At 33.1% G+C, this 72,089-nt stretch overlaps 4 protein-coding genes and 1 pseudogene across 5 annotated transcripts in view; 2 read left to right on the forward strand and 3 right to left on the reverse strand.

The window, feature by feature from the left end:
* Window positions 1–737: 737 nt before the first annotated feature.
* Window positions 738–1,813, reverse strand: LOC129870006 (uncharacterized). The gene is made up of 2 exons (XM_055944572.1): window positions 1,227–1,813; window positions 738–1,122 (listed from the first exon to the last, which is right to left on the reverse strand). Exons 1-2 carry the CDS (start codon window positions 1,811–1,813, stop codon window positions 738–740), a joined length of 972 nt encoding a protein of 323 aa, XP_055800547.1.
* A 5,416-nt stretch (window positions 1,814–7,229) lies between these two features.
* Window positions 7,230–12,630, forward strand: LOC129870023 (protein PLASTID REDOX INSENSITIVE 2, chloroplastic-like; annotated as a pseudogene).
* LOC129880298 (uncharacterized) lies at window positions 12,176–13,371 on the reverse strand. The gene is made up of 3 exons (XM_055954272.1): window positions 12,923–13,371; window positions 12,714–12,838; window positions 12,176–12,500 (listed from the first exon to the last, which is right to left on the reverse strand). Exons 1-3 carry the CDS (start codon window positions 13,182–13,184, stop codon window positions 12,387–12,389), a joined length of 501 nt encoding a protein of 166 aa, XP_055810247.1. The 5' UTR covers window positions 13,185–13,371; the 3' UTR covers window positions 12,176–12,386.
* Window positions 13,372–34,758: 21,387 nt separating this feature from the next.
* On the reverse strand, window positions 34,759–40,054 carry LOC129880299 (nucleobase-ascorbate transporter 7-like). Its single transcript, XM_055954273.1, has 14 exons — window positions 39,482–40,054; window positions 38,851–38,948; window positions 38,281–38,457; window positions 38,092–38,192; window positions 37,863–37,938; window positions 37,714–37,773; window positions 37,381–37,565; window positions 37,056–37,152; window positions 36,817–36,903; window positions 36,478–36,536; window positions 36,278–36,369; window positions 36,087–36,164; window positions 35,845–36,005; window positions 34,759–35,265 (listed from the first exon to the last, which is right to left on the reverse strand). Exons 1-14 carry the CDS (start codon window positions 39,591–39,593, stop codon window positions 35,047–35,049), a joined length of 1,602 nt encoding a protein of 533 aa, XP_055810248.1. The 5' UTR covers window positions 39,594–40,054; the 3' UTR covers window positions 34,759–35,046.
* Window positions 40,055–71,149: 31,095 nt separating this feature from the next.
* The window catches only part of LOC129880301 (protein NRT1/ PTR FAMILY 1.2-like), a 2,985-nt gene continuing 2,045 nt past the window's right edge, over window positions 71,150–72,089 (forward strand). Inside the window, exons 1-3 of one of the 2 annotated variants that reach the window (XM_055954275.1) lie at window positions 71,150–71,394; window positions 71,465–71,682; window positions 71,867–72,089. The exon at window positions 71,867–72,089 is cut by the window's right edge and continues 328 nt beyond it. In XM_055954275.1, coding sequence (XP_055810250.1) covers window positions 71,304–71,394; window positions 71,465–71,682; window positions 71,867–72,089 — 532 coding nt within the window. In that variant the 5' untranslated portion in view covers window positions 71,150–71,303. The remainder of the gene's footprint in view (window positions 71,395–71,464; window positions 71,683–71,866) is intronic. The other variant, XM_055954276.1, reaches the window with a different exon arrangement.

Here is a 72,089-nt window from a genome sequence, read left to right on the forward strand (position 1 = left end):
AGCAATCAATATTTGTTTAAGCAGCCACTAGTTGTTTATTGTAAACAATCCATAGTTGTTTAAGCAGCCACTAGTTGTTTACCTACTTTTTACGAGATATAAAGTTAATGTATAAGCAATTAAAAGTTGTTTAAACAACTTCTTGTTGTTATTCTAAGCAACAATTATTTGTTTAAGCAATCACTACTTGTTTAATAATATTTTTATGAACAATAATTTTTCAGTATAAATAATTATATATTTTCTGAAATAACTAGTGTTTGTTTAAGCAACCACTAGTTATTTACCTACTTTTTAAGGAAAAAACTTTAAACTGTTAACAAACAATATCCACTTGTAAAGTCCAATAGAAAAAACAGCCAATTTAGTACATTGATTCAGTTTCAAGCACAAAATAAATTGATTCGGTTACAAGTACGAATTTAAGAAGCTACACTACTACTTGTTCCTTCATTTTGTCTCGCTCTGAGACTACACGTAGTTCTTTTGTGTCAAAGTCTTTTGCATATGGCGCATTTATTTTTCTTCTTCTTTGAACCCCGCTCCAAGACTGAAGGTGCACGTTTTCTCTTCTTTCGGCCCGATTTGCGCACCACATATGGACAAGGTATTTTACTCTCCAAAAGCTCTGGAGGAAGCTCCCAAAATTCTTCAAATAACACTGGATGAATTAATTTTTTATATGCATGTTTGTATGACCATACTGAATAATATGGAGAAACAAAATCATAAACTCTTTATCCATAATCATCCCCGAACTGGATTTTTATCGCTGCAATAGCATGTGGACAAGGTATTTTGTTCAAATCAAACTCTCTACAAGAACATGTTCTATTGTTTAGATCAATCATAGCCACTGAACCATGACCAATGATGCTAAAAGTGTGGAAGCTTATTTGATGGGCCAATAGTGTATTGCCTATAGTTACATTTTCTCTTATTTTTCTTTCAACAGAAGGGACACATATGGTTGATGTGTTGGCCAACATCATACGCCTCCCATGAAATTTTTGAGCAAACCTACTATTTATAGAATTGAATAGAGCAGTGATTGGGAATTCTCTTTCCGCCAAGAACATCGAATTAATTGACTCAGCAATGTTGGTGGTCATTACATCATACCTAAAACATCAACAAATACATACATATTAACTAAGAATCTACAATATTGTTTAGTGTAAGCAAATATAATTTATTTAAGCAACCAATGGTTGTTTATAACGTACCTGTTGCCAGGGAAGTGTGCTCTACTCCATCTGTGGAAACCAACATCCTCAAGATATTTGGCGACACTCATATCCAAATCTTTGATTTGTTGAAAATGATCATTAAACTCGTCCCTCTGATATGCTTTCGCTGCATCATAAAAATGGTGCATCCAATCTCCACAGTGAAAGTTTTTGCGGATGTTTTCACTAAGATGCCTCAGACAAACTCCATAATGAGCTTCAATATAAATCTTTGAAACAATTTTCTTTATAGATGGATATCTATCAGAAATTATGCACAACTCATTAGTGTTGGGGACGATCTCGAGCAATTGTTCAAAAAAGTACTGATACGAGGCATCACCCTCCGAATTTACAATACAAAATGCCAAGGGAAATATGTGATTTTCGGTATCCAACGCCATAGCAGACAACAACACTCCGCCATACTTTCCAAACAAATGTGTTCCATCAACAGCTAGGACTTTTCTTGTATAAGCAAATCCATTTATCCAAGCTCCATAGGATACAAAAAAATACAAGAACCTGCCATAAGAATCAACCTTCAAATCTGTCTTGCTTCCTTCATTTGTAACATGAATCATATGACGGTACTTATCTATAACTTCATATCCGTATTCTGGTGTTCCTCTTGTCAAAGATTTTGCAATATAACTATCCGCCAAACATTTTCAATAACTAATCTTGCATTCCAATTCTACACGAATTGTTTCCTTAATTTCTCTTGTAGATAGACTATTTCCCTTGATAAATTTATTTTTAATGTGTTTAGCAACGACTTCAGCTGTTGCGTGTCGATAATGGCTTGTAAGATGTTGTACTCCACATGTGTGCATATTATGGTATGTGCTAATACGAAATCTATCGGTACTCTTAAACTTCATAGCTCGCAGTCGCCACTTGCAATTCTTATCTACATATTTGACATTGTAGATTTTTTTTGTGTTCTTTACCTGCTCAAAACTAAAATTATTTTTCACAGCAGCAAGGTTCAATAGGATTTTCAATTCTTGTTTCTTCTTGAAAGTTAGGCCCGAGAAAAATCCTGTGTTGTCTTCACGACTATGGCTACATTGTGTTGAGACCTCAACCACCTATGTACTGGATAGATTAATAGAAGTATATGTATCTTCTTCTGCCCTTTCTGCCCCTTCGGTATTGTAATCAAAATCTGGAAATTCTGAAGTAGCTTCAACTCTCGCTGTATTGTAATCAAATCCAGAAAAAGTTTTAGCTTCTTCTTGCCCTACTGTATTACTAGCAAGTCCAGGGAACACTCCAATTGCTTCTCCAGATTGTGAAACTTCTGTCGGCCCAATTTCAACCACATTTACACTTAGAATGGGCCAACGACGATCATCTTTGTCAACATCAGCTAAATAAGTGAGCAAATCATCATCATCCTTTATTTCAAAAAAATGTGCTTTTTTCGTTGCAACAATGCTGAGCATGTAAGTGATTGAGAGATTCTTTGGCACACAACATAACTTACACCTAGTAATGATGATATCAACAAACTCATCATACGCAACATCCCTCCTCACTAGTATCGGTACTGTAAGACCACCCTTCGACTTCCAACTATAACGCTCTTCGATCTCTATTCATTCACCATGTAGATCAACTGCTAATAGTATTGTGTCCCCCATTAATTGTCACAATACTTGCGGATATTACATAGATACATATTATAATTTGTGACAGTATTATGGTCATTACAATATTTAAACATAGATAATTTATTTACAGGTTTCCAGTGCAAATAACTTTTGGTTACAACAACAACAACAACAACCCAGTGAAATCCACATCGTGGGGTCTGGGGAGGGTAGAGTGTACGCAGACCTGACTCCTACCAATGTAGGACGGCTGTTTCCGAAAGACCCTCGGCTCAATAAAAGACATAAAAAGGGGGTCAGATAAGATTAAGAAATTCAAAGCGCTATAGGAAAATAAGTAACGAAGGCATCATAGATAAAATAGAATAATCACAAGTACTGAAAGTAATAAATAGTAACAGAAATAACAGAAATGAGAGCACAAGGAATTGTAATGTGCTAATGCGCCTACGAATAGGGAAGAATAACGAGACTATGTACTAGCCTTCTACCCTAATGTGTGCCCTCCACACCCTCCTATCCAGGGTCATGTCCTCGGTAAGTCGTAAATGCGCCATGTCCTGTCTGATCACCTCTCCCCAATATTTCTTCGGCCTACCCCTACCTCTTCTGAAACCATCCATGGCCAGCCTCTCACATCTCCGCACTGGTGCATCTGGGACTCTCCTCTTCACATGTCCAAACCATCTCAGTCGCGTTTCCCGCATCTTCCACCGAGGCCACTCCTACCTTTTCTCGAATAACCTCATTTCTAATCTTGTCACTCCTGGTATGCCCACACATCCATCTCAACATTCTCATCTCGGCAACCTTCATCTTTTGCACGTGGGAGACCTTAACTGGCCAACACTCCGCCCCATATAACATAGCTGGTCTAACGACCACTTTGAAGAACTTGCCCTTAAGTTGTGGTGGCACCTTCTTGTCACATAACACACCGGAGGCGAGCCTCCATTTCATCCATCCTACCCCAATACGGTGTGTGACATCCTCGTCGATCTCTCCGTTGTCTTGCATGATAGAACCAAGGTACTTAAAACTACTTCTCTTTTGGATGGCTTGGTCCCCGAGCCTAACTTCCCCGCCAACCTCTTGAGGTGTCTCACTGAACTTGCACTCTAGGTACTCTGTCTTGGTCCTACTCAGCTTAAACCCCTTAGACTCCAAGGTGCGTCTCCAATCTTCCAGCTTAGCGTTAACTCCGCTACGAGTCTCATCGATGAGGACTATGTCATCCGCAAAAAGCATACACCATGGCACCTCACCTTGAATTTGTCGCGTCAATCCATCCATCACCAAGGCAAATAGGAACGGGCTAAGAGCTGATCCTTGATGCAACCCCATCATAACTGGGAAGTGTTCTGAGTCCCCTCCTACTGTCCTTACCCTTGTTTTGGCACCCTCGTACATGTCCTTGATCACCCTTATGTACGCTACAGGTACACCTTTAGCCTCCAAACATCTCCATAGTATCTCTCGTGGGACTTTATCATAAGCCTTTTCCAAGTCGATGAACACCATATGCAAGTCTTTCTTCCTCTCCCTATATTGCTCCATTAGTCTCCTCATAAGGTGGATGGCTTCTGTAGTTGAGCGTCCCGGCATAAATCCGAACTGGTTCTCTGAAATAGACACGCCTCTCCTCATCCTCATCTCTACCACTCTTTCCCACACTTTCATAGTATGGCTTAGAAGCTTAATACCTCTATAGTTGTCGCAGCTCTGGCTATCCCCTTTATTTTTGTATAGCGGGATCATGATGCTCGATCTCCATTCTACGGGCATCGTTGCCGTCGTAAAGATGACATTAAATAACCTAGTCAGCCATTCCAAACCTACCGAGCCCGCACTCTTCCTCATAAGTTATTTGCACTCTTCCAAAAGTGCAAATAACTTTTGGTTGTTTAAACAAAATTTGATTGTTTACATGGAGCATGCATGTGCAGTGCAAACTCTTTGCATAAGTATCATGTTGTGCAATGCAGGTCATTTGTGTAAACATAATGCAGTTGTTTAAACAACATGCAGTTGTTTATAAACAACTGCATGTTGTTTAGTTATTTATAAACGTGTAGTTGTTTATTAACAATATAGAAGAACAGAATGTTTAATTTAGGAAACGATAAAGAAGTTAAATTATTACCTTAAATCATTGAGATGAAATGTTTATCCCCTTTGAAGCAAATTCCCAAACTATGTATTAACAAATTACTATCAAGAACACAGAAGTAACACAAATTAAAAAAAAATTGGTTTAGTGATGAAGAAGAAGGCAAATGCAGATTTCATTTTTGTTCAATGAAGATAAATCTAACCCTAGTTTGAAGAGAGCATGGAGTTTGGAAGGCTGAAATGTGTTGAGATTGAAAAAAAGATATGGAAAAAGAGGAAGATAATGTGGCTGTTGTTGCTCCCGCTAAAAAAAACAAGCTTTGCTGGAAATTGGTTGCTGCTCTTTTGGCTAAACCTCTTATATGTTGGGTCTGTTTGTAAATAGCAAAACTTTGGGGTGTATAAAAATATTTTTTTTTAAATTAGCATAAACCATTAATCTCTAATTATACTAGAGTCCCTTTTACCTAATTCTTATAACTTGTGTCCTAAATCTTCAAATACATAACTCAAAGATCCCTTTTAATTCTATCCCCCAACTATCATCGACCCAAAATTTATCCGCTACATCGGAATATTTATAAAATGCCCAAAACAACTTTTTTTGAACACCTCTAAAATATCTTATTCTACCAGAAGTCCTCTAAATTCAAGAAATGCTTTTCCTCCTAGAGGTGACTTTACAAAAATCTTTCCCGAAATATCACCGTGCGTGGAATAATGTGTCTTGAAGCTATATTTTATAAGATCAATGGACTTGATGCATTCAAGAATCTCAGTATCAGAGTCATCAGCAAATTGTACATGATTATAAAATTGATTAATTAAAAGAAAGTATAAAAAATCCGCAAACATATATTGTTTGAACTGGTGGTAGTTTAAACAACTAGTTGATGCTTAAATAACAATTGTTTGTTTGAAACATGATCAATTGAAACATGTAGTGTATTGAATGTTGTTTATTGAATTGTGTTACTTCTGTGTTCTTGATAGTAATTTGTTAATACATAATTTGGGAATTTACTTCAAAAGGGGATAAACATTTCATCTCAGTGATTTAAGGTAATAATTTAACTTCTTTATCGTTTCCTAAATTAAACATTCTGTTCTTTTATATTGTTAATAAACAACTACACGTTGTTTATAAATAACTAAACAACATGCAGTTGTTTATAAACAACATGCAGTTGTTTATAAACAACTGCAGGTTTCCACAAGCTCAAGAAAAATACCTACTCTTTGTTTTCACTAATAACAATTTAAAAAAACACTCAAATTTGATTTTGAAGGGGTAGCATTCTCATCATACTTTTTTTCTTTGTTCGAAAAGTACATGATTTGTTTCTTCTTTTCTTTCTTCTCTGCTTTCATTTTCTTCTTGTTGATCCGTTGATTTCTCTTCTTCTGCATTTTCTTCTCCACTTTCATTTTGTCCTTTCTGATGCGTTGATTTCTCATCTTCTACGCTTTTTTTTCCACTTTCATTTTTATCTTCCTGATCTATTGATTCCTCATCTTCTACACTTTCATCTTCTCTAACTGAACCACGAGCTGATGAGGTCAATTCTTCTATTTCTTGAGCTTGTGAAAACCTATCCGCTTCTCCAGCAGAAGCGGACTCCTCTTCAGTTGAGCTAGCCATTTTATCTACATACATAAATTATCATAAATTTATCAACAATAGATCAAATAAATAAACTTCTCGAAGTTATAAAATAAACACAAGTTGTTTAAACAACCATCGATTGTTTACCCATAGAAGAAATTCTAAGACAATAGCAGCCACAAAATTAATTCCATATACAACTATGACATCACATAATACAATATTTCACTGATTCAAAAGGAGGAAAACATGAAGAGGAAAAAAAAATGAGATTACCTTAAAATTAAAATTGTCTTCAAGGTGAACTTGAAGGCTCACAAAATAATGTTGATCTACTTTTGATTTTTGAATAAAGGAGAAAGAATTGGGGAAAGAAAAGAGAAGAGAGGAGAACAAAGAAATTCGAATAAAGGAGAACGAATTTGAAAAAAAAAAAGAAGAGAAGAGAAGAAGAGGAGGAAACAGAACATATGAAGGAAATAAATAGATTTAGGGTTTTTATTATAAGTTTTGATATTTTAATTTTTTATCCTAAATTTATAAATATTTCAAATCAACCCCAATTCTTAATAATTAACTCCAAATTAAATATTTATAACCAAAAAAAATTAAAAAAAAATACAAATTCCTTATCCTTTATTCAACTCTCAAACATCCTAATTTTCCCTTCTAACCTTTACCGTTGCAGCTACTCCATTCTTGAATCATCCAATCCAACCCAAACCCAAAACCTCTCTGGCCTCCTCGCACCCATGGCCCCAAATAGAGTAACTAGCTTAAAATTGAGTTTAAAAAAATTGGGTTAAAATTGATAGAATTGTGAACCCCTGTTTGCCTTTGAAAGATGAGTTCTTTATCAGTATTGTAATGCATTAATTATTCATATAGTCTGACATAACTAGTTTGGGATTGTGACAGTTTATTGTCTAGTATTGATTTATTTATTTGCGAAATGTAGGAGACTCAGAAGTTCAGGGCCGAGGTCTTGAAGAAACTGTCAAAGGAAAAGGAGATTCTTGGAGACGAGCTTGATGATGTTGTTAGTGTTTTTGCTGAGGTAAGGCTTTCTAATGACAGTTCTCCATGTTAGAAAGAATCCCTTTTTCTATAAGGTGTTAACAAAATGTGAATTGGATATCTCATGAATTGTTTGATCAAATGTCTAAGTGAACATATAGCTAGATTTGTTGGATAGTAGTACAACAACATACCAGTGTAGTCCCACAAAATGGGGTATGGAGAAGGCAGAGGGTAAGGAGTCCTAAACAGTCCAGACAGAGAATAAACGGAGGTGACGGCATAACAAAACATTCTGAACAGTAACCATTAATCATACGGGACATTCAACTAAATTACTCTTTTTCTCTTCTTTTGATGAGTAATTAATGACTAATATGCCTTCTTGGATTTGTCCTCACCTATAAAGGAATCAAAAATTGTTTTTTTTCGGAAAATCTCGTCAACCTCTAATCGAAAAGATATTCCTTAGTTATATTTATCATTTCAATAAGTTTAGTAATGAGCATAATGACCTTATTGTTTCGATGGAGAGAAGAACCTGTGATTGGCTTTCTAAAAAATTTCCAAACGAACAATTTCAACGAAATCTATCAATTTCTTATTTAGAGGCCGTTTGGATTGGCTTATAAGCTGTTTTCAGCTTTTTTGAGTGTTTGACTAGCCAACTTAAAGTCATTTTGTGTGATTAAAATAAGCCCAATAAATAGTTGGGTTTATTTGGATGAACTTATTTTAAGCAGCTTATAAGTTGAAAACTGCTTATAAGTCAAAAAAAAAAATTGGTCTGCACCTACTTTTTTTTTAACTTATAAGCAGTCGACTTATAAGCTGCTTAAAAATAAGTCAATCCAAACAAGCTATTAAATATGTCCAACACTATGTTTTCCTCTATCCGCAGAGTACATTGAATGTACATAATTGGAGTAGTAGGGATGGAATTGGAAGAAAAAATGAATACCTTCTAGGTTTTCTGAAGTTGCAAATATTTTGGACCAAATTTTTTTATAACTAAAGTGACAGATAAAAAGGACTGGCGAGAGTACTAAATGTAGAACATTGAGGCATGTATTTAGAACTATCTTGAATATGTAAAGATGCATTCCAGTCCTTGCTTTACATACGTTCATTTGAATTAATATACCTATCTATGAAGAGATTGCAATGTTGCGGAGTAAGCATGTTTTATTGACTAATGTGTAAATTCTATGTTGGTTAAATAGCACAATGTTTTTCAAGTGTACTGGTTTTCAAACAAGAGAATTCCAAGAAATTTGGATAGGATTGCATATATAAGATTTAATAGGTGTTTTATAGGTAACTGTTGCTTATGGCGGAGAAGAGTTATGGGGTTGTAATATCTCAGTTCAGAGTGGATGTTCGTTTTAATTGTGATTTTGGGGTTTCTAGAGAACATAGTTGCTTATGTTCCAACGATATCCGTTTCGTCCCTATAGTTCTTGATAGTTTCATGTAGGATGAAGAGAAGAGCATAAGAAACTTGTGGAAAAGGAACCGATTTCATTAAATGTGGCTAAACTAAAAATTCATTTATAATAAGATGCAATAAACTGGAAGTGAGTGCTTGGCAGATATATCGTAATTTGACTATATTTTGAACCTACAACCCTGGATCATTTACGTTGAAGGGATGGAATCAGAGCTTATAGCATTGAAAAGAACAACTTTATCAGTTTTGATTCGGATATTAGAAGATAACTACATTTTAAGCCGGCTGAACAGGTGCAGTAAGTTCTGTTTGGTATGTACTGGATATTGAATGGGACTTGAGCGTTAGGGAGTTCATCCAGTTAAGTCTGTCGGTATCATAAAGTTGTCTTCCGATCGATGCTACAACGCTGACGTGTTTTGTGGAGTTTTTGAAGATAAAAAACACAATTCATATACTTGCAGTATATGGTCTTCATTTGATAAAAATGTTTGGTTTGATTAATGCTATGTGGAGAGCACAAGAGGAATGTACTACAGAGTCAAAAGTAAACTCGTCAATGGTTCACTAGTATTAGCTGGCTAAATTTTAAAAGCATCTACTGATCTATAAGGACAAATTTAACAACATACCCTATGTAATCCCACAGGCGGTTTTGAGGAAGATAGAATGTACGTAGACCTTACCTCTAACTTGTAAAGGTAGAACGGTTGTTTCTGAAAGACCCCCGACTCAAGTAACGCACACCATAGCTATTAGGACTGATAGTTTTAGATGCAACTTTTCCGAGTTTACATTACAGAACATGCAAAAGTACTAGTAGTATTTTCCTTTTGTAAGAAGTTGTGAACTCTTTTGCTGACCTGTAACTACTCTAGTGTACTAGGGTAAGAAACTTATTTTCTCTTTATTTAGTTTTAATTCCTAAGGATGAGGATGACTTTACTCCACCAAATATGATTAGGTGTGAGTGTGACTAACTTAGTTTGAATTTCTTTTTCGTTCATTGTTTATTTGGCTTGTCAAGACTTAGATGTTTCATTTAATGAAAGCATGTAGTATGTTGGTTATTGGGCCTATTAAAGAAATAGTACCAAAAGACAATTGGGTGATTGATATGAAAAAGGGGCAGTGATATGAAAAAGGGGCAGTCTGGTGCATTAAGCTCTCGCTATGCATGGGACCAATTCAGTAATGGACATGAGAATGAAAGAAAATTCAATATTGTCAACATAATTGGACTTTTTTGTAGTAGTTTGGCTTGGAAGCAGTAGACTAATATGCTAACAATCTCTCTCAATATTGAATGCTCTAATTAAAATGTGCTGACTTTGATTAGATTTGTTGAAAATCAAAACCGATCATAGTCAGCACATTTTGGCACTTTGGGGTACGATATTTATTATGCATTTTAAAGAATTTGGTATTCGATATGGTATTCAATGTTTATAGGAAAAGATATTGAAATATTTGATACCATGTCGAAATACTTAATTACATATACAATCAATATACATCATATTATTAGATAGATGATAATAATAATTCAATTGATCTAAATATAAATTAATAAAAGGCCTAAATCCCTTTAGACCAAAAGTATCTTGCTTTTACTACTAAATATAAAATAAATACTTATTAATTTCATATAGTCATATACAATAAAAATTACTCAAAAATATTGGTGTCGTTTCTAGCAACACTAGACAATTTTGTTTGTTTCGAGAATGAAAAAGTTTCAGCCATCTTGAAGTCATAGTTCTGCACAGTATGTAAGTCGAAGTCAAACAAATCATGCTTACCACCTTACCATACCGTACAAACTGAAGTCGAATATTAAAATACCAAACCGTGACGAATCAATTCAATACGGTAATGGTAAAGCATTTTTAACAATTGAAATTACCAAACCAAAATTTCTATTTGTACCTTACCATTCCATGAACAACAGAATAGCCTGCTCTCTTTGCATTTTGATATTCTGCGCTTGGGCTGGGAAAGTTGTGGAAGAATTTGAAAGCTGCTGGTCTTACTTCCTTAAGTTCTAGCTGCAGTCCTCTTGCTGCTTTTAGAGTGATTTACTTATTTTAAGTGTTTTTAAATCAAAAAATAGATTTTAAGCGCTTTTGTAGAATTTGAGTAAAGTAAAACTATATGTCCATCCTAACATGCTCTCAGTTTGATTAAAAATTCCAGACTATCATCATAAACATTTGCTTGTCATCTTCCAACTTCGGTTTAACAACTTGGAATAAATTACCACATACCTCCGTTTCAATTTTTTTGTATGACTTTCTTTGATCTTGTTTCAAAAAGAATGTCCTTTTCACTTTTGACAATTCTTTAATTTTAACTTTCCATATGACATGTTTAAGACCACAAAATGAAAGAAATATTTTGATGCATTTTACATATCTTTAGTTTAAGATCTCAAGATTTAGAAGTCTTTATTTACTTTCTTAAATTCTGTGTCAAATAAAAAAATCAGATAAACAAATTGAAACGGAGTGAGTAAAACACTACCACTACCACCCATTATGATCTTTGATTATATAATATCATGTTTATTTGTACTTATAATCTGACTTGTTTCTGACCTGGAACTAGTACAATGATTGACATTTGAAAGAGTATCTGGTACTACTTGTCATATAATAGAATCATAGATGAACAGTTTATATCAAGCTGTACTTGGCTTTTTGTGCCACTAATGCTGGCATTTTCTAGAATAATAAACACTTATTATATGATGCTTTTTACTTTCATGAGTATTTAAAAATATACAGTTGGTTTATTATTCACTAGCTTTAATTGTTTAAATCAGATTTTTAATGAATTCTTGCACAAAGAATATGGAGGACCTGGGACACTACTTGTGGAGCCTTTTACTGATATGATGTAGCTCTCAATGAGAGGAAACTTTCAGGAGCGGCATCGGCTGCACAAGCATCGCTATTATGGGCTCAAAATCATGTTGATCAAGATTGGGAGACTTGGAACTCAAAACACCTAAGATAAAGAAAGGGTCATTTTTGGTCTATCGTCAAAGTTTTTCAGTACTTGTGTTGGTGAAAGATAACATCTATCTGATGGAATAGTCAAGATGCATAACTATCGTTACAAAAAAGAAGCAATACTAGAATTCCGGAGAATATGTATTTCCATTATAGGATGTTCTTTCTATCAAGGTGGAGTTAGTAGTTCCAATTCTATTCTATACAAAAGCATTATTGCTCAACATCCCTCATGAGGGTGAACAAGACATTAGAACCACCAACTTCTGTGAGTTCCTTGTGCATATTTTCCATGATTTTAGAAGTCCCCGTTTTCCGGTGATCGAGTTGCAACCATCATTAGCTATTGGACTCAGAGATGCTCTGTAAACTCGGACGCCATGATTTGGACCTTGCTGCTGCAGCTAAGTTTGTTGTTCCAGGCCTTTGCCTATGTCCTTCATGTTTCATAGCCTGCAAATGATCAACTCTATGTTAATTAGAAAACTTGATTACTCCATCATTTTATATTAAGTCACTTTCATGTTCCCAACTCTTCTATCAGTTATTGAATTCTTGGAATATGTACAGTTTTAAGTGCTAATTCATTATGCATTTGACATTTTTCTCCTTGTTAATTGCCCTTTAATGTTATGTAGAATCTGTAATTTGGTTCAAAAGTATTACCTTGTTCTTATCTGATTCAGAGTTTCCAGCTTCAAGTTCACTGCTTGACCTTTGATTTTCTTGCAATTCTGGTCGATTCTTCTTCATCTTTGCATGTTTCTTAGCTCTCAATACCTTCATCACCTCTGTAAACCAAGAAAAAGAATGTCTTTTGAGTACAAGAAAAAAGTGCATTTGAAAACAGAGAATCACATCACATATACATATACCTTGAGTTGTGACAAGTCTATAAGCTCTGCCAAGGACTAAAGTATCCGTTGGCCGGAGAAGCTTAACACGAGTGAAACGAACAATTTTATCATCGGAGTTGTCATCCGAGGAGATTGGAAGAGGGATGATGAGAGAAACATAGTGACCAGGGTTCATTTTCATAACTTCACTAGCAGACATAGGCCAATACATCCTGTCTATCTTTCCATTTGGATGTTGTATTACTAGTGCAGCTGCATCTACAGCCTGGCAATTCCCCATTTGTTAGTTTTTTTTCTTTTTTGTGAATGATGTTTTGATTCTTCAGAAGAAGATGAGAAGAAAATAAGATGGATAAGAAGGAAGGAAGGAAGGAAAGAAGGATATGAAATAGACAAGAGTCTCTTTCCAAATAGTGCCCACCTCCTTTGTGTGTTTGTGTGAGAGGTAAAATAGGTCTCACTCAAGCTAGCCTAGCAGTACCCTCCCTTCCTCAACTAACTTATATACTAGTTATTTATGCCACCCAAAAAGATTATTTAAGTTATATAATAAAAAAAGTGATTAAGCGAGCTCACTTTTTGCATTCTAGTGGTCAAATTACAATCATATTTCTTATAATGACATTCCAACTAAAAAGATATCGAGACTGTTATAGAGAAGTTTTGATTATATTTTTTTTTTTTACATGTCAATTAGTTATCCAAGAAAACAGATGTTAAAAAAACCTATTTTTTATTAATTTAATTTGATTTATTAATTTTAAAACTCAACTATTATTTAAAAAAATTCGAATCAACGCAAACAAAGTACGACCCTTACCTCTTCCAAATCCTAGCAGTCCACTCAAAACTTTCGTCAGGCGATCAGTTTATAATACCTTATAAAAATCTCAAATTGCATTATAATAAACCTTAAAAATTAACAAAATATAATAAGATGACGTCATCAACCGGCAAAGTCCTAGAATGCAGGTGGGATTGCCACGTGGTTCAACGCCGAGGGGCCGGGATCTTGGACGGCCATGCTCGGCGGTGTCGACGGGGTCAACAAGGGACAAAAAAATTTCCATCATCAACCAAAAAAATTAAATAAATTAATAATAATAATAATAATATTTACAGGTCAATGCCTAGATATGAATGAAAATAATTAAGAAAAAAACAAATCAAGGCGTGTACCTGAGATTCTATTGTCGCCCCATCTAACGTATACTCCTACTTACCCTATTTTTGAAAAATATCATTTGTCCAGATATATTTTTTTAATTTATTACCAAACATTATTATAAAAAAATATATATATAATACAATATAGTAAAAAGTTGATTTTACGAAAAAGTTATCTGATAATGAAATATTGTTATAAAGAGATATAGCGGTATATATCTTTTATGTGTGATTTTATTTGTCAAAACGAAATTATAGCTTTGAAATGTCAATTTCCATTTTAATTTTACGTGTATAAATGTCACATTCTTTCATATTTATCCAATGGGAATTATTATTTTCAATTCATACACTCAAAAATTTATTTTCTCATGACCTTGGAAATATATTATTATTATTATTATTATTATTATTATTATTATTATTTATTTTTAAAAAATTGAGTTAATTTTTTGAATAATCATTTAACTAATAGGTTATTATTTGAGAAAATCATTTTTGTTGAAAGAATTTTTTTTAAAAAATCCTTTTATAAAATAATAACTATTAGTACGTACCCTAATAAATCTTTTAAAAGAAAAATATATATTATGGAATGAATGTCTTCTACCCATGCCTTGTGCATTTGCTGGAAGAACTTAAGAAATATTTATTTATTTATTTGTCTTGATAGCTAGACTAATCAAAGATGATTTTTCTTCTTTCTACATATGAAGAAAGTAATTGCAAAAGAGACAGAGAGGAAGTAGCTGGAATTAGGGATTTACGGCTGGGATAAAAATCGATCAAAATCAAAAAATTGAATTGAATTTATTTTATTTGGGTTTTTTTATGATAAAAGAAATTCGTAGCTTTTATCATTTGGGTGCTCACAGGATAAAATCTTCGCTCCTATACAATAGCTCGCAAATCACACAGCAAAGGTAACCCGCACTAGACAAGCCCGGTGCGATGAACTCGACCAGAAGACACTACTTTCTTTCGCTTGCAAGGGATTTTGAACTTGAGACCTCCAACATGGAAGTCCCAAATGTAATTGATTTATATTCACTTTAAATAGATTTGAAGAATGGTTACAAAAATATCAAAATAAGGGAGCTAAGCGTAATGTTGTAAACTACAGGATAGGTGAATGTTATAGAACAAAATTTGGAGGGAAGTCTTTAAAATTATCCCTAAAAAATTAAAAAAATAATCAAACCAAACTGACAAATTATATACATATATTTTATAATTGTGCATACAATTTTTTATCAACAATTATAAATATATTATATATGTTTTCATCAAAATTTATTTATAATTTTTATAAAAGCAAAAAGGCTCCAGACGAAAGCATTTATCTTATTGGTTTCATGTATATGAATGTCTATGACAGTTCTTGGTGGGACTAGGAATGTCACTGCCTTTTCCTTGTCTAGGCCAGAGTGGTGAATTTTAAAGTTTTATTCACAGTAAATTTAATGCTCGAAAATTCTATAATGCTAGCTATTCTATTTTTTTAATGAATTATTGTCTTTTTTTTCCTTTTGAATGAATTATTTCTTTTATAGGAGCGTGTGGAGGACCCACATTAGGGTAGAAGGCTAGTACATAGTCACGGTATTCTACCCTATTCGTAGGCGTTTTAGCACACTATAATTTCCTTTGTGGAGGACTCAGATTAGGATAAAAGGCTAGGTGATTCTTCCTTTGCACCATAGTAGTTGTTTATTGTCATTTAATTTATGCATTGTATTGCTGTTTATAGTTGTGGCTCCGTTGCACTTTGACTATCTTATTTATCTTATCTTATCTTATTTATTTATAGTAGTTAATGCATCTTTCTTTCCGTACCACTCTACCATGACTTTCTCATTTTTTGATATTCCTTGTTTTCATCTTATTTTCAATATGTTTGTCCTTATCTGACTTTTTATCTTATTTTCTTCTCTTAAAGCCGAGGGTCTTCCGAAAACAGCCGCCCTACCTTTCAAGGTAGGGGTTAGGTCTGCATACACTCTACCCTCCCCAGTCCCCAGACCCCACATTGTGGGATTATATTGGATTTGTTGTTGTTGTAATCGAATAACTGAACCAAACCGAATCGAAAGTGATAACAACCAAATCGATAAAAGTAGATCATATTTGATTTGATTTGGTTTAAGTAATTTAAAAATTGATTGAATTGATTTAATTTTAATTTTGATCAATAATCGACCTAAATTAACCCATGAACACCCCTAGCTAGAATAATGAGGTGCATGTATATATAATGGTATTGAGAAAATTCTTTGATTAGAAAGGAAGTTTTCTCACATAATTAAGAAGAAAAATAGAAATTCAAACTTGTGATATTATGGTTTTATTTGTAAATTATACTTTATCTATTCATTTTTATTTGTTAATTTTAAACTTTACACGCTTTTAAAAAAAATTGATATAATTATTTTATTTATTTTGAAATGTTCTAAAAAAAATACATCAAATAAAATGAAGCCAAAAAAAAAGTCTTTTGCCACTTTGAATAAAAAAGCTACGTACACATTTTTCAAACTTACAAGTAAAATTCTATAATTATTCGATTCATTTTTTTTTAATTTCTGCCGGCTTTCCATAAATTTCGTTATCATGATAATCTCTAGAAAAGTGTCTCTATTAATATGATTATTACTATCTGTAAAATGAATTAATACTAATGTGTCAATTAATCAATTATTGAAACATTATCATCAGACATAGACAAATTAATGTTTAGTAAAGTGGGCACGTATATTCGTGTGGTTGATGTTTAAACTCAATGAACTTCAAGGTTGTGGCCAAATTATAAATAAAGTGATACTCATTATTAAAGTACGCACCACCATCTACCTAGATTTTAAAACATATAAAAAGCAAAACTCTTAAAAAAAATAAAAAATTAAAAGCTACAATCTGATTCTCTGATGAACTCAAAAGTGGTTTCCACCACCATAAAGAAAAAAAACTTTAATTTTTTGTGAAGATGCTCTAATTAAATAACTATGAAGCAGTATTAAGAAGTTGATTAAAAGTCACCAATAGGATTATTATAAGTGACGGATTCAGAATTTTCACTTAAAGTATTTGGAAAAATAACTGGACCTAAATATACACTGTAATAGATATTCAGAGTATTCAAAAGTTAATATATATATACATGAACACAAAAAATTTAACTTAAATATACACTGTAATATTTTGTCTAGAGTGTTCGGATGAACACTCTAACCTCTTATTGCATCCGTCTCTGATTATAATAATTAAGTACTTTTTTATTTTTAATTAAAAATTTTGAATTGAATCATAATATTGTTTTTATTATAAATTGCTTTTCCTCAAATATAATATTTTCTAATGCGATTTTAAATATTATCGAATCTCAATATGAATAGGGGCAACCAAAAAAAAAGTTGACTAAAGTCATTTTGGAGTATGTAGGAAGTGATTAGAAATTTTAGTCCAAAGATACTTGATTAAATAATTTAATTAATGCACACAAAAATATGGGGAATTTTACTAATTAAGGCTGTGGTCATTGCTAAATGTCCACATTTTCCAACTTCCCAAATCTAGAATATTTTTAGACAAAAATGTCAAATTTAACCGAGAATCTAGATCTTAGAGATCATAGAAGAATACTTAAAAGAAATGTAACTTGAGTCATTAACAACTTGTCCATGGAGAATTTTAGTAACTTTCTCAATTCAATTTGAATCTATTTTCTTTATGCAATCGAAAGATGGAAACAGGAATCGATTCATTTCTTAAACTTTTATTTTATTGGTGAAAGTTTAATTCTTTATTTTGTTATTTTCTTTTTTTTATTTCTAATTTTTTTTTTCAAAAAAAGTGTACACCATCGGGGATAAGATACACATTTAGTAAAATTCAATAATTTTAATTTTAATTTATTAATTTTATTTAATATATATAAATAATTTATTTAATTAATAAGCTTTTTTTTTCCTTTCTAAAATCTTCAAACTTATAAACTCAAAATTTTAATTCTACATTTACTGTCACACCAAGTTAGTTTTCATTTTAACAATTTTTTTACTAATTATGTTAAGTAAAGATATTTACATAATAATTATTTAATAATAATCAGTAACTCGTCGCCACTATTGATGTTAGATGTATTTATACGTTTTTACACACTATTTTATTTGCATTTCTATTTTGTTTTAATGTGAATTGATAGAGTTTTTGGTCAAGATCATTCTTAAACTATACTGTAAATTTAAATTACATTATTAAAATATTATTCTTAGTAGAAAACATTCTCCAAGTATTTAAAGTTTAAAACTTTCATCTTTCTACTAGAATTTATCATGAGACTAACAGATCCCACAAAAAGTAAGCCATCACTTCGTATTTATTATTTTGAGATATGCTAAAAAAATATTCTCGTGAACTTTTTCGACAATTGAGTTTAGCATTATGCAAAAAAATTTAATTAACTATTTTTTTCATTTATTTTTTCTGTTATTTAATATTAAAAAACTTGTTAGTTGAAATATGTTTCTTCTCAATTGAATATGCTAGGAGCGGTGTTTGTCGGAGACTTGCACTTCTAATAATGGAGAATGAAACTTGAATGCGAGACATAATCAAAATTTTGATCACCTTAATATCAGATTGCCTCAAAAAAATTATTGATCTAACTAGAATTTGGCTTTGAAAAAGGTGAAGATAATTTAGCTCCGATTTCTTCCCGTTGGTAAATGAGAAGAAGAGCAGATCATATATCTTCACACCTTCCTAACATTTTTTTGTTTCAGCAAGCACTAGTGTCCAAGATTTTTAATATTCTTCTCTTCAGGAGTTTTTTTATAGCAGATAATAAAATTATGGAGGAAAACTTTTATCGATAGTCACGCGAACTGCACATGCTTTTGTAGGATCACTTAGTTTTTTGACAATATCTAACAGTATAAGTAAATATTGTAATTATCCCATACCCTCCTTCCCGTATAATAGCAGTAGACATGATCTGCCACTTTCTTGTAATGATGCATATTAAATTATAATATATTAACATTTTTTGTACCAAAGAAAGAAAATAACTGAAAGATGAAAATTGTTAACTTTCAAATATTTGTAGAATGTTTTGTGTAAAAAAATTTTAAAAAATATAATTTAAATTTAAGATATACTTTAAGAATGTTTTTGACAAAAAATTTCTGAATTGGTACTACATACTCTTAAACTTGTGTTGATTATGATGTATTGTACTAAAACAAATATTGGTAATTATGAGATCGGCTGAAACAATGCGATGACCTGCACGCTATAATAAAAGGATGCTTGAGGTCCTGAATTTAATTATAGTAATAATTAATTCTAGTTGGATTGGGATTTTTTCTATATCTATAAATAGTTCATAAATGCGATTTTAACATACTATTTGATTGAGAAGAGTTAGAAGCCTTCGTGAAAATCGAAGATTATTCAGTTTTATCTTTTCTTTTTCATAGTGGTTTTAGTTTTTAATTTTCTTTGGATGATTTGTTATTTTTCCTCTGTATCTATGTGTAGCTAATTAAACTTTTTGTTTTAGAATTATGTTTAATTCTTTCAAAATATTGTTATTCGAATATTGATTTTAATTAATTAGTTTATTGTATAATTGATTTACTTATCTGATCTTGAGCTTAATTAATGATTGTTTGATCACCAATTGAATACTATTTATGAACTTGAATTGGACTCGAAAGTAAAAATTTAAGATTGCAATAGGATTAAATAGATCAAGATTTTAATCCTAGGCATCAGAGCGTGAATTTGCACTTAGGGTAGACATATACCTAAGTTGCCTTAATAAGTTAATTTACAAGAGTTGTAAATTTGTTGTTAAGGTACGAACATAGATATATAGGCGTGAAAGTAATACGAGTAGACGATTAAGGACTCGAAACACTCTTATTCGTAATATTAATCATGTTAATTAATTAGTAAAATAGATAAATTAAGAAGTTGAATCAATTAAAGAATACAAAGTGATTGTTTGATAGCCCATAACCCTAGATCGATTTTGTTCTTCGATAACATAAAATTCCATCTTTCTTGCAATTGGTTAAAGCTCATTATTTGTTTTCTTTTATTTTTAGCTAGTTGAAAATCATATCTTTAAATTTTATCGCTTTAATAAATAATTAACATTAGTTTAATTTAGGAAACGATTAATCATAATTTTCTATCGGTAAGATATACGATTTTCAACTCACTATATTACTTGACAATCACTTACATCATTTGAGAGCAACCACTACCAAAATAATTTATTTATAATTACTTTATTGATGACATGATTTGTATAGAAATATTTTTAAAATTGTCAATTCATAGTGTCTAAACGCTCAATGAAATGTAAAAATAATAAAACAAATTAAAGGATTAATAATAATTTTTACAGGTCAATGCCCATAACCCATAGACATATATAGCGTGAAAATAATACGAATAGACGATTAAGGATACGAAAGATTCTTATTCGTAATATCAACCATGTTAATTAATTAGCAAACTGGATAAATTAAAAAGTTGAATCAATTAAAGAACACAAAGTGATTGTTACATAGCTCATAAATCTAGATCGATTTCGTTTATCGATAACATAAAATTCGCTCTTTCTTGCAATTGTTTGAAGTTTATTATTTGTTTTTGTTTATTTTTAGCTAGTTAAAAAATCATAAATTTAAATTTGATCGCTTGAATAAATAATTAACATTAGTTTAATTTAGTAAACGATTAATCATTTTTATGGGTAAGATATACGACTCTTGACGCACTATATTACTTGTCAATCACGTGCATCATTTGAGAGCAACCACTACCAAATCAATCTATTTATATTCACCTTATTGATGACATGATTTATATATAAACATTTTTAAAATTATCAATTCATAGAATCTAAACTATTAATGAAATGTAAAAACAATAAAACAAATTAAAGGATGAGCTTAATATACACTGAAGATCTTTGAGTCTAAGTAAATCAGATTTACCCCTTTAAATTTATTCCAACTTGAAAACCATTGATAGGAAAATCTTGAACAATTTTTCACATGTTGTAAATAAAAAAGAAGGTTTAGGTGATTAATTGTCAGAATATGTAAGCCATGTGGAGATGTTGGGGGGATCTTGGTTTCCAACATTTAATGCAGACTGGACTATTTCATGTTCAAACATGACCTGTGTAGGGGACTACAAACCTAATAATTTTATTAAATTTAAGTGCTCTTTTAACTTGTTATGGCCAGCCATCAATATTGAATGGTTTAAAGTGTGTGTGTGTTGATAATGTATAAGTTTTTTTTATATTATAAGTTTAGTTATACTAATAATTAGCATGTATTAATAATTTTTTCATAGTTAATTGAAGATGGTAAGTACTTGCTAGTAGTCAACAAGACACATTATTAAATATAGTTAATTTAACAAGAGGCAAATCAAATTGCAGATTTTCTTGGCGCTGAAACGAAGGCCACAAATATGAGGAAGATTTGACAATTTGGAAGAATGTGTTAAAAGAATTGAAGTTTGTTTCACCTGAGTCGTGTAGCTTTTAAGAAAATTATTTAGTCAATCTTTAATGTATCGAAAAAATAATATGGTGAGCTAGCAAAATAGAATAAGGACATGTCATTTTCATTAAATTGTATTGATAATGTAAAATTTATTTATATTGTATGGGTATACAACTTAAATTCAAACATTTAATGTGTTGAGAATGTTATTTTTCTACTATTTGGGACAACTTTAAATGCATTCAACTTGTTGGGAATTCAAATTAAAGAAGGAAAATGAAAACCTTTTTCTTTGTTCTTAGATTGTACTCATGTGGGGGCAACAAGGTTATGTCTGTACCTTGGCTATTAATTAAAACATTCTAATTTTCTTGGCCATAAAAAAATAATAGTATATATTAATATCTAAACCTAACAAACTTCAGTTTATTGTAAGTGGGGTTGTTTTCTTAGTTGTTTTGTGAAAGATAATTATTTAATGATTTCTAAAGTTGCTTTCTTCATATATATATATATATATATATATATATATATATATATATATTCTTTTAATTTTCCTCCATCATACAACAGATCATTTGGACTTTGATGCATTGTATCTTAGACAAAAAAAAATTAAAAGGTTTAATTAATTAAATAATTTTTGGATGTTTAAGATTATTAAGACAATAAAGGGATATGAGAAGAAACATGTCAAGTTTAATTACTTCTTTTAAGTGTTCAATCCATTAACAAGGTTGAACTTTTTAATGTTTTTTTTTTGAAGATTTGAAGGGTTCTACTTAATTAAAAAGGTAATCTCATTTCTATATTATAAGGTAGATCAAGTGAATAATATTTGGAGAAAACTAAATTCAATGAATTAGGAGCAATAGTTACCGTACTATCGTAGAGTACACAACTTAAGGAGATTTTCCTTCTCATAAACTAATCTAATTAAATATTTAACTAAGTCGGTGTAACGATCTGTTCTTGTCGTTAGGATAGGCCAATGGGGAAGGATTTCAGGCCAGAAAACTTCGGGTAGTAACTTCAGAAAATTGGAGCCTAGGCCAGACTTGGACGAATTCTGAATCAGGTGAAGTCTAGGGTGATCACGTGAATGATGGGAGGTCCAATTTATAATTTGATTGAACAGGCTGATAGCCAAGACGATACGGAGCATTTACGGATTCGCGAAATCGCATTTGGGCGAGTAAAACTCTCGAAATTGAGTTTGGCGTGGAGGGTATAATTTTAATGCATCTTTGAAAGGGGTGTGTTGAGAAATGGGGGCTTGGAGCGCAAAATCCGAGCTCATTATTTCCTCATATCCCGCCAGAGCGGGACAATCGCGACTTAAGTCGTGAAAAAGATCAGAACGGTATTTTCTGCAACAATTTGTTTCTAAAACTCCAAGAGGCGACCTAGGGCGATTTTTATTGATTTTCTACGGATTTTCACGCTTAAGGTAAGGTTTTTACTCCTTAGATTCATACTTTGATTCTTAGAAACTAGAAGTATGGGTGATAATCATTGGGGGAGGGTTTGAACTGAAAATCTATGGTGGAAAATATCCCTAGGGTAAGGTTAGGATCATGGGTTTGGCCTAGAAAGTGAAATTGTGTTATATTTTCTGATAGTTAGGCCATTGTATTGATCCTTGATATGTATTTAATGTTTTCTAGACCAAGAACGAGAAGAACGAACCCGGAAAGGGAAGGCTCTTGCATTGTAAGGTTGTGAAACCTTGAATTTGAGATAGGTGATGGTCTAGTTTTCCATATGTGTTTCATATACATGTTAAATTGCTTCATGATATGCATGTGCGTATATGAATAGGGAAACATGCTAGATTATGCGTGAAATGATCACTTGTTGACCCTTTTATTGTGATGAATCTGTTCTTGGTGGCATAGATGTTGTAAACATTGAATGTTCTTGTGATTGTGATATCTTGGGATCGGGTGTCACATTTCGACACATAATTTGGATCGAATGTCATGTTTCGACACCTATTTAGATCGGGTGTCACGTTCCGACACATATTTGAATCGGGTGTCACGTTCCGACATAAAGTTGATTATTTGTAGGTCCCTTGAGAGGACCCTTGTGTGAAATTATAGCATGTGGAAGACATTGAGTTGTGATATTGAGATGTTGTTGACTTATTCTGTATATGTATATGTTTATTGTGTTGAATTTACTTGTCTATGATCCGCTTACTGGCTAACCGCGTGATCCTACCAATACACCGTTGTCTTTGTGTATTGATACTAATCTTGCTTTGCTTTTTTGTTGAGTGCAAGGCATATTCAGCCCGTTGCGGAGAAACCTCGGTTGGAAGATTAGAAGTTTATTCAAAGTCCAAGGGTGATCTATTCTATCATGCTGCCGTCGACTTTTCCATTAATCTCAGTCCTTCTTCGAGACTTAAATGTTTAGAAACTGTTTTAGTAATTTGATTTCTGTTTGGGGAGTGTTTCCCCCTTTCTTACATTGACACTAATTAGAGTTTTGGTACGGACGATTTTCAGTTCCTAGAATGTGTTGACTTCCGCATTTTCGTAGTTATTAAAAATTGTTGGTTGAGTTTATGGGAACTCAGTATTATTTCCTAATTATATTTCTGCTTCTGCAATGTTTTTAATATTTTTTTCTTAAGTTGATAAGCTGGGCTGTAAAAATGGTTCTCCCACTGGAATAAGTGTCGTGGGTGCCAGTTATGGCGAGTTGGGATCATGACAGTCTGATAGTTTAGTAGAGATATGTGGAGAGACGATTTTATCATCCCCGAGTTTCAAAGCTATGACTGATCCTAAGAATTCGCTCCCAATAAATTTTTCGATCATTAAAAAAAACGAAGCTTTGAGCCCAAAGGGATGAATTTGCATTGAAAGATAAAACAAAGAAAATTCGGTAGCTCACTCTTAAAAAAATATGAATTAGCGACTGATAAATTATGTTGCTAAATATTAAAGCTTTAGCTATTAAGTCCTACGTAGTGATGGATTAAAAATAAATTATCATAATATTTTGTTAGATAGTAGCAACTTAGTGATAAATTATCAATGAATGTTGGAGGACTCGAAATATATATTTTTTAATTATATTTATTTTAGTTTCAATACAATGTATCCTATAACATGTATGAGAGAGGTTTAAAGGATTAATTAATAACCAACAAGATTGTGATGGAATGGTAAGTACTATGCCTCCTTAGCCAAAGATCTCGGGTTTGAATCCCTTTGAATATGAAGCGTCTAGCATAGAGAGTGTCCAATGCGAATATCATACATGGAATGAAAAAAAAATAGTTAGTTAATAAACTTTTGGGTGGTAAGATCATTAAGACATTAGAGGGGATAAGAAAAGAAACATGTCGTCAACTTTTGATGTGTTTCATACACAAATTAAAGAAGATGTTTAACTTTAATTTTTAGAATGTTTGTCAAGTAGTGTCAGAAAATGTTTGAAGATGTGAAAGGTCCTAATTATGACACATGAAAAAGTGTTGTGATTATTAGGTAGATCAGCTGAAGTTTCTAAGCAAGATGGCTGATTCAAAGAAAAATTCAATGAATTAGGAGCAAGTTGCCGTACTGATGTAGAGTACACATGAAAGATCATAGAAAAAACATTATATTAAATCACGATCATTTGATAAAGTATATAAGAACAATCTTCTATAAAGTATATAAGATGGTGTTTGAATTAGTTTATTTTAAGTAATTTTTTATTTTTAAATTCTCTTTTTATTTTCATTGTTGAGATTAATTATGTTGACATTATTTTTTATTAATAGTTGATGACTTGATGTATTAGAATAAGAATAGTACTCATATATATTATTAATATCATGATTTATTATGAATAAAAGTAGTAATAAATTGAGTGTATATACACCTAATAATTATATAAGTTTAAAACATGTCTACCAAATAAGTAACTAAATAATTCTAAAACTAATAATACATATATTATTTTTTCTAATATCTCCCGTAACGTCGGCCAGAGAAAAAGAGATCAAGAAGAGGATTAATCAACCAATTTGTAAGTGTACGAAATACATATTTTAAAATAGATTTTACACAATATTACTATGCATTATGAAAAATTTTAATTATTAAGTGATACTACAATTATGAAAAAGACTAAATAAAAAAACACATCATATACATGTATTAGAAATTAAACTTTATAATAGGATAATGATTAATGACTACTCAAGTCTTGATCCATTGAAAATATATGAACCCACTTAAGTAACATATCTTTAAGCCATTTAATTAGAATATGATTTGGTATTACAATAGGGATGTCGAGCTATTACTGAGTAAAGGAGATCTATAATATTTCTAAATTTTATAAATCAGTTATATGTCGATATATGACCAAGTCTAAAGGATTTGTTGAGTTTTTATTTTATTTTTTGAAGTTTTTCACGATAAATTTTCGTTTTATGTTGAAAAAAATATTAGGTTAATTATGTTATCAATTAATTAACGCTCAATCCACGTGCAGATTCAAGTCTTCAACATTATGGGATCGAGTTCATCTGGACCCAATACTTTTAATGTGTAATATAAATTTATGTATTACAAAAGTTCACTTAAATTATAATAAATAGTAGATATGAATCTATAACTTTAAAAACATAAAGAGTTCAATATAAAAAAACCATAAAAAGTTAATCCACCTATGATCCATCCATCTTTTAAGTGTCACAAATTTGAATAATATTCTCAATATCTTGTAGTATCTATTCTTCTGCAATATAATTGTGCTCCTTCTCCTTTGTTAATTATGAGAAATACATTAAATATCTTATCAACCTTTTATTAATCATCGCAAAAATAATAGCAATGTCTATTTTTATATTGTTCTTGTGTTGGAACGAACTCCTAGAAAACATATGTAATTAATTAATTAATTATTAATGATAGAAAAGCAAAATGATTAATATACATATCCAATATATTCTCTTAAGATCTCATAATGGTCTTTCCATCTTGATAATGAAGCATCTTCAATGCATTTTTCCTTAGTGGAAAAATCAACAGTACTTTAACCTAAAAAGAATCAATCTTTTAATTACAAGCTAGTTCATGGGGGAGTCACTATTAGAGATAATTTAAAGCTAACATTCACTTAATCAAAAATCATATGGACAACCGTTAATTAAAGGAGAATAGGCAAATTAAAAATATTATACTAGTCCTTTTAGGTTTTTTTTTATTTCATCATATTCAAAAATGTACTAATTCGATTAATTTAAAATTGTATCGCATAAAGTTATTTAAAGGAAAAAAAATTCTTACTTTACAAAAAAATCATTAAACTTATATTCGAACCTTGTGATTAGGACCTTAAAGGGAAGAATAATCTCATGATCTATTTGACGATATATAGTGATATAATACTTTATATTAAATTATTGTTTGATAATATAATGTCTACACGGCTTTGTAATGAGTAGAGAGGTTGGTCTATCCTTGGGCGATTAGCTCGAGAAAAATCTCTAAATAATAGGCAATGGATATGTAATCAATTGTAATTACTAGAAGATAAAGAATAAGGTTAATAAAATTATTTTGCTTTTCAGAAGAATCTTTCATCGTCATTCGTAATTATTGACTTTTGCTTTATAGTTTTAAGATAACCCCAAGAAATTTCATTATCTCATCCCTAACAAAAAATCATTAAGATAAGACTTAATGCATATATAGATAGTGTCTCAAATTTGTATTTATTTAGACAATTAAATTATAACTTATTTGTGTATTTGAATAAATAATAAAATATTCATATTGTTACGATTTACTTGACTTTTCTATCTTATTTAGATTCTATCAAAATTGTGTTTTAACTCAAACAGATTTTTTTGGTACAATTTATTTATTTTGATGGAAAAGAACTCTTCATATCTATTCTTTTCTCAAAGAAGTTCTTTTCTTGGAGAGGAAGTCTTCGATTTTCTATAAATAGAAGATTTTTTATTATTATACTAGAATACAATAGTATTCACAATGTAGTCGTTTAAGAAGTTTTGTTTTGGGAGAGATTATCCTCCCAACATATTTTATGCTTTTTAATTTAGTTTTCAAATATGTACTTCAGTTGACCACATATCAATTAAGATGTTTTCTAGTATAGTTTTCTTTGTCGTCTGATTTATCATTATCATGATTTGCAATTATTAGCTTCCGCATGATGTTTTGATTTTTCGATCCCAACACATATGAGACACTTATGATTCAACTTTTGAAAAAACTCTTGCACTCTTGATCTCAAATGGTCATTACATAAACAAATTAACTATTTAAAATATATCATGTCTCATAACTGTTCACGTTACATCCTCAATTGAAATATGCCTAAGATTTTAGAACTTATTGAGTTTAATTTGTACCAATTAAACGATGTGATATATTCAAAGTAGTTATCTAATCTACATAACAGACATTTCATAGCCGGCACAAAAAATATTTCAAAATTTAAATGGAAAATATACGATAGAGATACTTTATAATTTGTTCAAATGCTTAATTGAAATTAGTATAATTAAATTTGAGCCTGTTTTCCTCGTAACAACGTGTGAAAACTAATATAATCCTTGTGCCGAGATAAAATTTTCAAAACTATCGTGTTAATTCTTGTTGGTATTTATTTCCTTTTTGAAACTTAACACTTTTAGTCCCTCAAATATAAAAAAAGTTGATTTTGATCTTTATATTTTTTGATTAGTCAGATTTCACCCTCAATTAAATGATGTGCTCTTTTGATTTCTCTAATTATAAATCTTTACTAATTTAACGATTTATTAAGTGCTATAAACTTCAATTGTTCATGTGTTATGTTAGTGTTTTACTGTTACTTCAAGGAAATGTAATTTTAGAAATTGTATATTATATATGTGCTTTATAAATGGACTAAAAATACACAATTTAGTTAATTGAAGATTAGATGAGCTTAACCAAACGCACCCTTAAAGGTCCATCATTCTACCATGTCTTCCAAAGGAATATAGAAAATATTAAAACACATATACGTGCATGAACATATTAAGGTTTCAAAAAGGGAAATTATAATTAAAATTAAAGCAATCCACTTGAGATCACTTTAGTTGCATGATTGTGATCTTTCATTTGCATGCGACGTAAAAATACATTATTATGAAAACACAAACAAAAACATTTTAATTTGCTTGTAAATAGAAAGAATATCGTCGCCCGAGTTTGAGTCACAAGAATAAAAAAAAATCTTAATAAAAAATGTTTTTTCTTTTAACGTACAAATCTCACGCAACACGAATTTAAACAAGTAAATTTTGAATATCAAATAATTATATAAAAAAGAGAAATAAATCGACACGTCAAATTATTAAAGGTCACATTGTTTCATAAATTATGAGGTTGATATGACATCAATTACCTTGACTTGCCTCTATATTTACAGACATTAATAGATAATCATGGAACAATTACTTTGACTTGCCTCTAATCTGGTTTGCCTTTATAAAATACTATTGTTGTCTTTGCCTTTTCATAAATAATCTTTTTGCTGATTGACAGTTTGGACTATATAATATGTTACATCCTCTTTTGTTTTACTATGTCATACAGGTCAACTTCATACCATAGTAGTGAGACCACTTATAAGGTGATATCTTAATCTTTATTTTCAATTTAAAGTGTCAATTTGAGATCATTGTAATATATATTTGCTTAATGTTTACAAATATTCAGTAGAAATCTACAAACAAAATTATATTAAAGAATAAATACTATAAAATAAAACTCAAAAGTCAAAATGCTCCTTTAATTTTCATTGAATGACATGGTAATAACTGATTATTTTTTTTCAATAGAAGAAAATTCCACTTAGTAACAAGGAGTTTCAGATTTCAATATGTGACGACACAAGTTCATGACACGAATTTATATGTTTCAAATGTAGGTCTGCATGAATTTAATTTATCTTTTGGACTATGCAATTCTGAGTCCCAAAAACAGATATAGAATATTGCGAACCCTTTTCTTTTCTATTTCAATGTGGGACGAAGATGACTCTCCCAAAACCTCATCTTCTGAAGCTTACCTGCCTAAAAAGCCTTTATTCTGTCACACAATAGTTGTCACAAGGTGTAAGAAGAGGTTTCAACTCCCTAGCTACTAGTAACAAATTAAATACATATTTTTAGTGTCTTTTTTTTTATAGAAATGGAAAAAAAAATGAACAATAGAAAGAAAACGTAACATTTTTTTAATAGAGTACACACAAATATAGTATATATGTGGATAAAGATTGCCAATAATAAATTTAATTATATTGATATTATGTGAAAGTGAAAGGCCAATAACAATTAACAAAAGCTGTTCTTTTCAGTGTTTACTATTACTACCCGTGTGGGTTTTGTCTGTTGGCAAAAGTTTGTGGAAAAGGGAAAAGAAAAAAGTTCTTTGAATTTGGAACTTGGGATCATAACTTATCCAATTTAATTTCATAATTCAACTATATATAATTTAGGACTAAAAAAAGCTATATATGGTTAAGGAGTACTATTTGGCCTGCCCTAGCATGATTTTTGGTAAGTTATATAATTTAAAAGCAATTGAAATAAGTATAAATGGAGCGACATATTATATCGTGATTTATATAATCGATTACGTCCAGTATGTCCCCCCTTATTCCCGACATTCTATGGTACCCCAGAGTGGGTAGGAGCGGGTCGAGTCCGTATTGCCGCGGAACAACCTAGAAGTTACCAAGGGAACATGTATAGCACTGAATAGGGAGCCGCCTTTTACATCAGCTAGGTCTAAGATGTGAAATGAGTGCATAAGGATGTTATGCTCGAAATACAATCTTGAAATTGAAAGTAAAGATCAACTTACTTAAACTTAGAACTTAAAATTCTCCCTTTTCTCAAAAATATTTTTCAGATTAGCTTATACAACTTATAGTCATATATAGGTGGATATGGAAAACGCCAAATTATGCATATATTATTTTGTCTAACTAATTAAAGACATTTTTATAAGGACAAAAATAATGATTAATAATTTGTTGAAAAATTAGTCATGTTTTATCACGTCTAACTTGTGCATTTATAGAGAACACAAAACAGAGATTAATTGGCGATGCTGGGAAAAAGAAGTTGTTAATGTTATAGGAGAAGTAACATTTTCTCTTATGCAAAGTGTGCTTCGTTTCATTTAACTTTTTTCTCATATTATCCTTAATATTAAATAACTATATAAAATAGAAATAGTCTGATTTAGAGTTTGAAAACATCATTAATAAGATCAATTTAGTAAAATATATCTTTAATTAATTTTTTCTTAAAGAGAGTGTCAGGTCAGCATGGATCAAATAATATGAAACATAGGGAGTATTAATTTACTCGTGGCGAATTGGAAAAGACCAAAAAGAACATTAAGAAAAATGATTTAATTAAGTGTTTGTCATTTGGTATGAAGGAAAATATTTTCATAAAAAATATATAAGTGAATTTCTTGTTTATTTTTTGGTATTTGCTAAGTAAGTAATTAATATTGTCTCACAAATATTTTATATAATCTAGACAAATATTTTTGGATGGAGGTGGATGATAGAAGTGTTGAGATGGAGTCGGGGGGGGGGGGGGGGCTATGGGCGTGGATGTGGAGGTGGGGTGTGTGGGAAGATGGGAAAGAGACAATTACAAATAATACTTATGAAATTTGCTTTGCTATTTTTATTAAGAAAATTATTTTCTTTTTAAGAAACTTATATTTCTAAAAAAAAATATTTTTCAAAATTTTTGACTAACTAAACATAAAAATATTTCCAACCGTAACAAACACACCCCAAGTGTAAGATAGTCTTATTCTAAATTTAGTGGGCCAAAGAGAAAGAAGGCCATTTTAGAATAGGCCCATCTTGTCAATAACAAACTGAACCCAAATCATAGATTTCTTACCCCAACCCTATTTAATGCACATGTTCTCATTCCAAATTAAATAAGAGAAATTTGGATTTTGTAAAGAAATGAATATATCACCATGAAACAACAACAATTATGAAATATTCAGAGAAATCAACTGATGTATGGAAGGACAGCATGTATGTAAATCTTACATATTAGTAGGATTTTGATAGACCCTCAATTTAAAAAGAGCATAGTCAAAGTTAAATAACAATAATAAAATAGCAAAATAAACAAAACAAATAACCAATATGTAATAATAAAAATGAAGAATAAGATACCAGAAGAATACTAGATAATACTGCTAAATACTCCCTCCGTCCCATTTTAGTTGTCATAATAAGTTTTTTTGCACAATTCTTAAAAACATTAACTAGGAATGTTATTTGACCAATATATACCTTATTAATTCTTTAATCCTTATCAATTTATGTGACTCTTAATTCTACAATAATTAATACTAAGGGTAAAATTGGAAAAAATATAATTAATTCTCTCTTGATTATTTAAATTGACAACTATTTTGAGACAACTATTTTTAATATATATGACAACTAATATGGGACGGAGGGAGTATATCACAGGGGATATTGTAGGAAATAAAAGATGGAAAAATTACTTGAGTGAGTACTTTTTAATAAATAATTATTAATTTTAGCGATACTTTTTTATTTATTAGTATTTATAGCAATACATAACAATACTATGATAAATCTGCACTATGTATTAAAAGTGAATTATACTTGTGATATAAATGTATTATAAGTGATTTCAAAATATATTATGCTTGCTTTAGAAGAAATTGACACAATATATTATAAGTATACTAAAGTGTGTGATAAATGTATGATTCATCAATAAAATTTGTATTATACGTGTTTTATAAATTATTCTCTATAACATGTATTAAAACTGTATTATAAGTGTATCATGAATGCTTATTAAAAATAAAAATATTATTGCTATAAATAATAAATATTTTCTTAATGTAATATATCTACGTAAGTTTCCCATAAAAGATAGTGCAAATAAAAAGAGAAAATTACCTGACAAAGCAAACATAGGCCCATTATTTGCCCGAAAAATTACAACTTGCGAGCGTTTGGATTTTATTTAGGAAAAATTACATCAATAAATTTTTTTGGATTAATAATTATTTTTTAAGAATATTTTTTAAAATATAATATATAACATATTTATCTTAATTAATAACTAAAATCACCTCATTACACTTTCCTCCGTGTAAGCGCTTGTTTCTCCTCCTCCTCATTTCTCTCCCTCTTTGTGTGCACGTTTCTCCTCCTCCTTTTTTTTCATTGTTTTCCCACTTTAATGATATGTGAGGATTACTTTTTGAATAAAAAGATGTGTGATCCTACCTCTCTCATCTATTTTGTTTCTTTCTCCTCTCCTTTTCCCCACTTCTTGCCTTTCACTTTTTTTTTTTTGAAAATATTATTTAGGTAAGTATGTTTTAATAAATAATTATTGATTTTAATAATATTTTTTATTTATTATTATTTATAGTAATATATAATAATATTATGATAAATTTGTATTTGTATTAAAAGTAAATTATGTATGACATATAAATGTATTATAAGTGTTTAAAATATATTATGCTTGTTTAGCAATAAATTGACATAATATATTATAAGTGAATTAAAATATGTGATAAATATATTACCCATCAATAAAACTTGTATTATACATGTTTATAAATTATTCTCTGTAATATGTTTTAAAATTATATTATAAGTATTCAGCGAAAAAGAAAATCTTATTGTTATAAATGGTAAATATAATCTTAATAGAACATATTTATGTAAGTTTCCCTTTTCTTTAATTCTTCTTTCGATTAATATTTCACTTAAAAATAATTAATTATTTTAATTTAAAACTAATTTAAATAGTACCAAAATATTTTAAATTCACACATAATACTTATAATACATTTGTATTAAAATTATTTTAATTATATATTCACCACATTTTAATTATAATATATTAAATTCAAAATCTATTATAATTATTCTTTATTTTTCCTCTTATTAACGGGATATATTATTGTATTAAAAATATTTTAATTTTATATTCAGCACGTGCGTTGAAACATGCCTATAATATGGATAATATATTGAATTCAAAATGTATTACAATTCGAATTCAATATTATACATTATTATGAATTCGATTGTTGTTATTTCAAAAAATGTAATACATTTCTAACAATGTAAATTAATTTGATTAGTACTGAAATATTTGAAATTCACACATAATACTTACAATACATTTGTATTAAAAATATTTTAGTTATTTATTCACCACATGCATTGAAACATGCCTATAATATTTATAGTATATTGAATTAAAAAATTATTATTATTTTTTTATTTTTTTTTGCTTATTAACAGTGTTAAAATATATTATTGTATTAAAAATATTTTATTTATATATTTACTACGTGCATTGAAACATGCTTATAATATAATGTATTGAATTCAAATTCTATTAAAATTATTTTTTAATTTTTTTCTCTTATTAACGAAATATATTATTGTATTAAAAATATTTTAGTTATGTATTCACCACGTGCATTGAAAAATGTCTATAATATGTATAATATATTGAATTTAAAATGTATTACAATTATCGTTTATATTTTTTTTATTGGATTAGAAATGCATTATATATGTATTTACATTTAAAAAAATTATTTAATTTAAAAAATAATAAAATCATCATTTTCATAATATCCAATTCAAAATTAAGTTTTAAAAATTAAAATAATTAATTATTATTTTTAAAAGAGAAAGAGAAAGAGAAAAAACGGACCAAAAAAGAAAAAAGAGAAGGAGAGAGGGGGAAGAAAGAGAAAGACAGAAGAAAAGAGAAGGATAGAGAAAATGTTGGAAAAAAAAAGGAGAGAGAGAGAGAGAAATAAAAGAGAAAAAGTGTATTTATTAATAAAACTAATGCTATTTTTAGTAAGAGTATATTTTATGCCATAATTTTTAATTTATGTAATATAACATATTATTTATGTAATTGAGCCTTTTATTTATTTTGCGTTGTATCTGTTTACTCCTCCTATATATCAGTTGTATCTGTTTATTCCTATATATCAATTCACTCTGTATTAGTGTATCACAATTCATTATGTATCTGTTTGCTCTGATACACTAAACTATTCTTTACAAGGTCGACACCTATTATAGGTGCTTGATAGTCATATTCATATACTCGTATCAAGATCCAAGTACATTAGGAGTGTGCAAAACGCAAACAACTCAGTAACAAAATGACACTTTTTTCTCAAGGACTTTTAAATGATATCATATTCATATACCTCTCTCTTACAAACAGCATTAGGAATGGACTGTTCACTAAACAAGTCACTCATGCTTAATTTTTCCCAATTTACTGGAAACAAGAAAATTTAGGGGAAATAAAGTTTGGATTATCTATATAAATATATTTATATTCCCCTTCAATCATACAGATGGGAAAAACTTGTTGAGATTGAAGGGCAATGAATAAAACTCTTCACTTCTTGTATCTGTCTTGAATGACTTGAATTTATCCCACCATGGCATGCCCCTGTCCTTCCTTGTTGCGGCGTCTTTTCGGTGCAGTGATACATCCAGGAATAATGCTAGTAAACCAGCAACAAAAGGTTCCGACGAGAAGGGCACATTGATCATGTCATTGAACTGGTAAAAAAGAATAAAATGCAGCAACTCATGCACGGTACAAGAAGAAAGGGAAGATGTCTAATTTTACTTCTTTACTATCATTATACTTCGACATCATTCATATTTGTCCTTGATCTTAATGGAACACAAAATATATTGGGATAAAAGTCCGGATTTACCCCTCAACTTTTGACCTTGGTTTAAGATTAGGGAAAAGTTGCCATATATACCATTCGGGAATCTAGTTTTACCAATATAGTCGAAGTATACACAACATCTATTATATGTAGATGTTATGTATAGTATATGTATATACTACCTATACACTTTGTACATATTTTGTAGACTAGATGGCTGAATGGTTTAGACATGTAATTATCATTTTAAATTACCCTCTAATATACTTCGGTTAGGGGCTATGCTGGAGCTCCATCATGGAAAACGGCAAATGCAAGAAGATTTGCTAATAACAAGGATATGAGTGACCCTGAAGTACGATGGAGGATAAACTTATGATATTTTGTATAGTAAGAGGGAGTATTTTAATCCTTTTCCATAATCATATCAATGTAGTAATATGGGAAAGGGGTTACTTACCCATCTAGCTCTAGTATGAACAGGACCATATCCATTTATTGCTGTATATTCATTGAAGTACTGTGGAATGGATAAGCCCATGAAAACTGAGAATCCTAGAATGAACTTTGTTCTAAAGCTGTTTAAGTTGCAGAACTGGAGAAAACTGAGACCAGCTGAACCTACAAACACATTAAAGACAAAGTTTATCATGTTCTCGTTGTCCTAGGAATATACAAAGGACTTTAAATGACAATACATACCAACATAGGCAAAGAAGAGGCAATACAATGCTGCAACTATTGGTGCAGGGATTGACGCAAAGACAGCTCCAAATTTCCCTGGATGAACACAAGTTTAGCTACGAAACAATGCTTCACGCTAAAAATGAGAAGGGTAATGTTTTTCCAAGCATTAATCTTTCCTAAATGACTACATCCAGCAAACAACTTACCAAGAATCGAAAAGAAGATCATGAAACCAGCAGATATTTGAACAACCCTCCTGCACCCAACACGGGTTAATGCCAGCAGGCCAGCATTTTCCCTATTGAATAGAAAGGAAAAGGTAAGGTTCTTTGCTATGAGGATAAGGACTATGCTTGCACAATAGCGGCAAAATTTCATCTTTGGTAGTACTTGACAAGAGTCTTACGGAGATACAGATGAGCCAGTTCCGGTTCCAAATATTCCTGAGAACAATATGCCCACACCCTTAAAAAGACAAGGAAAACTAATTTTAGAGCCACATACAATTAACGGATAGTTACCTTGGATAATAGGGGACTTGAGATAACAATTCATTTTTATAAGAGAGGAAACCAGGACAACATTCTTTCAGCAAAGGAAATAGTTGTGTTCATTAAACTCTTACTGCTTGAAGTAAATAACATAGATAAACAACAGACGACATTTAAAGTTTAAGCTATGAGAGATGAGAAATCTACATTGGATGAGATATATAATTGACCGTGCAGTGTTTTAGTAGATTTACCTGCCAACCTACACCACGGCTAAGGACAGAAGGAGGTATAGGAGTTGCACTGGCATACCTTGACACGGCAAAGAAAGTACCAGTGGACTGTTGACAGTGAAAACATAAGAAGAACATGCATCAATTAGGCAGTCTTCAAGTAGCTAATAAGTAAACGTCAACCACATGGAAAAGAAGGCAACTCTATCAGAATGAGATGGACAATAACCTGTGAGAAACACCTATTGAAATTAACTAACCTCAACAAGCGCAACAAATGAAGCTGCCATCATTGCAAATGCTTCTCCAGCATCGAATGTGGGAGCTCCCCATTGAAATGGATATGGAACTCTAATCCTGTCCAAGATATATGAGTGGAATGTTTAGATAACAGTTCACGGCAGACCGCATACCTTTTTACTACTGCTAATATAACCTGTTTGACATTATGTGAGTCATATCCAACATTTATGTGTCGTTACCAACTCAATGCATGTGTATAGGAAGGGATAATAGCTCCTCAGTCTAGACTTTATATCGATAAATTATGGCAGTTACATATTCAAGAGAATGAACTACCCTTACCATGGAGATCCACTGATAATTCCAGCACGATCAGTTCTGCAGCTAAGTTGAGTCTTTATTGGTGCATTTTTGTAAGTTCCAGCTACAGTGAGAATGTGAGCATAAACCCATACAATCACCACAGAAAATATAACAGCAAACCGGTCGAAGACATGCTTATCCCCTTTCATCAAATGGGGTATGTACTGCATACAGATGCAGAAATATTTGGCAAGATGTTAGTTGAACTTGTAAAAATCAGATTAAGGGCAACATTTTTCAAAGTCCATAAAGTGAACTAGAAGAATGCAATAGCAAATAATAAGCATCTAAGAAAGTTGTGACCAAATGCACCTGTGAAAAGATTAGGAGAACGATAAGCTGTGGCAATCCAATCTCCGCACATTTTGCTACCTATATGCAAAAAAGTCAGTTACCACGACGGATAAGCTTGTCATTTCAGCCAGAATCTAATTTGAACAGATATGACACAAATAAATTACCAGAGGAAAACCAAACTCGTATAATCCAAATCCTGAGAGAGCTACCAATGGAATGGCGGAGAGTGGACTGATTAACCTGAAATTTGAAATGGGAAATAGGTCTAACTAGTTAACCTGCAGTCTTTGACATACCATAGAAACAGTAAAATAATCAAGAATTATTTATCACAATCACTCTTTTAATCCTTTTTTATTTGTGATCATATATTTTACTGATCATTGAACTCACCTTGTCACATTCCGCCATAAACCACTAAAGCCAATAACAATCTGAAGAGTTGAAGCTACAATCATGGCTCCTTGAATCCCTTGCATTATCCTCTCAAATTTCTATTTATGTAACAGAAAAGACCAATTCAGATTATCGCATCAACATTAGTAGGAATGATGCCATTGACAGAAATTCTAATAAGCTAACCTCCTGAGGGTTAGAAATATCGTTATATCGAGCAGCCAAGACAACTGAAAGTGTTGTTGGCACAAAAGTATAAGAGCCTCCAATAACAGCAGGTAGTCTTGTACCAAACAAAGTCTGAGTTAGCGTGTTCAAACCAGCAACAAAGAGCAATGTTTGAATCATCTTTGCTTTCTCTTCCTGACCAGTAAAACAAAAAGATCCTAATTAGATAAGACATTATACTGCTACCCTTGTACTGGAGACCAATTTGCAATCTGATTTAAGCCATAAGTACCTTAAAGAAACCATAACAAGAATTTGAATATGATGGTACAAACTCCGTTTCAATTTGTTTGTCTGGTTTTGACTTAACATAGAATTTAAGAAAGCAAAGAAGACTCTTGAATCTTATGGTCTTAAACTAAAGATATATAGAATGTACCAAAATGTCTTTTAATTTAATGATCTTAAATATGTCAGGTGGAAAGTTGGAATTTAAGAGTTGTCAAAAAGGGATAGAGACATTCTCATTTAAAGAGGGAAAAGAGTTAAGTAGGACAAACAAATTAAAATGGAGGGAGTAATTCTTACTTTTCCACCCCCCATCTGGGGAACCAGAGTTGAAGGGATGAGTACAGTTGTGCCAAGCATAACAATGTAGTGTTGGAACCCAAGTAATATGGCCTCAGCTGCAACAAAGAAATTCAACACATCTTTTTCATTATGGTTATCAATATGTTCAATTAATCAAAACACAAAGGCATTAAAATTCACAACAAAAGAAAGGGGGAGAGAGGTATGAGAAAGTAACATGCAGTAACCTTAACATCTAAAAGGCGTCTTTAAAGATCTTTGATTCAAGAAACAAAAAATTGAAGCAACAACTAGCTACTCTATAACTACAACAGCAGCAGCAACAACATATCCAATGAAATCTCACAAAGTGGTGCTGGGGATGGTACAGTGTACACAATTCTTACCACTGTTTGTTTTCGAAAAAACACTCTGCTCAAGCAAATCAAAGCAGTAATAAAACGAAATGAAATGAAAATTTTGAAATCATACAGACAGAATGGATGAAAACAACAAAACAAGTTAAAACCATTACTTCTAAAAACTTTACATAGACAATTATCACATGGAAACAAAACATAATAGTACTATTCATTAAGTATGCATGAAACACAAAATGTGTTTTCAAGAAAGTTGGTAGAAAACTCACGCCAAGGAGGAGGACTAGCAATACAGTAAGAAACATTAGGAAGTTGATCTTTCACAGGGTGTGGTATATTCTCATCTTGTTTTGGTGGTGCTGCTGCTCCACCACCTGCCATACCTCTGCTTCTTCTTTTTCAAACAATGCTGTGCAAATTTACGCACAAAACACAAATCCCACAAAAGACTTTTTATACAAAAATTCAAGATATCACAATTCCCAAAAAAAAAAAACCACAAAAACCAGTTGTTAACAGAGCCAAATCAAGAACTTATTATAGTTTCTTTGAATGCAGAAATACATGAAAGTACTGTAGTAAAACCCCAAATGCCTATAATCTTGTAAAGATTTCAGCTTTTTTATGTTTCACTGAAGAAGCAAGAAAGAGGAGGACACCCCAGGTTGATATTATGCTACAACCCCTAAAATGCTAAATACCCTCTTCAAGAAAACTTATAAAAAAAAGAAAGTAAATGTGAATATGACTTATGCTAAGCAAACAAGGAAGAAAGAAAAAGACAGAAAATCAAAAAGTGAGAAAGAAAACCAAAGTAGTCTTCCCAAGAGAATCTTTTTTTCTCTAAATTCAAAATATAATAACTAATTGAACATTTGGGGTTCTTAAATAAAATCCCTTCTTTCTTCTCACACGTTAAAGATAAAGTTGAAAAGCATCTCTTCTTCACCTTTACCTCTCTCAGTATACCTCCATAAATAACAAAATAATCTTGAACATGCATTTCCTTTTTTTGGTACTTCCATTTCAAATTTGAAGTGTAAAACAAAGTAATCAAGCATAATATATAATATATAAACATGTTTTTTAATTTGACTTCAACTGATATTCATCTTCTTCAGTGTGAACAAGCAAATACATGTGTCTTACCTGATATCCTACGTGACAATTCACGTTCTATTTGTATTATGTCGAGTAGTATACATGTTCCTACTTGTTTAATATTACACATGTTTAACTGTCTGAAAGAGATTAATCCTTTGATTTATTTTATTAACCTCAATAGTTTATATACACAAATACAAAAGTATAATTAGATTATAATTAAGAAAACTAAATATCTCTATATTAGAAATTAAATAAGCTAAATATCTCTATATTAGGAACTAAATATATATAATCTGTCAGAATATATTTTCATATATTCTAACACTGTCTATTTATGCATATTTAAAATTGAAAAACATAAATATTAATTGAGATCAAATTAAAAAACATATTTATATATTATGCCTAAACAGAAGTTGCTTTTTTAACATTAATATATAGTAGTATCCTTTTATGAATTTCTTTGTAGGAGAAGGAAAGAATGAAAATGACAAAAGAGTAGCCAAAGTTTTATTCTACCTAGACACTGTTTTTTTTTTCTTCATTTTTCCTTGTGAAGACAAAACAGCACCTGCAGAGAAAATGTGATAATTGAAAAATTGTAGAGAAAAAGCTAAAATCTGGTATCTCTAATTTGTAGTTTAGTTGAGGAGTTTTTCATGACAATTTGGATTGAGGTGTACAATATTTGTGTGTGCATTACTCCTCTATTTGTTGCATGGCCTACAGAGTGACCACTAGTAGTTTCTCATTGTTAAAAATGGACCTAATTACCATCTTTGGTTAATTTAGTGGGTGTTTGGCTATGAAAATTACTTCTTCTTCTTTTTTTTTCATTTTATTTGAATGTTTTTTCTTAATTATAGTTTATACCTCCAAATTTCTAAAAATAGTGAATTACCCCCACTTAATTAATTTATCTGAAATATATAATTAAATCTGCTTTAAAAGAGTAATATCTTGAAATATACAGTCACGTAATGTCATAGATTATATTTCATATATGAGCTATTACGTATGATTACAAATATTTTTTCACTTTATTTCAAGAAATTAAAAGCAGATTGTCATAACTTATATTTTTATCCAATTGACCAACAAATTTGTAATAAATTAATCACATGAAGATTCTGCATGTTTTAAAAAAATTCTCATTATATATTTGACTTATTAATATTTAGTTTTGAGTTGAAGATTTTTAGAGAAGACAAGTAAACATAGTAAATTTTCAAGTACAATTTTTTTTTTTAGATTTCTCACCTTTAATTTGATGAAAATGTTCATTTGTAACTTGTAAATAAGTGATTGTACTATGCGCACAATTTTGTCTTTTAACTTTATTGGATTCTAAAATCTAGGACCTAGCAATTTGGTTCTTTGACCTATTTCTTGGTTGCTAAGGTCTTAGTAAGCATAAAATGAATAGTGTAATGCACTTTTTCTTCATACTAAAAGTTAAAGAATCAGTATACTTGGAAGAAAAGGAAGAGAAAAAGCTTATAATATAAAATAAAGAGCATAAAGTAGTGTATAATGATTTTTTTCCCTCATTAAACTTCAATGAGGATAAACAAATTGTATGAGTCAAAATATGAGTTTGATATTTGAACGTATTAGATGACAAACACATATGAAAGTCAAAGTTCAATTAGATTCAGCTAAGCAAGAATGATATTGGGCTCGATATTATACAATCAAATTCGATTATTAGTATACGTACACTCAACATTCTGAGTAACAATTCAAACTAAATCAGCCTAGCTCTGAAATAATACTTATTGCTCTATAATCTACTGTTTTTCACTTTGTCATTTCCATTTATGTTCATTAGCAAGTCATTTATGTGTTCATCATAATCTGCATGTTCTTGACTCTAAAATACAAATTGATCAATTGTTATTCTAATCATTGATTTAGGGATAAACACAAATCTCTTTCCTTTCTTTTCATTGAAAGCTACTCCTGCATTCATTTTCATATATCTTATACGTTTGAACATATATTTTTGAAGTGGAAAATATTTATACTTATTTATTTACACTATTTAAAATTAGTTAAATATTTAAGCCTAACAATTATTAAACTGGTTTGTTTCATAAAGTGGGAAAAACTTCTCTAAATTATTTCAAAAGCATTTTTCTCCTTCTAATTTTACTTCAAAAAGTTGAAGTTTCCCTGTGATTCTACTCCTATTTTGAAATTCAAACAATCAAAAAGAAAAGATTTGGTAACTGATTGTTCATCCAATTAAAAAAAACTTAAATTTAAATATCAAAAAAAGTTCTATTTTTTAAAAATAAAAAATAAAAAATTGTGTTACAATGCAAAGTGAAAAATAATGAGCAGAAATGAAAGATAGCATAACGGGACAGGAATATATATGATCACTGTATAACTCTATGAATCCAATGTATAGTTTAAGATAAGTACCTATTATTTCACTATATATTAATTATGTATTAAATTTAAAGTCACATATATAACTCCTTAAAAATAGCCTAAAATAGAGTTATCCTAACTTAATTATCTCTCTAAAATAAAGTCTACCCGCTTAATTATTTCTCTAATTATCTCCCTAAATAAAATCCTATCTACTTAATTATCTCTCTAATTTATTCTTTCACTCAAAATCAGCCATACTCTCTCCTAATCCGTCTCCTCCCATGTTCTAACTCCAAGGATTCTTACAGCAGCATCGGCCATGGCCAGCAAGTTTCAGTTCATTAATGTCGAGGCCGGCAGAATGCCCCTCATTGGCTTGGTGGAGTTTTCGCCAGAGATGATGGTCTCTGACCGAAGAGGAGAGAGAGACGAAGGGAGAGAAGGAGAAACGATCTTACAACCAAGACCGATTTATTCCGTCAACGACATGGTCAGAAGACGCCCCCTCCCTCGCTAGTTTGGTGGGGTTTTCACCAGAGACGATGGTCTTAGAGAGAGACGAAGGGAAGAGGATGAGAGAGGGTGGTCAAACTATTTATCCAACAAAATATACATGCTGCGGCGGAGACACGAAATTCGTGAAGGGATATCAAAACATAAAATAAAAAAATAAATGCTACAAGCAGGAGTAGAACACACAATCTTAATCAACTTTTGCAACCCCTTAACTACTATACTAACCTTCAACTTGTTTTAAAAGGTATAAATTATTTATATATATATATTTATTAAACCAAATTTTGACCTATATATACAATGTAATTTTTCGACAACCTCGAGCAAGGATAGCTCTGCCATATATACATGTATCTAATTTGCTGTCAGAACGCCCCCTCATTGGTTTGGTCGAGTTTTGGCCGAAGACGGCGGTCTCTAGCCGGAGAAGAGAGAGAGGAAGGGGAGAGGAGGAGAGACAGTAGTCAAAATATGTATTTTACAAAATATACACATGTATATAATTAAGAGTTCATGTAAATGATAAGTGTAATATATTTGAATTAAGATTATATGTATTTATGAAAAACTGATACTCGGAAAATTGGGAAGAAATTTGAATTTTTTAAATTTTTTTGAGAAAAAATTCAGAAATTCGGGAAATAACGTGTGATTTGCTACTAAATCGATGTGTTTTAGTTACACTACATATTTAAATACATATAATTAGATGTATCTGCTTAGCATATATCCGAGAGACATATATCTACGAGAACAAAAATATAATAAAAATTATAATATTGAAAACTCACAATTTTTTTTTTGGTAAATAGCCCCTAAACTAATAAGATATATGTTGTCTGCACGTTTTTTTTGAGTGTCACATTTATATTATTGTACATGAATGTAAAAATACATGTTCAATGTACGTAATACAAAAGTTACAAAAAAAATAAAGGTATTTTTTTTATTTATAATTTTTTAAATATCATACAACATGAAAAGTGATCAACTAATATGATAGGGATAAAAATTTACTACTACAACAACAACAACAACTCAGTGAAATCCCACAACGTGGGGTCTGGGGAGGATAACGTGTACGCAGACCTGACTCCTACCAAGGTAGGACGGTTGTTTCCGAGAGACTTTCGGCTCAATAAAAGCATAAAAGAAGTCAGATACGACAAGAAGTACAAAGCAATATGAGAAAAACAAATAACGTAAGTGAAACAGATAAAATAAAATACTGAAAGTACAAAGGGTAATAACTAATAACAGAAATCATAGCACAAAAGATTCACATTGCGCTAAAGCGACTACTAATAAGGCAGGGTAACGAGACTTTGTATTAGCCTTCTACCCTAATATGGGCCCTCCACACCCTCCTATCTAAGGTCATGTCCTCGGTTAGCTGTAACTGCGCCATGTCCTGTCTAATCACCTCTCCCCAATACTTCTTCGGTCTACCCCTACCTCTTCTGAAATCATCCATGGCCAACCTCTCACACCTCCGCACTGGGGCATCTGTGTCTCTTCTCTTCACATGCCCAAACCATCTTAGTCGCACGTCCCGCTCTTGTATTCCATCGAGACCACTCCTACCATATCCCGAATAGCCTCGTTTCTAATCCTGTCGCTCCTGATATACCCACACATCCATCTCAACATTTTCATCTCGGCAACTTTCATCTTTTGAACGTGAGAGACCTTAACCAGCCAACACTCGGCCCCATATAGCATAGCCGGTCTAACCACCACTTTATAGAATTTACCCTTAAGTTGTGGTGGCACCTTCTTGTCACATAGCACACCGGAAGCGAGCCTCCATTTCATTCACCCTGCCCCAATACGATGTGAGACATCGTCATCAATCTCCCCGCTGCCTTGCATTATAGACCAAAGGTACTTGACACTACTTTTCTTTTGGATGGCCTGGTCACCAAGGAAAACTTCCGCACCAACCTCCTGAGGTGTCTCGCTGAACTTGCACTCTAAGTACTCTGTCTTGGACCTACTCAGCTTAAACCCTTTAGACTCTAGGGTGTGTCTCTAATCCTCCAGCTTAGCGTTAACTCCGCTACGAGTCTCATCGATCAGGACTATGTCATCCGCGAAAAGCATACATCATGGAACCTCACCTGAATTTATCGCGTCAATCCATCCATCACCAGGGCAAATAAAAACGGACTAAGAGCTGATCCTTGATGCAACCCCATCACAACCGCATCCTTCGCCTCCTTCCTCGCTATCTTATAAAGTTCCTTATTCGTGCACTTCTCCACCTCATCCGTGCTTTCTATCAACTTCACATATGCCATATTCTTTGCTTCCACCTTCCCTTGCACTTCTCCATTCCACCACCAGTCCCCTCGATGCCGACTGCGACTACCTGTCGAGACTCCCAACACTTTTCTTGCTACAACCCTAATACAACTAGCTGTCCTATCCACATACTGGTCGCATCCCTACTACTATCCCAGCCCCCATGACTATCATGTCATTATTTATATGGATGAAAAAGTGCCAAGTTTACTGTCACACCTTTTTTTACCAGTACAGTGTATAGTGACTAGTTGGTTCTCTTTATGTTCCAGTCACACTACACTTTTGACTTTGCCATTGAAAAAAATCTTCTTCAAAAATAGAACCGTTTTTATTGATAGAAAGGGTTGCTTAAATGGTAAATATTTTGAAAATAAAAAATTGAAAAAAGGAATATTTGAAAATTAAAAGTTGCATTAACATATGCATTTCACTTGAAAATTAAAATTATACATGTTTGAACATATGTTTTACCGATAATCTCTTTAATCTATTTTTACCATCCGAAAGATCAAAGTTTGAAGCATATTTATATATATTTTAAAAAGATTTCATGTCTGTTTGCTTAACATAAAAGCACAGTTTGGAATCACACAAAATAACAAGTGGAGAAAAAGAGGAACATAAATCATTGTTCATGTCCCTTTTGAATTGAATTTGTGCAAGCATATCTGGCTAGCTTTGATCTTTTTATTCTTTTTATTATCTCTCTTTAGAACAAAATGTAGCTTGAAGTGGGTTTCCCTGTGCGCACACTTTATATGTTTGTGATTAAGATGGTAAAATTAGCCTACAAAAAGATGATTCGTTTAATTTATTTAGATTTGAAAATTTAATTTATTTTGATTCATTCAATTCAACTCATCTAAAAATTGAATTAGCATGTACTCAAATTAATTTATGAGATTTTTTTTCTTTTAATGTTATATATAATCATAATAAAAGAAATTAGCAAGTACTTGAACAAATTAAACACAACAAAGAAATAAAAACTTTGTAATTTTTTTTTAGACAAGTTGGGTTATTACCCATTTTTATTCGATTTCAGTCCCATCTATTTTTCATGATCCAATCTGCCGGACAGTGCGGGCACCTAGTCTAATACCTAAGTAGGAGAACCCTCAATCCCTTTAGAACGAAAAGACATGTGAAAGTTTAACAAGGAACAATCATAAGCCAAAAGAGTTATAAAAACACTTTAAATAATTTTACAAATTCAAGTTCTATTACAAGAATCATCTAACACTCCCACGGATATTAGTCTAAAACTGGTACAAGAGCTTCTATAAAGGCAAGATATAAATAAAATAATGACATAACTCCGACCATAAGAAGGGGAGGGTAGAGGCTGCTAGATAATCGTCTTCGTCTTCACCTAAAAAATATCACTGACCATGCAATCACACTATGCCAAGTACCATAGCAAGAGTAGTATCAGTACAAACAACACGTACTGATAAACATCATTGTTAACACGATACCCATCGCATAATATATATGAAATAACATGAGGAAATATAAGCAATAAGAAATTACACCACCGACCCCATTAACTCACAACACCTCCTCCCATATACTCTTGTAATAACTCACTCCCCTATTAACTATTGGTCCCGTGCGAACTTCAAATTATGACTCCAAATATGCTTGCTATAACATAGGTAAGTCTTACGAAACTACATCACCACTAAGTCTACCGTGCTAGCCTTACACACTCACAAGGCCATTGACAACACCCTGTCACTAATTTGTTCCCGCCAGTAAACAAAACCTTACCAACCAGTTTAGATCGGCTACTTCCTCCCTATACAGAATTCGGTCACCTCATAATCACAACTCTTAGCCAGTTCTGGCCCTCACTTGCTAGCTACACTCTACTACCACCTTGAGTTTATACTTTAATTAGCAGATCCATAACTTAACAATACAACTTTTACTCTCATGCCTGATCTCTATGGGAGACTATCGACACTATGACATGGTCACCCAAAATACACACTCGTACCCCTAAATAGTACCATACCTCATTTCACTCCTAAACTCAATGTCAAGCCTCAGAAGGGTACCCTAGACTTGGTCGGCACTCGAAGATTATTACTGGCCCCCAAGCGAATCACTTGGTTCAATCACACATTCAAACTCTCAGCGGAAGGTACAATATAACTCAAAATACAAATAACTCAAGTGGGCACTCAAAACATCATGAATAATGAAATAATATATTGAAAAATACTCAAACATGAAGGGGCTCAATATCACGTACTCAATAACAAAATTTAGTTTTTAAAACAAACTCTGAAACAAATCCATCTAACTCAACCATGACTCTGTCCATGAAGCCTCTAACTCAATACTAGAGAGGTGCCAAGACAAGTCCAAGACTACCTCAACTGACAATCAAAAGAAAAATAAATGGAAGAAATATAATTGAAGTCCTTCGGATGCAAGAAGGCCTCACCAAAAGCTGGACGGGATTTAGTCTTCAATGGTGTGCTTGTTGAGGACTTCTAGCACTTGTATCTTTATCATAAAATGATGTACACCAAATAACGATAGTACATGAAATGTACGAGTATGTAAAATGACTGAAAGAAAACTTAATCAATACTCAACTCAACTCTGAAAGTAGCTCAACTCAATAAAGCATGAAGTAGAATAATATAATGCATTAAATGATATGCAATAAGAGATATAACTCAATATATGAAAGTATGATAATTTTACTCTTTGGGAGGTTGTAATGCCTTTGAGGGTCATTTTTGGAAATTTATATGAAATTACCATTTTACCCCTATTATTAGTGTCTCTGAGTATTATTTGTTCAATTTATGTGGTTGAATATTTTAAAGTCTTAATAATTAGTGAATTGGGCAAATTCTTAAGTTTTATAGAGTTAAGTTGTAAAAAAGTGGTATTCGAGACCAAACAGAGATACAGGTCTCAAAATGGGATTTCGTCAGTTCCATCAACTTTGAAACGTGGAAATTGGTCTAGAAGAGTCGTCGGAAATAGATTTGGGGTTGATATGTGAATTTTAGGTCTTAAGTTGAAAAGTGAAGTTTTAAATGAGTTAGTTTGACTTTGGTCAACAAATTGAGTGTAGAGATTCAGATTGGATTTTGGATGATTTCAATGATTTCAGGGGGTGATTCTTACACTATAACTAACTTCGTTGTAATTTTTAGAGGTTCCGAGGGCATTTTGGATATTTTAAGTGCCAAAACTAGTTTAGTTGCTACTTTTCAGATTTTGGATCAAAGAGACCTCAAATTCAAAATCTGATAGTTCCATTGAGTCCGAAATATCGAATTTAGTGTAGTAGCACATATAATTTATTTTTATCGGACCCTGAATGATTTTTGAGGATCCAAACAGAATCATTTTGAGTTGTGTTTTAATTGTTGTTGCTGAGTTCTGGTGCAGTACATTTTTCTTCATTGTTATTGTGATGTGTTCGGGCTTATTTCTTCGCGATCATGCGAGGGGGGTTTTCTATTGTGATGGTCTTTTCCTCCCAGTATTCTTTGCGATCACGAGAAATAGTGGCTCGCGATCGTGATGCTTAAATTGATGCTAGAACACTGAAATATCGGGAAAACTTTTATGTTTCACCATTTTGAGTACTTGGAGCTTGGAGAGGCGATTGGAAAGATATTTTTGAGGCAAAGTGTTGGATAAGTGATTTTGACCTAAAACCTTTCTTTTCATTAATCATTTGATGATTTTAACTACTAAATTTAGTTTCAAACTCCAAAACCTCTTGTTCTTCCCTAATCCAAAATTATGAAAAATTGGTGATTTCTAACTCATTTTGAACTCTATTTTTATGAGTTTTTCAACCATGAGTTTCTTATTAAGAGTAGAATGTGATTCTTCAATAAAATTTCAGATTTGACCATTTTTGAAAATGATCAATTTTTGGACTGTTTTACCCCCTATTTTGAAATCTATCAATATGGGTGTCATTGAACTCCTTATTAATAATGGCTTATCATTTTAGGTGTTGAATTCAAAGGTCATTCGTCCTGTAGAACGTTCGAGTGCGGTTTCTGCAATTAAGGTAGGTTTGACTATCCTTTTTGGGGCTAAGTTGGGGTGATTAGTCAAGTTCTATATTGTAGACTTTGGGATGGGATCGTAGTGTAGTTTGAAACTAATAATTAATATTGTGATGCCATGTGAGAGTTTATATGTGCTGTGTAGCCCGTGTGGGGGTCTTATGTTACAGTTTATCCGTGATTGAGACTGTATAATCTTTGACTTGACTGAGTAGAGATGAGTAAAGGTTATTTGACTAGTAATGCCAGTATGAGGGGTTGAGTTGAGGATTTTGAGCATGCCTGAATAGTGGTACATTGTTGAGAAAGGGATAAATACTTAATTGATGTATTTATTTCCCATTATTGTCTATTGAGGGTAAATATCATGCTTAGGTTAAGTCTTGATCTCTTTGACCCTTGTACTACATGTTGAGTTGAATATTACCTCCATGCCTTATACATTGTGATTGTATTCATCCTCATTTATACTACTATTGATCTTTTGGAAGTTGAGAATTGTGGAAACACTTTTGAGAAAAATAATATGACATCTTTTGTATCCTTGACCACGAGATAGGTGACAAGTGAATGAGACATTAGTATCATAAGTCCTTGGCCATGAGTTGGTTAGCGATGTAGTTGATACATTAAGATTATGATGAGGTATATGGTCTACGAGACCCCCATGAGTCCTGCTTGGTAGCACAGATCAACAGGTGTATATGACAGGTTGTGTGACAGCCTTGATCTGACCGTATCATTACATCATCATATTGCATTGCATTGCATTGATACCTGTGATACTTGAACCTATCTGTCTAACTGTGATATTGAACTTTATTTATTATACATTTCACAATCTGAATTTTTTAGAATGTAAAAACATCAAAAAAATTATTTTTACTCAGATGCACAACCCTAGCTGTCGTCACCAACTCCATAGATGCCACCAGTTTTGGCCTAAACTATTCCGGTATTGCTAATATAGCCTCTGGTCAGCCTACCCTATGGCTGGCCAGATGTCTTCTTTAAATATTGAGTCTTTTCCTCCTATTATTCATCCTAAATCACCCAATCTTACGTCGAAAGCATTAGGTATTCAAGGTTTGCATAGTGAATCCATTGTTGTGCCTAGAGAAAATACCTGTAAGAAGCCAGGATTTGCTAATATTCTTAAGGATCCTAACCCTGCGTTGACTCCAAAAATCACAGTAGCTCCAATTCCATTGAAGAAAGTTGAATATCATAATGAGATTCTCAGGGTGTCATGGATGGAAGATAAAGTTAATCGCATGAATGTCATTGAACTTCTCCAATATTTAGTAATTGGAAAGTTTTCAAATAGATGTCCAGAATTGGAAAACCTTAGGAGAGCTATACCTAGACAATATGATATAAAAGGAGAATGCAAAATTTGTTTACTTCGTAATCGACATGCAGTGATTAGATGTGAAAGGAAGGAGGATTTTAACACTATTATGTCAAAAAATATTTATTATATTCAAGCAAAGGATGGATACTCATACCCTATGAGAACTTTAATATATGATGCAAGATTCATAGTTGATGGATAGACTACTAAGGCTATGGTATAGATCTTATTTCCAGATCTTAAACCAATTTTTTTGTAAAAGAATCGATTCTCTCTTTGGCTTCTTCTATTGGTAAACGTATTCATCTAGACATGGCCATAATTAACAAGACCAGGTCAAGTTGTTCTAGGGTCAAGGTGCATGTGAACTTATTATTTGATTTTCCAAAGTTTGTGAAGATGGAGGTGGGGGTAAAGGTGAAAAATGAGAATACTAAGGAGTCCAGGGTTGAAAAGGTGAAAATACAGTATGATTTGCTTCCAAAATATTGTAAACATTGCAAGGTTCAAGGACATTATGAAGAAGAGTGTAAAGTATTACATTCAGAATTGAGAAAGAATAACAACAAGGAAATTATTGTTAATGATTCAGTGGAAATACATAATGGAAAGCAATAATCTAAAGAAAATATTATGGACACTCAAGGGAGAAGAGGGGTTAGGAAAACATAGAACCCTACTTATAAGAGATTTACTAAGGAAGTTAATGAAGTTATGAATGATAAAGCAATTACCCCTTTAAAGGGAATCAGTACCAGCAATATTTTTTCCACACTAACAAAGGTAGAAGAGGTTGAAAGGGAGGCACAAGGGATGGATAACTCCAAAAAGCAGTAACTAGGAGTAAAAGAAAAAGCAAATGAAAAGATAACAGCAGCAGAGAACAATGTACATTACAAGACAAATAAGCATATCACATCTACAAAGAAATGGATCATACATGCTTTTGCAAATTACAAAGGGAAAGAAAGAAATGATCAAAATTATCCCAAAAAGATGGAATAACAACACACAACTATGAATATAAAGAATAAAGTTACAGAAGAGCTGGAATAAGAAGAAGTGCAGAAACTGGAATCAAATTTGAGCATCTATGCTGATCTTGCAAAACATGATAAAGAAATCAGTCATACAGAATACAAACAGAGTGAAGACATTGATGAAGCTACAGGAGATGTTGCAGTTTCTTAGGAGGGAAAGGATAAAATTGATAAAAATGAAAAAGAAGAGCAAGAGAAGAAAATTATAGTGTGGAAAGAGTTAGCAGAAGTAATTCCTCTTCAGATAGCTTATGATGGCACAAGAGATGCTATAGTGAATACAACAAATATAATTGAAAAATCACAACCCATGAAACAACTTTATGATGTAATTTCTCATCAGGTTCTGAAGGAATGCACTGAGAGACAACACTCTAACAACTCAGATAATTTTGTAGAAGATAAAGATGAGGAGGAATTGAAAGTATAGAAGAAAATTATTGTAAAGAGGTTGATCTATCACCACATGCAATCAACAAAAGCAAAAAGGGGAAGTATAAGAATGATAAAAGTGAAAAAAGGAGATATTAGTTCTAAACCAACAAGGTTACAGGCTAGAAGGGTAGCTAAATCCCCATAGTAAATGACTCAAAAAGCTTTATTTTGAAATATATGATCGGTGAAAACTCAAAATGCTTTTCATAGAGTTCAAATGCTTCACAGACATCATAAGTTCTTTTTGATTACATTATTGGAACCTTTCACAGATGTAAGACAAACTCAAAGATATAAGAGAAGATTGAGAATGCAGTATGTTAACTATAATGCTAATGGTCAGATATATGTATTTATAAATTAAAATATTCAGGTTGGGGTTGTTTCTGATTCTGATCAACAATTATAACTATAGCTTACTCTTACAGATAGGGGCTGATTTTAGTGTCTATTATTTATGGTAAATGCACTTCTTTTGAGAGATTGCTGTTGTGGGATAACTTATATGCTTTGTACTATAATTATCCAATGCCTTGGTTGGTAGGGGACGATTTCAATATTATTTTGAATAAGGAAGATAAGATTGGAGGGCTTCCTGGTATCCTAATGAATATGAGGATTTTTCCTTTTGTTTGAATTCATGTGAGTTGGAAGAGATATCTTTTGATGGGAGTCCTTTTACATGGTGGAATGAAAAGACAAATTCAGAATGTATTTTTAAGAGGCTTGAAAGGATTGTAGTCAATCATTCTTTCTAAGAGTTGATGGGAAGTGTGGAGATGCAACACCTTACTTGAACTGGGTCAGATCATGCCCCTCTTTTGATGACTTGTAAGAAAGTTACTTCTAAGTTAATATCCAAACATTTCAGATTCATGAAATTTTGGACTTTAAGAGATGATTTTATGGATGTGGTTAGAGATAACTGGATTTCAGAAGGTATATGAGATATTTTTATTCAATTAAAGCAGAAATAAAAGAAGACCAAACATGATCTTTCTAAGTGGACGTGGGAGAAGTTTGGGGATATTTTCAAGCAATTGGTGATTAGAGAAGAAATTGTAAAAATTAAGAAAGATCTTTTTGAAGGAAATCCAAGTGATGCTAACAGGATGGTACTTCAGAAGACATATGTCGAATTGAAAAAGTATATTAACTTTAAAAAAAAATTTGGAGGCAGAAAGCTAGTATGCAATGGTTTACTGAGGGTGACAAAAACACTAAAATTTTCCATTGTGTTTTCAAAGGGAGAAGGAAAAGAATGCATTTAAAGAGAATAATAAAAGAAGATGGTGGATGGAAAGATGGGGATGAGGAGATTGCTGGTAAGGCCTTAAAATACTATCAGGCTCAATTTTCTAGGGTTGAAGGTTCTCAGGACTTATCTTTGTTAAATATTGTTTCTCCTCAAATTTATAAGGAGGAAAATCTAGCCCTTAAAGCCATTCTTAATGCTGATGAGATCAAAAAAGTGGCGTTTGAGCTTAATAGTGATAGTGCTAGTGGACTTGATAGCTTTAGTGGTCATTTTTATCAAAAGTGTTAGGATATAGTAGCTGATGATATTGTTGGGGTAGTTCATGCCTTCTTTCTAGGACCTACTTTGCCTAAGTAAATTAATTATAATAACTTGGTTTTATTGCCTAAGAAGGATATTATCCAATTCTTCTCTGACTTAAGACCTATTAGTCTAAGTAATTTTCTTAATAAGATCATTTCTAGAATTCTGCATGATAGTTTAGAGAGATTCTACCTAGATTAATTTTTGAAAATCAGTTTGATTTTGTTAAACGGAGTTGTATCACTGAAAACATTCTTCTATCTCAAGAAATTATCACTGATATCAGAAAGAGAGGAAAGACTGCTAATGTAGTTATTAAATTTGACACGGTTGAGGCCTATGATAGAATGGACTAGAATGTTTTGACTAAGATGCTGGGCAAAATAGGATTTGATGGAGGTGTTGTAGATCTGATTTGGAGAATTATAGCTAACAATTGGTATTCCATTCTTATTAATGAATAATTTCATGGGTTTTTTTCATTCTACTAGAGGTGTTAAGCAGGGAGATCCTTTATCTCCAGCTCTTTTCAGTACTACTGCAAAAGTTATTTCCAAAGCCTTAAATAATTTATTTGAAAACAATGAATTTAAGGGCTTTGGAATGCCTAAATGGAGTGAAAAACTAAATCATCTAGGTTATGCAGATGATACCATAATATTTTTTACTGCTGAAAAAAAATATCTACAGTTGATTATGGAGGTCTTAACTAGCTATGAAAATCAATTAGGGTAGAAGATTAATAAAGAAAAGAGTTTCTTCTACATGTATAGCAAGGCTGCTTTGTCAGAGGTGCAGCTGGTGGGGAGGTGTACTGGATTTAGCAAAGGAACTTTCCCTCTAATATATTTAGAATTTCCTATTAGTCATGTAAAGAAAAGAAAAGTGCTTTTTGCTGATTTGATTAAAAAGATTCAGAATACACTTCATGTCTAGAAAGGAAAGATTTTGTCTTTTGGGGGGGAATCAGTATTGATTAATCAGTGTTACAAAGTTTGCCTATATATATGCTATAAGCTATTGTTCCTCCTAATGTGTGATACATGATATTCATAAAATTTTTGCTAAATTTCTATGGAATTTTAAAGAAGAGAGAAGGGCAAAGCATTGGGTAACATGGGCTGATATTTGTTTACCAAAGAAAGAAGGTGGGTTGGATTTTAGGTTTTTACTTGATGTGTCCAAAGCTCTCTTTGCAAAATGCTGGGGGAATTTTAGGATCACAAATACTTTGTGGTCTAACTTCATGTAGAATAAATATTATAAAAGGCAGAGATCACAAGTAGTGGAATGGAGGGGTGGGTTTCAAGTGTGGAAGTATATGCTACAAGCAAGGGATGCCATGGATCAAGAAATTTGGTGGGAGGTCATAAATGGTCATTCAAGCACATGGTATGACAATTGGACACAACTAGATTCTCTAAATTAGTGGTTACTTATTTCTCATGACATGGTTGAAAGCTACGAGGAGGTTAAACAGTTTAGAGAGAAAGATAGTTGGAACTATAATTTGATTGAGAATATTTGTTCTAAACAGGTTAGTAATCAAATTCTTAACATTCTAGGTAATGTTCAGTGGTCAGAAGAGAGGGACAAAGTTTGGTAGATGCCTAACCATACAAAAAATTCTCTATTAAGAGTGCATGGAGATCTTCAAAGAAAGGAAAGACAAACATGAAAATATTATGTGCATTTGGAAAAAAAAATTCCTTTTAGGATGTCCTTTTACTCTGGAGAATCTGGTTACAAAGGATTCCAATTGGTGAGGTATTGATAAAGATAAAAATCACAGATTCTCTGATTTGTTGTTGTTGTAGTTGTAGCAATAATTGCAAGGAAATCTTTGAACATTTGTTTATACAATGTCCTATTTCTAAGGAGTTGTGGGGTTTATTTGCTGGAAATACTGGTGTACAGGGTCCCTTTGTTCAAATTAGACAAACAATGAATAAATGGCAGAGAAGTGATTGTGTTCCTAAGCTTAAACATATGTATAGAGCTGTTTCAGTCTTTATTATTTGACAAATATAAAAAAGAAGAAATATCATTAGGCATGGTGGAGGAATGTCCAAATATACTATGATAATGAAGATCAACAAAAAATTATATTATTGGCTTTATACAGATATCCTTAGTTGCAGCAGTTACCAAATAATTGGCCAATGTTAGTGAAGGTATTAGAAGACTATAAGCCTCTAATTTCTAGTAAAGTGATTATGTGGGAGTGTACAAGTGAAGGAAGGTTTAAATGCAATTCAGATGGGGGTATACAAACAGATGGTGGGAGTTAGTTCCATTGCTTTGTGCATTAGAAATCATTTCGGGGACTTCATTTTTGCAGAAGCAAGGAAGATGGAAGTTAGCTCTACACTAGAGGCAGAAGTGAGAGCACTGGGTGAAGGGTTGATTTTTTGTATCAAAAATAATATCTTTTCTATGAAATTGAAAACTAATTCCTTAGTCGCTAAAAAGTGTTAAATGGAGTGTGGGAGGTTCCTTGGTCGATAACGGTGGAGGTAAGGGGTATTAAGAGTATGATAGAGGCACACAATGTGGAGATTAAACATATATTCAGAGAAGGAAAAAAACTTATGAATTTTATAGCTAACAATGTTGTTAATTTTGCAGGTACAGTTTGAAAGTTTAATAGTTGGCAAGAATTACCATAGCAGGCTAAGGTTATTATTAAGCTAGAGAAGAGCAAAGTTCCTAATATTATAATTCGAAAATATCAAAATCATGTGGCTCATAACAGAAATAAAAATTAGTCCAATGGCAGGAGTCGGCAAGCAAAAAATCAGTGAACAATTGAGAAACTAATCAGTTAACATTTGAGCTATCAAATAGTTAATAATTCAAGTACGGAGTTTTATTCTTTTGATAATTTTCTAGTTCATCTGTTACTGGAATCTTACGAAGGCCTTTTATTATTAATGGAGATGAATACCTTTTAGATCTAAGTTTTCTTACAGTGGTATTAGCTCTTTGGAGCTCAACCTGCAAAAGACGAAGTGACAGCTGGTTAATTCTCTATCTTAGAGTTCTTTACCCTTCTTAGATTAAAGTTGGGACCTTAACTTGATGATGGAGCTGTAGACACGAGTTTGTAAGCTGAAGAAGTCTTCAAAGAGATCGAATTCATGGTGTTTATGAGACTAGAAAATACCTCTGTGGATGTCACTCAAGCTCATGAGCTTTGTTATTGATGAAGTACTGTTCTTGGGAGGTTGCTGGAGGAAAGCTTCGAGGATGTCATCGATAATGGCAGTCTTCTCAAACTTTCCAATTTGGGATTGGATCGCTTGGTCCTTTTCCTAGCTGTTGGCTTTTCTTTGTTTATCAGTTTTTTGTTATTTTTTTGTTTTTTTTAGTTTATAGACTGTGGGCTTGGGTTTTTTATGGACCAAGAATTTTGTGTTTCTTGTTGTTTTGATTATTAATAAATAGGGTGAAGACCCAAGTTTGAATTAAAAAAAAGAAGAAACTATTTTTACTCATAATTTTTTTAAAAAAGAACTATATTTATGTGTTTAATTTCCTTGCGCCGTTCTATATAAATTGGCGGCAATGTAGCCGAATTGAGATTTTTCTGCATGTAGGTGAAAGTGTTTCTTAGTTTATTTTACAGCTTTTGATTAATTTGTTATATTCAGTCGGTTAAGCCTACTGAGTACATGTGGATTGTACTCACCCCTACCTCTATGTCCTTTCTGATGCATATACTAGTCAGGGTGTTTAGCGATAGTTGATTCCAATGGATACATTATTATTAGATTAGTGGTGAGATCTTGGGATCTAGATCGCCGCTAGTCCATCTTTTATTTTTAGTCTTTTCTATATTCAGAGACTTACACTATATATTCAAACTTAGATTTGTATTTAGATGTTCTTTACACTTATGACACCAGGTTTTGGAAATTATTTCGTTGTTGCTGCTCTTTTATTGTATTTCTTATAGTTTGACCACCCTTTGGGGGTATCGTATGGTTTTACTTTTTAGCTTGCACATCGAGATGGGGCTTGAGGATGTATACCATCATGACCTTAGTTTTTGGGTCATGACAAATTGATATCAGAGCGCTAGGTTCACCGATATCATAAGTTAAAAAGTAGGGTGTCTCGTAGAGTCTTATGGATCGATACGTAAACATCTATACTTACCTTCGAGAGGCTACAAGATACTTGTTAGGATAAATTCCTTCTTTTTCTTCCTTTCGTGTGAGTTATTCATATCAAGTATTATATATCTCTAATCTATTTCTTCTGCACACATAGTGAGGACTAGAACCAGAGTCGGTGAGAGTGAGGCTACACCTATTGCCCAAGCCTCAATTCACGGGCAAGTCAGTGGACGTGGTAGAGTTAGATGATGAAGTTGAGCTAGGGGAACAACACCTACTCGTGACTAAGTTAGAGAGCCATCGCCCAAGCCGGTGTATGATCACGAGGATGATTATGAGCAGGAAGCTGAGGAAAAGAGGCCAGCCCAACCTCCAGCTGTCCCCGATAGTGCTTCGATGCTTCAGGAGTTATTGATCAGATTATTAGCTATATTGGATGGTATTCCGACTCCTGGTGTTCTTTCGGGTACTTCAGGCTCTCTTATCGCAGTTGGTACTAAGCCACCAGTTCAGGGGTCTAGTTAGTTTTCAGACCTTGAAATCTTCTTCTATGCCTTCTATCATACCCCCGAGATTTACAGTTCTATTAGTTTCTACTAGTGCTGCCATGTCGGTAGCTGAACAGAAGAGATTTATTCGGTTGGCACCTCTTAGATTTGATGGTACGGCGGGGAAGAAGGCTTATGATTTTTTGTCTGAGTACCAGGATAGGTTTTCAACTTGAGTATTCTTGAGGCATATGTAGTAGCCTACACTTCGTATCAGTTCACAGGGGTGGCTAAGGAGCGGTGGAGGTTGGTTTTTGCCCATAGACCCGCTGGTTCCCTTATGATGGGTTGGGAGCAGTTTTCAGAGGTGTTCGTTGAGAGGTTTGTGCATTACAGCCTTCGTGACCAGCGCCGAGATGAGTTTGATATATTAAAACAAGACTCCTTATTAGTATCAGAGTACGAGGCTCGTTTTCATGAATTGTCTCATTATGCCATATCTAGTATTCCTACTGAGTTTGAGCGGATCTGTAAGTTGGTGACGGGATTTGTAGGTTATATCTAGGAAGCTACAACTTCCCTTGTGTTATCCGGTGGTACCTTACATAGTGTTATTGAGCACGCCAAGATAATTGAGAGCATTCAGCATACTAGACAGGGCGGGGTCAAGAGGTTATATCGGCAGGGTCAGTTTGGCGGTCACTCTTCCAGAGGCAGGAAGTATTCTAGTTCAGGTACCCACAGCTATCAAGGCAGACTAATCCAGATAGCTATTCAGGGCTTAGATAGTACAGGTGGGCCTAGGTCGGGTCAGATAGGTTATGGTGGTTCTTTAGGCTCTGGAGGTCGTGTTGACACTTTTTGTTATCCTCCATGGGGTTCAGGACCTTGAAGCTGCTTTGTATGTGATGAGTTTTGGCATAAGGCCCAATATTACCCTAGACCCTCTCCTTTTACAGGGCGGTCCAGGACACTGTCTGTTCGTTCTACTCTCGCTCCAGCCATTCGAGGTATTATATAGGGCAATAGAGGTGGCACCAAGGGTGGACCTAGGGGTGTTGTTGTTGGTGGTTCACAAGCCATAAGGGACCGTCAACTGTGCTATGCTATACCAGGTAGATCTAAGACGGAGAGCTCTAATGTAGTTATTACAGGTATTGTTCCGATTTGCCACCATCCTGCTTCAGTATTATTTGATCTAGGGTCTACCTATTTTTGTATGTCTCCATATTTTTATGTGGATAGTGATTATGTGTGTGAGTCTCTTACTATGCCTATTACTATTTTTATCCTTATAGGTAAGTCCTTAGTGGTGGACTGGGTATAATGGGGTATTTGGTGATATTTTTGGGTGGAGAGACCCGTGCAGACTTGATTTTATTAGACATTTTTTATTTTGATGTGATATTGGGTATGAAATGATTATCTTCTTATCATGCTATATTAGATTGTTATGCAAAGACCGTGACCTTAGCTTATCCCAATATGCCTAGCTTGGTGTGGAAGGGTAATTCGAGTTCATATCTGAAGGGGGTGATATCTTATATTCTTGCTTATCGTCTAATGGATAAAGATTGTTTGTCTTATTTGACTCATGTACGTGATCTCACTACAGAGTCACCTCCTTTGAAGACTACGAGGGTGGTGAGAGAGTTTATGGATGTATTTCCCACAGACTTATTGGGTGTTCCTCCTAAATGTGATATCAATTTTTTTTGATTTAGAGACGGGCACCAAGCCTATCTCTATTTCTCCTTATCGGATAGCTCCATCGGAGTTAAATAAGTTATAAAAACAATTAAAAGATTTATTGAAAAAGGGATTTATTTGGCCTAGTGTATCACCGTAGGGTGCACCTGTCTTATTTGTGAAGAAGAAGGATGGTATTATGAGAATGTGTATTAACTATCAACAGTTGAACAAAGTCACTATCAAGAACAAGTACCCTCTTCCTCGCATCGATAATTTATTTGACCTACTTCAGGGTGCATCAATGTTTTCCAAAATTGATTTGAGGTTGGGTTATCATCAATTGAGAGTTTGGGAATCTGATTTCCCGAAGACTACCTTCAGGATCCGTTATGGTCATTATGAGTTTGTGGTTATGTCCTTCGAATTGGCTAATGACCCGACTTCTTTTATGGAGTTGATAAATTGGGTATTCTAACCTTATTTGGACTTATTTGTGATCGTATTTATTGATGACATCTTGGTTTATTCTAAGAATGAGGTGGATCATGTTTGACACTTAAAGACAATCCTTCAGAGATTGTGAGGGGAGAAGTTGTATGCAAAATTCTCTAAATGTGAGTTTTGGCTCGAGTTCGTGGCATCTTGGGTCATGTGGTGACCAAGGATGGTATTATGGTCTATCTGGCCAAGATTACAACTGTTCGTGATTGGGTTAAGCCTACTTTAATTACCAATATTCAGAGTTTTATTGGGTTGGCAAGCTATTATCATTGCTTTGTATAGGGTTTCTCTTCTATTGCAGCCCCATTGACTAGGCTAACTTAAAATATCATGGCATTTCAGTGGACCGATGAGTGCGAGATGAGCTTTTAAAAGCTCAAGGAGTTATTGACTTCGACATCTATTCTAGCCTTACTCGAGGAGGGAGTAGCCTTCATTGTGTTTTGTGATTCTTTGAGAATCGACTTGGGTGATGTTTTGATGCAAAAGGGTAGAGTTATAGCTTCTATTTCTCAATAATTAAAGGTACATGAGTAGAATTATCATATCCATGACCTAAAGTTGGCAGCGATAGTGTTTGTTCTGAAGTTGTTGAGGCACTATCTCTGTGGTTTGTATTGTGAGGTCTTTACTGACCATAGTAGCCTTAAGTATATCTTTTCCCAATTAAATCTGAAGATGAGGCAGCATAGGTGGTTGGAGTTATTGAAAGATTATGACATCACTATTCTTTATGATCCGGGTAAAGCCAATGTGGTAGCGGATGCCTTGAGTTTCAAATCACCTAGTATAGGTAGTTTGGCCTTCCTTAAGGTGGATGAGAGGCATTTGACCTTGGAGGTTCAGTCATTGGCTAGTTAGTTGGCCCAACTTGATATTTCTATACATCTTAGCATGTTGGCCTTTGTGGAGGCTAAGTCTACCTTGATGGACCAGATTCGGGCACACTAGTTTGAGGATGACAGGTTGAGGAGCATTCGACACAAAGTATTGAGTGGTGAAGCAAAATCATCCTCTCTTAATCCGAAGGGATTTTTTAGGATTAATGGTCGTATTTGTGTGTCCAAGGTTGGTGATTGGGTACGTATAATATTAGAGGAGGCTCATTGTTCCAAGTATTTGATTCACCCGAGAGAAGCAAGATGTTCCATGACTTGAAATAACACTATTGGTGGTATGGCACAAAGAGGAACATTGTTGATTTTGAGGCTAAGTGTCTGAATTGCCAATAGGTGAAGTATGAGCATCAAAAACTAGGTGGTTCTATGTAAAAAATGCCCATTCTCGAGTGGAAGTGAGAGCGTATTACTATGGACTTCGTGTCTAGATTACCCATGGCATTAGGTAAGTGTGACTCTGTTTGGGTGATTATGGACCGATTGACCAAATCAACCCATTTTCTTCCGATGAAGACTAGCTACAATGTGGACCAGTTAGCTAGGATCTACCATTGGGAGATTATTACTTTGCATTGGGTGCCAATCTCTATTGTGTCGGATTGGGGTTCAGTGTTCACGTCTCAAATTTGGGAAGTATTGCGGTGTGATTTGGGTATGCGACTAGAGATAGGTTTAACATTTCATCCCCAGACCGATGGCCAGTCTGAGCGTACTATTCAAGTATTAGAGATATGCTTAAGGCCTGTGTGATTGATTTTGGTGCCCGATGGGACCAAAACTTACCTTTTACGGAGTTTGCCTATAATAATGGTTATGACTCCAACATTCAAATGACATAATTTGAGGCATTGTATGGTCGTAGGTGCTGGTCATTCTTTGGGTAGTTTGATTCAGTTGTGGTTGATGCATTGGATATTGACTTACTTAGAGATTCTATAGAGCGGGTACATTTGATTCAGGGTTGATTATTGACAACCTAGAGTTGTTAGAAGAGCTATGCTGACAGGAGGGTTCAACCCTTAGAGTTCATGGTGGGTGATTGTGTATGGATTAAAATATCGCCCATGAAGGGTGTGATGAGGTTTGGGAAGAAGGACAAGCTTAGCCCGAGGTTTATTGGCCCATTCGAGATTTTGAAGAGAGTGGGTGGGGTGGCTTATGAGTTGGCCTTACCCCTTAGATTGTCAAACTGTCCATCTGCTGTTTCATGTCTCTATGCTTCGCAAGTACATACCGAATGAGTCTCATGTAATCTCATATGATGCGGTAGAGTTGGGTCCGGATTTGACCTATGAAGAAAAGCCGATAGCTATCCTAGACAAATAGATTCGTAGGCTTAGGATCAAGGAGATCCCTTTGGTCAAGGTGTAGTGGAGGCATTGGCCTGTTCAGGAGGTGACGTGAGAGTTAGAGTTTGATATGTGGGTTCGATACCCTCAATTTCTTAAGACTCTAGGTACCTTTCTTTATCTTATGTTCGAAGATGAACATCCTTTTTAGTGGTGGATGTTGTAATGCCCTTACAACAACAACAACAACAAACCCAGTATAATTCCACAATATGGGGTTTGGGGAGGATAGAGTGTACGCAGACGTAACCTCCACCTTGAAAGGTAGGGCGACTATTTTCGAAAGACCCTCGGCTTTTAGAGAGGAAAATAAGATAAAAAGTCAGATAAGGACAAGCATATCGAAAACAAGATGAAAACAAGGAATAGCAAAAAAATGAGAAAGTCATGGTAGAATGGTACGGAAAGAAAGAGGCACTAACTACTATAAATAAATAAGATAAGATAAAATAAATAAGCTAGTCAAAGTACAATGACGCCACAACGATAAACAACAATATAATGAAGAAATCAAATGGCAATAAACAATGAGCAGAACTAAAACTACTATGGTACAAAGGATGAATCACCTAGCCTTTTATCCTAATCTGAGTCCCCACAAAGAAAATTATAGTACGCTAATGCGCGTACTAATAGTGTAGAATAACGAGACTATGTACTAGCCTTTTACCCTAATATGGGTCATCCACACACTCTTATCTAGGGTCATGTCCTCGATAAGTTGTAACTGCGTCATGTCTTGTCTAATCACCTATCCCCAATATTTCTTCAGCCTACCCCTACCTCTTCTGAAACCATCCATGGCCAACCTCTCACACCTCCTCATTGGGGCATCTGTTTCTCTCTTCTTCACATGCCCAAACCATCTAAGTCATATTTCCCGCATTTTGTCTTCCACCGAGGCCACTCCTACCTTATCCCAAATAGCCTCATTTCTAATCCTGTCGCTCCTGGTATGCCCACACATCCATCTCAACATTATCATCTCGGCTACTTTCATCTTTTGAATGTGGGAGACCTTAATTGGCCAATACTCTGCCCCATATAACATAGCCGGTCTAACAACCACATTGTAGAACTTGCCCTTAAGTTGTGGTGGCACCTTCTTGTCATAGAGCACCCCGGAAGCAAGCCTCTATTTTATCCACCCTGCCCCAATACGATTTGAGACATCATCATCAATCTCCCCGCTGCCTTGCATGATAGACCCAAAGTACTTGAAACTACTTTTCTTTTGGATGGCCTGGCCACTAAGCCTAACTTCCGCGCCAACCTCCTGAGGTATCTCACTGAACTTGCACTCTAAGTACTCCATCTTGGTCCTACTCAACTTAAACCTTTTAGACTCTAGGGTGTGTCTCCAATCCTCTAGTTTAGCGTTAACTCTGCTATGAGTCTCATCGATCAGGACTATGTCATTCGCAAAAAGCATACATCATGGCACCTCACCTTGAATTTGTCGCTTCAATCCATCCATCACCAAGGCAAATAAAAATAGACTAAGGGTTGATCCTTGATGTAACCCCATCACAACTGGAAAGTGCTCTAAGTCTCCTCCTACTGTCCTTACCCTGGTTTTGGTACCCTCATACATATCCTTGATCACTCTAATGTACACCACCGGTACACCTTTAGCCTCCAAACATCTCTATAGTAATGACCTTGAGGGACATTTTTGGAAATTTGCATGAAATTACCATTTTACCCTTATCATTAGTGCCTCGAGTATTATTTGTTCAGTTTATGTGGTTGAATGTGTTAAAGCCTTAATAGTTAGTGTATTGGGCAAATACTTGAGTTTTATAGAGTTAAGTTGTGAAAAATGTGGATTTTAAGACCAAATGGAGCTACGGGTATCAAAATAGGATTTTGTCAGTTCCATCAGCCCTGAAATGTGGAAATTGATCTAGAACAATCGTCGAAAATAGATTTAGGGTTGATATGTGAATTTGAGATCTTAAGTTGAAATCGAAGTTTTAAATGAGTTAGTTTGACTTTGGTTAACAAATTAAGTTTGGAGACTCCGATTAGATTTCTGATGATTCCAATAATTATTCTATGAAGGTCTTCGTTGTAATTTTTAGAGGTTTCGAGGGTATTTTGGATATTTCAAATATCAAAACTAATTTAGCTGTGACTTATCAGATTTCGGGTCAAGGAGACCTCGAATTTGAAATTTGATAGTTTCATTGAGTTCGGAATATCAAATTTAGTGTAGTAGCATAGCTAATTTATTTTTATCGGATCCTGAATGATTTTCGAGGATCCAAACAGAGTCATTTTGAGTTGTGTTTTAGCTGTTGTTGCTGAGTTCTGGAGAAACAAATTTTTCTTCATCGTGACTGCGACCAGAGGTCACGCGATCGCAATGTGTCTGGGCTTATGTCTTTGTGATCGCGAGAGGGGTGTGTAAATAATAAATTTTCGAGCCGAAAAAAATAAATAAATAATCAAAACTGAAAAATTAGAGTAACAAAGTATAATATTTGATTTTAAAATATAGTGCGTGTTACAATTTCTATGATAATCTTCTGATTCTTCAAATTATATGAAATATGTTGAACTTAATTTGATTTAAATTCAAGAGTTTGAATAGCTTGATCTTAAATCTTCGTCTTTAAACTTGGATTTGAATTATTCGTCACGAACACTTGTATGGTTATGACGAATAATAAATGTGAATAAGTAACTTGATCTTGAACTTCTTCATATTTTCCTCCGTTCTTGATCTTGAACTTGAACTCGAACTTAATTGCTTGAACTTTGTAGCTTTGTAGAGAATTTGCGACCTTTGAACCGCGAGCTCTCTTCTTGCTTTTTGTTCTTCAAAACTCTCTATTCAGAGAATAATAAGGACTCCTATTTATAGTTGTAGGGAGGGGTATGCCTGTGTGATTTGATTGGTCGGTTTGAAGTGACTAATCGGATGTCTTTGGTGAAGAGCTTCAATTTGATTGGTTCGAACATGCCACATATATACGTGACATTATTCTAGTGGATCATTTAATTTGACTTGGATTGCCACATAACTTTGACATGTTGCATGATTTTAGTGGCTTATTTAATTTAATTTGGATTGGCATCTAACTTTGGCACATGACATGATTCTAGTGGCTTATTTAATTTCATTTGGATTGCCACATAACTTTGACACGTGGCACAATTTTAGTGTCCTATTTAATTTGACTTGGATTGTTACATAACTTCGACACATGGCATAATTTTAGTGGTTCATTTATTTGACTTGAATTGCCATATTATTTGGACTTTTTTTTTAATTTAATATAGCCCAAATTAATTTACGGATTTAGATCCAATAAATTTTTAACGCTTACAAATGTCCCCTACTTCAAGACTTGTCGATTTGTAGATTATTTGGAATAAAGACTTGGATTGAAGTACAAGTTAAGAGACAAATTTTGACCTCAATTAAATTCAAACTTCAAGAATATATCCCAACAATTTTAATCCATAACCATCCAACTGCTTCATGTATTTGAAACTCTAATGGCAAATTCAATGATAATGCTTATGCTTGAATTGACACATGGCACTCTTTGTGCGCACATAGAATCCTAACTTTCAATATGTTAGTAGGCAATTTTACTTTATATTCAGTTGCCTATAGTCAATGCACATTCTAAGGAATTCATCTTTCTTTCGCACAAATAGGACAAGAGCGCCCTAAGGTAAGACATTTGGCCTAATAAATCCCTTGTCTAAGAGATCTTTTAGCTAATCTTTCAACTCGACAGGAGCCATCCTATATGGAGGAATAGAGATAGGCCGCATATCGAGAAGGAAATCAATCCCAAAATCTATACTCTATCACTAGGGACTCCGGCCAGATCCTCAAGAAATACTTCAGGAAACTCATTTACAATCAGGACTGATTCAAGAGTGTGGGACTCAACACTATCATCTTTAACTCTAACAATGTGATAAATACACCCTTTAGAGATCAACTTTTCATCTTTAAGTTAGGAGATAAATTTACTCTTTGGCACAACAAGACTACCTTTCCACTCTAAGACAGGCTCATTCGGGAAACTGAACATAACGACTCGAGTCCTACAATCAACAGAGGCATAACAAGCATAAAGTCATTTCATGCCAAGAATCACATCAAAATCAACAATGTCTAACTCATCTAAGTCATCCATGGTATCCTTGTGATAGACTGACACGATACAATTTCTATAGACCCTTTCAGCTAAAATGGACTAACCAACAGGAGTAGATATACTGAAAGGCTCAAGAAGACACTCAGGATTTTTATAAAACTGATTAGCCATATAAGGGGTTACAAAAGACAAGGTGGCACCCAAATCTAACAAGGCATAACAATCATGAGAAGAGACTTAAAGCATACAAGTGACAAAATCTGGTGAGTTCTCCTAATCCTGGCGATTAGCCATAGCATATAGGCAGTTTGGACCTCTATTTGTACCTGCAGTAGTACCCCTCTAGTTACCCCGACTTGGTGGTACCACAAAAGAAGATTGAGCTCTATCTCCAGCATCGGGCAATCTCTCTAGAAATGATCCTCCTTGCCATAGTTATAGCAACCCCTGATACTCTTTCTACACTTTCCCAAATGGAGTTTACCATATTTGCCTCAAGGCTGCTTCGCCCTAGGGTCTTGAGCCATACATCTATGGGATTGGGAACCCCGAGCTATAAAATTCTGGTGACTCTGGAATTTTTTATCATACCTATTGCTGGGTGCAGGCGCACTGGATGATGTCAAGGCATAGCTGAATGACTTCTTCTGAAAGAAAGATTTTTTACCATTACCTTGCTTCTGTTGACCAGGCTCATGTCCTGTGGACTTTGCCTTCTTACTCTGTTGTTCTTTTTTTATCCTTTTTCTTATTATCCTCAACCTGTAGAGCATTCACCATGATCCTGGAGGTGTCCATATCCAAAATCAATATGGTTGCTTGGCACTTCTTCTTCACATGACTACCCAAACTTGACACAAAATTCCTCATCTTGGCCCTCGCATCGGGAATTATCTCCGGAGCATATCTGGACAACTATATAAACTTGAAACCATACTCTTTCACGGTCATACATTCTTGTTTCAGGTTCATGAACGTCTCTGCCTTTGCCTCCCACAACTCCCTAGGAAAGAAATGGTCAAGGAAAGTGCCCTCGAACTCATTCCAAATGGCAGTCTCAACATCCTCAACCCTTCTTTCTTCCTACTGGTTATACCAAACATTAGAGATATCCTTGAACTGATAAGAAACTAACTCAACCCCCTCAATCTCAGTAGCATGCATAGCTCTCAGTCTTTTCCATATCTCGTCAATGAAATTCTAAGGGTCCTCCTCAACCTTAGAACCTGTGAAGACTGGTAGGTTAATCGTCAAGAAGTCTTGTATTCTTACTAAAGATGACGACTTTTGAGAACTAGAGCTGGGAGCCGGTGAGCTCTAGTTACCTCTCTATCCATCTATCAGTTGGGTGAGCATAGTGATAGAACTTCTAAACTCAGCCTCTAAAGTAGGAGCTGGTTGAGTTGTAGGCTCTTGTGGTGTCTTAGTAGAAGTTGTAGGTCAGCCCATAGTCCTCACTCTAGATGATGGGTGAATCTCAGTCATTGGAATCTTAGTGTTGGTGTTTCTCTGACTGACGGTGCGTTTAGGAGGCATTATCAACAAATGTGTAACATACGAATTAGGAAGGAGCCTTTAGAGTTAGACTTTATAGCATGAACTCAGAGTATGATGAAGTGAAATAATTTTCTAATATCCTATAGCCTCATGATTATAAGTGTGGTGCACGACACACCCATAAGCAAGACTCTACTAGACACGACTTCATAGACACTTAGGACTCTTGAACTCTGTGCTCTGATATTAAGTTTGTCATGCCTCAAGAGGGTATCCTAGACGTGGCCGTCACTCAAAGACCATTACTAGTCTCCAAGCAAATCACTTGGTCCAATCATACATCCAAACTCTCAGCGGAAGGTTCAACATAACTCAAAAGACAGATAACTCAAGTAGACACTCAAAACATCATGAATAATGAAATAATATGCTGAAAAATACTCAAGTATGAAGGGACTCAATGTCACGTACTCAATAATGAAATTTAGTTTTTAAAAAAAACTCTGAAACAAATCCATCTAACTCAACTCCGACTCTGTCCATGAAGCCTCAAACTCAATACTAGAGAGGTGCCAAGACAATTCCAAGGCTATCTCAACTGACAATCAAAATAAAAATGAATGGAAGAAATATAACTGAAGTCCTCCGGATGTAAGAAAGCCTTACCAAAAGCTGGATGGGGTTTAGTCTTCAATGGTGTGCCTGCTGAGGACCTCTATCACTTGTATAAGCATCATAAAATGATTTAGGTCAAATGGCGACAGTACATGAAATATGTGAGTATATAAAATGGCTAAATGGAAACTTACTCAAGATACTTAACTCAACTCATAAGACTCAAATCTGAAAGTAGCTCAACTCAATAAGAGATATAACTCAATAAATGAAAGTATAATAATTTACTCTTTGGGATGTTCTCTAACCGACAATCATCACTTATGAGCTAATGATGATACAACATTTAAGAGTTGCCGTTGTCACAACCATCTAATACCTTGCCAGGGTAAAGGATGCTCAACCTCATAGATCCATTACAAAAGTCCTCTTTTGGGACAAGAGAGGTTTGACTCTATCCTACGTTGGCTGCGTAGTTTATGGGTTCACCCTATATCGGTGTTCAATACTACTCTCAAAATACTCTGTTATGCTCATATACATATTAAGTGAGAAAATTTCTCAATTTAATCATTTAGCCCCTTCCAGACTGTAGCTCAAGCTCAACTCATCTCAACTCAAGGAATGCATTTAAAATAAAAATGTAGTGTGACTTCTCAACTCAATTTCAAAATAGACGTTTTAATGAAATATTGCTCAACTCGTTTATAAATAGAATACTTATGCTCAAAATTTTACTCCAAAGATTTCTCAACTCATGCTCAAACTCTTTCTTAATCAAATATAGCACTTGTTATTCTTTAACTCAAGATAAATGCATAAAATATTTAATGCAAGATGTTCACGGCTTTTTTTTTTAAAACTCCGTCAATGCATAATATACAATGAATTCTCAATTAGGGTTCATATGGATACAAACACGAACCCACACTCTCAACAAGACTCAATTCAAAAACACGTCAAGGAATATCATAATATATGTACAATAAGTCAAGAAAATTTATATACAAACTCAATAGGAATGATAGATAATTCAAGAACTTGATTAATGGAACTTTGAAACTCATCTGAACAAAGTAAACTGAAGATGTTGGGCATGTGGATGAACTCAATCCACGTTATGGGTAGCCTGACATACCTTATACATTCCTAATTCTTGAGAAAGGTGAGATCTTTAGAGGAAAAGATGGCAAGAATCCGTTTCTTGAACCTTAGAGATGGATTTTCTTGAAAACCAATAGATTCCATGGGTAAAAGATATAAATTGGTGTTCAGATGAAGAAATTATGCAATTTCATGGTCAAATCTTACCTTGGATTTTGGATGAACCTTGGAGGAAGTTAGTATCTTGAGAACTTCTCTTTCTAGGGTAAATATTTGAACTACAAAGATGAATTACATCTTTGGGGTTTATAAAAAAATGCAAGCCTACGCGGGCGTGTAGAAAATGCTTCGGGCGCACGGCCAACACTCGGAGAGGGAAGTAGCCACTTCCACATTGCGTGGGTGCACGGTAAGACAGTGCCCAGTAAAATGGGCATATCATTTTACTCCGAACTCCAATTGATGCAAATTTTGTGGCATCGGAATGGATGGACTTTTGATTTTTGATTTATAAGCCAAAAATTACAAGTTAGGATTTTCAACTTATAATTTTTAATTTATTTTTATCTTTTTAGCTTATAAATAAATATTTTTTAAGTATTTTTTTTAATTTACTCAAATACTTCAAAAAGACTTAAAAAATATTTAACTTAAAAACATTTAAATAAGCCAATCTAAACCAATTCTTAGTACAACATTTATACAATTAATTATTGCTGCATCCGTATCTTTCTCGTTCACTTAAAAAATATATTTGGTATCTCATTACCTCTCTTACCAAAAAAAAAAAAACTCTAGAACTCCGCGCCATTAGTCATTAATTAGATGGAGATTTTAAAAAAAATAAAGTTTACATTTCCAATACGTGACTTTTGTACTTAATTGATCAACATCTCTTCTACGAGATTAGACTGAAAGAAGCATTTGAACAAGGAAGAAAGAAAATGGAAAACAACCCAGAACAAGAAGAGTGTTTACTGAATCACTCACAAAATACAAGAAAGGGTGGTCTAAAAACCATTCCTTTTATCATAGGTATGTGTGTGTATCTCTCTTTATTTCTTGTTAGTACTTATTTTAATTGATTCCTTGTGTTCTTTTGTAGTGAATGAAGCATGTGAGAGATTGGCAAGCTATGGTTTGCTACCAAATTTGATAATATACATAACAACATTTTATCACATGGAAGCTGCTCGTGCTTCAATCTTGATTACTTTATGGTCAGCACTTTCAAATGGTTTGGCTATTTTGGGGGCTTTTATTTCTGATTCTTACTTGGGAAGGTATAGGGCTGTGGCTATTGGAACCATCTCCAGTCTAATTGTAAGTTCACTTAATTAGGCCTCTTCTTGTTTTCAATTTGTCGTGTTTAGCTTTGTTATTTTTCATTTATAGCTACAGAAATAGGGCAATAGTGTGCTTGCTTACCAACTCATTTGGTTCTCTGTGCAGCGAACCAAATTTGACCTTGTTTAGTTGTAGAGGTTTATTCCTTTTCTCTCAACAGGGAATGATTGTTCTTTGGCTCTCCACAATAATTCCACAGCTCAGGCCGTTACCCTGCGGTCCGTATCAACTTGATTGTAATGCAACAACAGCAGCCCAACTTGCAGTAATTTTGTGTTCTTTTGGGCTTATATCCATTGGTGCTGGTTTTGTTAGACCTTGTTCCATAGCATTTGGTGCCGACCAATTGGAGAACAAAGAAAATCCAGATAACGAGAGACTTA

The sequence above is a fragment of the Solanum dulcamara genome, chromosome 2 (assembly GCF_947179165.1).
Source record: "Solanum dulcamara chromosome 2, daSolDulc1.2, whole genome shotgun sequence".
Lineage (NCBI taxonomy): Eukaryota > Viridiplantae > Streptophyta > Magnoliopsida > Solanales > Solanaceae > Solanum > Solanum dulcamara.

What these genes read in the sequence shown, in the direction of transcription:
- LOC129880299 (XM_055954273.1), bottom strand. Translation starts at nt 39,593, where the DNA reads ATGGCAGGTGGTGGAGCAGCAGCACCACCAAAACAAGATGAGAATATA. An exon ending in TTCTCCTAATCTTTTCACAG is followed by an intron (nt 37,566 to 37,713) that starts GTGCATTTGGTC and finishes ATCTGTATGCAG; the next exon opens with TACATACCCCATTTGATGAA. An exon ending in TTCATACTAGAGCTAGATGG is followed by an intron (nt 35,266 to 35,844) that starts GTAAGTAACCCC and finishes CTTTTTTACCAG; the next exon opens with TTCAATGACATGATCAATGT.
- LOC129870006 (XM_055944572.1), bottom strand. Translation starts at nt 1,813, where the DNA reads ATGATTCATGTTACAAATGAAGGAAGCAAGACAGATTTGAAGGTTGAT. An exon ending in GCACACTTCCCTGGCAACAG is followed by an intron (nt 1,123 to 1,226) that starts GTACGTTATAAA and finishes TTGATGTTTTAG; the next exon opens with GTATGATGTAATGACCACCA.
- LOC129880298 (XM_055954272.1), bottom strand. Translation starts at nt 13,184, where the DNA reads ATGGGGAATTGCCAGGCTGTAGATGCAGCTGCACTAGTAATACAACAT. An exon ending in TAGACTTGTCACAACTCAAG is followed by an intron (nt 12,839 to 12,922) that starts GTATATGTATAT and finishes CTTGGTTTACAG; the next exon opens with AGGTGATGAAGGTATTGAGA. An exon ending in CTGAATCAGATAAGAACAAG is followed by an intron (nt 12,501 to 12,713) that starts GTAATACTTTTG and finishes GATCATTTGCAG; the next exon opens with GCTATGAAACATGAAGGACA.